Genomic DNA, 72089 nt, shown 5'->3' on the forward strand with positions numbered 1-72089 from the left:
CCAGAGGAGAACTCAAGAAGACCACCTCTCTGTCGCCATTCCTATGACATCACCCCCATATTTTTTGATTGTACCTTATAAGTCCCTGATCCCACAGTTAAGAAAATAATACCTTTCTTTCATTGAAGCCCAGAGCCCTTAAAATACTTTTAACACAACCAGAAGTTCATCAGCTTCTAATCAAGGAAAATTAAAATTTTTCTAGTGTCTTGTAACATTGAATTTCAAATAATTTTAAATGAAATGAAATAACTATAGGCTGTTCTCTGTTTCCCATTCATCTCTCACCATTAATGGAAACACATTTATGTAAGAGAAAAAGAGTTGTTCTTAAATTGTGGAATGTTCCACCAAGGAACAGTGTGGCTCAATGCCACTGAGTTTGGTGTCTTTCAGGAGGGAGGAGTCTTGATGGAGGTGGGAACATCACCTTGACAGTGGATGGTATCACCACTTGATGATGTGTTGGGATGCCCAGCCAGCAAGAGAAGAACAAAGCCAGTGACCTTGGCAGGCACCAAGGGTGCTGTTTTAGGTGCAACATTGACTGGCTATCCCTCACATGGAAAGAGCTCTGGCGATCTGTGTTCTGGATGTCATTCTGCATCCACTGGTTGAATCATGTAGCACTGGGGGCTTCTGCTCTCTCATCTTTAAAATGAGAAGGTGGGTCTATATCTCTGTCCGGGAGACCCTCTGGCCTGGGACTCTATGGCTTTGTTAATGCTGACTCATCCCTTGCTGTCTAGAAACTTACAGGCTTATTTTGGAGATAAGACTCACTCATAAAGTAAGAAAACAGAATAAGATCCTATTTAATCCACTATTACATTGGGTGAGGCAGATGGAAGATGTAACCACTTTTCAGAAACACACCTTCAAAAGTATTTCTGGTAATCCCTGAGTGGTAGGAAAATGAGTGATAATTATTTTTCTTATCACACATTTTTATATTTTCTAAAACCACTACTTCAATTCTTTGGTAATCAGAAAAAAAGTTTCAAAAAAAAAAAAAAATCTAAGGAAAACAACGATTGCACAAAAATCAATCTTTGTTGATTTAAAAGTAGCGGTTGTCAACATTAGTATGTGTTGGAGTCACCTGGAAGTCCTGTCATAGCACACCCAGAATTTCTGATCCTGTACGTCTATGGTACAGCCTAGGAATTTGCATCTCTTACAGTGTCATGCTGATGTTGCTGGTGTGGAGCCCACACTTCATGGACCACTGACCTAGCATTTTTTAATCTCTATTTGATAGTTCTGTTATCTCAGGTTCTTGGACATCTGATCCTGCTTTATTGGGTTTCCTTGGCTCTTGGAAGTGGTATATCATTTCCTTGTGTGCTTTGAAACTTTGGATTCTCAAAGGATCTTCATAAGAGCTTTGTTTATGGCAATCTTGTGTGGTATGGGTCAAGGGCATATCTCTACAAAAAGATTTAAGCAGTTTTCTTCAGTAAATTTTTTTATTGAAAAATAACATCATAACAAAAAGTATATACATTATAAGTTATAGCTTAATGTATTTTTCAAAAACTAAACTCTTGGAGCTTCTGGGTTAGTGAACATGTAGAGACTGGGAGGAAGGTGTGCCTGGAGGGAGCATGGAATCTCTGTGCCCTTTCCCCACATCACGCCCTATGCATCTCTTTCATCTGGCTGTTCCCGAATTATACCCTTTTCTAATAAACCAGTTTATTAGTAAAAAAAACAATTCTTAATGTGTGTAATCAAACGTTATCAGTTTCCCTTTATCTCCCTGTAACCCTCTTTCAGTCACTACCTCCAAAAGGTAAACAGTATTCTGACTTCTAACAGCGTAGACTCAGTTTGCTTGTTTCTGATATTCAGATACATGGAATCATACAGTGTGTACCCTTTAGTGCCTGACTTTTGTCAGCGTTATCTTGTGAAATCATTCATGCCATTGCATGTAGCACCATTTTTCATTTTCATTGCTACATAGCTTTCCCTTGTACGAATGGATCACAATGTACTTGTCTATGCTACAGATGATGGACATTTGGCTATTTCTTGTTTTTGGCTGCTACAAGCAGTAATGCTGTGAACATTCTTGTACGTATCATTGTGGTACACATGAAGTACCTCTGCTGGGTGTATACCGAAGAGTGGCATTGCTGGGTTATAGAGTATATGTACTCTTATGTTCAGCTTTAGCAGACACTCTCAGCTTTCCAAAGTGGATGTGCGATATGTAAGAATTCCATCTGCTCCTGATCCTACCAACAGTTAGTATTGTTTGTCTCATGTTAGCCCTTTTTATAGGTAATTAGCAGTATTGCGCTGTGGTTTTAGCTTGTATTCTCCCCAATATTGAGTTTAGCACTGTTTCATGTGTTTACTGGCATTTGAATATTCTCTTTTGTGAAATAATTGTTCAAGTATTTTGTCCATTTTTTTCTGTTGGGTTGTCTTGCTTTTGCTTATTAATTTGTAGAAATTCTTTACGTATTCTGGATATGAATGCTTTGACAGATTTAATGGATTGCAAATATCTTCTTGTTCTCCGTTGCTTACCTTTTCTTAATAGAAATTCTTAATTTGATATAGAATTTTAAATTTAAATTTAAAATTTATTAATTTTCCCCATTATGGTTGTTAGCACTTTTGTGTCCTGCTTATAAAGCCTTTGTCTATCCCAAAGTCATTAAGCTATTCTCCCCTATTATTTCCTAGAAATGTTATCTTACCTTTCCCACTTAATATCTTTTGGAATTCTTTTTTTGATATGGTGTGAGGTAAGGGTCAAGATTAATTTTTGCACAGCTGTGACACCTTTGCCATAAATTGGGTGACTGTATATGTAGAAATCTCCTTCTGGACTTTCTATTTTCCCCATTGACTATTGGTCTACCCTTGTACCAACACAGCACTGTCTTAAATGGTATGGCTTTGTAAATGGTCTTGATATCTATTGTGTAGGACCTCCAGCTTTGTTCTTCTTTTTCAAAAGTGTTTTGTTTAATTTTGACTCTTTACATTTCCAAACGCATTGTAGAATTAGCTTATGAATTTCCACAAAATCACCTGCTATGGTTTTGATTAGGACTGGGTCGCATCTATGAATCTACTTGGAGGGAATGGATATGTTTATAATATTAGGTCTTTCAATAGTATCCCACTCCAGAACATTTGTGTATGCTAAGTCTCCCAGGGCATCATTAGCTCAGAACCAAATTTTGTTACTTTTTTACCTTGGGGGTTCTAATGCCAACATGGGTTGTATAAATTTGACCCTCAAATGGGTTTGTGATTATGAATTCTCAGGGAAATCTTTTATCTATCTGTCTGTCTGTCTGTCTGTCTGTCTGTCTGTCTGTCTATCATCTCTATCATCTATCCATCTATCTACCTATTATCTATCATCATCATCTATTTGTCTACCCTAAGTTTTAGCCAGGATGTTTTAATCATCAGCCTGCATTACTGAGACTGTTTCTTCTAGTTCACACTTTCTTTCTTTTTCAGATGTCCATCCCATATAGACATCAGACCCCAATCCCTCTAGATTTTGAAAGCTTACAACCCCTCCCTTGCTTCATCCTCCTGACCAGTTTGTCACAGCAGCAACTCCCGTCCTTTTCAGTCTCTGAGGAATTCCATTCCTTCTGTTGAGGTTCTGGCATGATTTAAAATGGTGCTTACTATATTTATCCAGCATTTCTTGGTGTTTTGTGTTAGGGTGTAGTGTTCTTCAATCAGTTCTCTGATCCAAATTTCAGCAAAGGTGTTGTTGCTCTCAAGTAGTCAAAATATACACATAGAGATGAGCCCTTTTCTCTAATTGGAATATTATTTTCCCTCTTTGCCTAGCAGAACTTTGTCTTTGGTTCTGACCATGAAGGGCTGGGCACTAGGCAAGTACTCTTAACAAATACTTTCAGATCTGTGCAGGTCTGAAGCCACTAAGCATGGTATAGCCTACTTTATGAAAGGGACCATGCCATGGGACCTGCTTCCACAAGACTTTTCATTATAAGGTGGCCTTACCTCTCCAAGCTACTCACAGTGTGAATCCTTCTTCCTACATCACCCACAGTCAGAAATGGCTTTATAGATGAAACAGGTAGACAAACACATAGAATTTATGAATTCACTTACCTAATAAGTATAAGAAGCCCCTACTCTGTGCCAGGTGCTATGCTAATGGTGAATAAGACAACTTCTGTGTGTGTCCCTTGGTTCATGCATCCGTGGAAGTCCCTGAGTCCTGGCACCACCTTGAAATCCTTCATAGCCTTTATCACCTGTGCCCTGACACCAGACCCTGGGGTTATTACTCTGGGCTCTTTTGCTTTGTTTCCATGGTCTCCTCTCTGGGATATCAGCCATAGTAAGGACCTCTATATTCTTCATTCATAGTTCCTTATAATGATAGGAGAGAGAGAAGGTCAATTATTAAACACAAAGGTGAGCCATTATATCTGCAAATAGTTCACCCCTGCACCAACTTCTCACTGCAAATCCTTCAAAGGTGGCCTGATTTGGCCAGTCACCAAGGGGAAATCCATGTTGTCTTGGATCTGGAAGCCTTTAATGTCATCTTTGCTTGCTCATCTATAGGCTCCTAGGAGAGTTTGACATTTGACAGTTGCTGACTTGGTCCCCAAATACTCCAAGAGTTCCCCAAAGTAACTGCAGTTTTCTTCCTAAGACTATTAGCATATGTCCAGGTCCTGTCTGCTGCAGGAAGCAACCTGTTCACTCTCTGTAATAGGGTGGGAAATGGTGAATTGCAGCCAACTATCCCTCGGTGTGAGTCCAGGGAACCCCACATTTTACAGACACCTCTGGCACCTCCTCTGGATGAGGTCTCAAGGATGTTATCTGGGGTAAGAACATGCACACTGTTAGCCATTCACACCTCAGGTAGAAAGTCACTTGAAGGAATAGAAAATCTGTATGCAGGAGAAGTTGGGAGACCACACACACACGCACACACACACACACACACACACACACACACACACACACACACACAGCTGTGGGTGAGAGAGGGTCAGGCTCTCCCTGTATTCCTGTGGAGTCAGAGACATGGCGAGGAGCATGGAGTGATTGTATCCATTCAGCAAACACATGAGAACCCATTCTGTACCTAGCACTGTGTGTGGTTCTGCGATCAGAAGTAGGAGGAAGAACAGGTCATGGCCTCAGAGAGCCCATGATCTACGTGGGAAAAGGACATCAAAGGAGAGACATGGCGGGCTGACAGAAACCTTGCAGGGAGTGACCAGAGAGGACAATTTTACCCGAGGAAAGGGATTAAGAAGGACTTGGCCTCGGGATGGAGTCTTTAAGCTATACAGTGTTTTCCAGACAGGTAGAGATGCAAATGGGAAGGGTGTTCAGACGGAGAGAACGGTGTTGGCAAAAGCGTGACAATGTGGTTCATTTTGGGAACTGTAAGTAGCTCTTTATAGTTGGAAAGATCTCTGGGTGTGAAGCAGTGAGATGAAAGACCAGGCAAAAGAGGGACAGGGCCTTAGAGACTTGGCTAAGGAGTTCAAACTGGATTACTCAGGTAATGTGGACCTGGAATCCTGCAGCTCTTGAAGCTTGTTGGGGATTTTGTCCCAAGGGCATGATCTGTCTCATCTCGAGTCCTCTGTCCCCTCCCCCTAATGCCAGCACAGGGCCACTCATTTCTGTTCTAGAGCCACACTTATTTCCCAACACTTGGCTGAGAGCTGGGCCCTGAGAGGGTCCATGAATGGACCCTTACTTACTACACGATTGATGGAGATGAGACATTGAAATAATGTAGCAGTGTCTCTGGGTGGCACTCTCCTTTGAAGGCCTTGCCATCACCCAGCAGGTTTCCAGCATTATTCAGAGAGCAAAAGTCTGCCGGGGGACACTTGACCTGCAACTATAACCTTAGTTCTGGCCCCACACTAGAACTTTCTGGCAGTTCCCCCAAACAACAGTCTTTTTGAAATGGGGCCATTTCTCAGGTGATTGATGTTAAAGTCCAGGTACCTTGGCCTCTCTCGGCCACTGAGCCTACCCTTGATATTTAGGACTCAGTCAGTTTCTCTGACTGAACCTCACCTGGGCTGTGAGCTGCTTGGAAAATCATGAATGTGATGGCCATAGAGAAGGGGATATCAGTTCTGCTTTCCTAAGGCATCCCCTCTGCCCAAATTTCTATTCCAGTATCATTGCAGGAATAATATCTGCAGCAGTGGTTCTCAAGCTGGGATGATTTTGTCCTCTAGGGGACATTTGGCAATGTCTGGAGACATTTGTTGTTGTTACAATCTGGGGCTCAGTTTTATTGGCATCTAGTGGGTAGAGGCCAGGGAAGCTCCTAAATATCCTACAATGCATAAGACAGCTGACACGGCACAGAATTATGCAGTCTAAATCATCAATAGTGCTGAGGTTGAGAAGCCCTACTCTTTTTTTCCCTAAATTTTATTTTTTTTATTAGTTTCAGGTGTACAAAACAATGTAATAGTTAGACATTTATCATTTATATCCCTCATAAAGTGATCACCCCCTTCCCCCAATCTACTACCCCTCTAACATCGTGTACAGCCGTTACATTTCCATTGTCTCTATTCCTAATGCTGTACTCCACTTCTTGTGACTATATATGTATATATAAAATTATAGTTGACATTCATTATTGTTCAGCTTCAGCTTCAGGTGTACAGTGTAGTGATCAGGCATCTACCTCAAGGTGGTCTCCCAAATGGGACAAGTGTCCATTGGATACGTTACAAAATCATTGATTACATTCCCCAAGCTGACTTTCCTATCCCTGTGGCAATCTTGTGATTACTGATTGTGCTTTCTAATCCCCTCACATTCTCCCTCATCCCTACCCAGCCCCCATCTAGCAACCCTCAGTTTTATCTCTATGTCTCTGAGACTTTTTCTGATTAGTTCGTTCATTTATTCTTTTTTTAGATTCCACATATAAGTGAGATCATATGGTATTTGTCTTCCTCTGTCTGACTTATTTCCCTTAGCATAATGTTCTCTAGGTTCATCCATATTGTTGCAAATGGTAAGATTTCATTCTTCTTTATGGCTGCGTAATAATCCATTGTACAAATGTACCACAGTTTCTTCCTTTTTTTTTTATTTAATATTTTATTGGGGAAGGGGAACAGGACTTTATTGGGGAACAGTGTGTACTACCAGGACTTTTTTCCAAGTCAAGTTGTTGTCCTTTCAGTCTTAGTTGTGGAGGACGCAGCTCAGATCCAGGTCCAGTTGCCGTTGCTAGTTGCAGGGGGCGCAGCCCACCATCCCTTGCGGGAGTCGAACTGGCAACCTTGTGGTTGAGAGGATGTGCTCCAACCAACTGAGCCTTCTGGGAGGCAGCTTAGCTCAAGCTGTCGTGTTCAATCTTATTTGCAGGGGGCAGAACCCAGTATCCCTTGCGGTTCTCAAGGGGTTGAACTAGCAACCTTGTGGTTGAGAGCCCACTGGCCCATGTGGGAATCGAACCGGCAGCCTTCGGAGTTAGGAGCACGGAGCTCCAACTGCGTGAGCCACCGGGCTGGCCCTGTACCACAGTTTCTTAATCCAGTCATCTACCAATGGACATTTCGGTTGTTTCCATGTCTTGGCTATTGTGTATAGTGCTGCAATAAACATAGGGGTGCATAAATGTTTTCAAATTAGAGTTTTGGGTTTCTCCAGATAGATACCTACGAGTGGAATTGCTGGATCATAAGGTAGTTCCATTTTCAGATTTTTGAGATACCTCCATAGTGTTTTCCATAGTGTCTGCACCAATCTGCAATCCCACCAACAGTGCACAAGGGTTCCTTTTTTTCCACATCCGCGCCAGCACTTGTTGTTTGTTGATTTATTGATGATAGCCATTTTGACTGGGGTGAGGTGGTATCTCATTGTGGTTTTTATTTGCATTTCTCTGATGGTTAGTGAGGTTGAGCATTTCTTCATATGTCTGTTTGCCATCTGTATGTCCTCTTTAGAAAAATGTCTCTTCATGTCCTCTGCCCGGTTTTTAATTGGGTTGTTTGTTTTTTTTGGAGTTGAGTGAGTTTTTTATAAATTGGGATATTAACCCTTTATCGGATATATCATTGACAAATATGAGAAGCCCTACTCTTTAGCACCTTGAGATACCTCCTCCATTGAGGATGGTATACAGTTCTTCTTTCAATGGCACTCTGAGTCATCTCTCTAGTGCTTGTCATCCCTGTTCCTTGTAATGACCTGCCAATCTCAGTTCAACTGGTAAATTCCTATATGTCCTTCAAAATCCATCTCAAGTATCATCTTTTTGGGGAAGGCATCCTGGAATCCTGACCATGACAGTTAATGACACTCTTCTCTGTCCTACTTCTCTACCTGCATATATTTTGAATATTGCTGCTTTTAAGCTGCACGGTAATTCATTTCTATGTCTGTCTCCCCTATTCTCTTTGAGGAGAGGGAACCTCATTCCAAGTCCTTGGGAAAACAGCCTAGGGAGCTCATCATATTCAGTAGCCAAAGTCTAAAAAAACAAAAAAAAAAAGGTAATGAAAGTCTTCCTAAACTGGATCATACAAATTCTAGTCTTTCTAAACGAATTCTCCTTCTTGGGTTTCCAGCTTCTAGCACAGGGCCCAACACAGTAATTACTTAATAAACATTGCAAATTGAATTGATTGTGAAAAGAAAGGGTTTTGCAAAATGGAACTGGCCAACAAATGGAGAAATTCCAGGAGAGCACTGTGGATTTTTGTTGCTTCTTAAGTGTCTGAAATTTGGGTCTTTTTGTTTTGGTTGTGTGATTTTTCTTGGTAAGATGAAGAACTATAGCTTTAGAAAGTGTGTGTGTGTGTGTGTGTGTGTGTGTGTGTGTGTGTGTCTGAATTGGCAAATGGCACCGAGTGGCCTCTTCTTGGAAATGAATGACTCATTTCTCTTTATGCCAACCAGGTGCAGAGAAAGTGTTTGCCTTGAAGGAATGTGCAATCCTAAATATAGATTTGCTTAATGAGGGATGAATCTTGCTAAGTAAAGAAGGCTATGTTTTTGATTCCATAATTCCTGAAGCCCCAGCCCTCCCCCCACTCACTGCTCTGTAGGAATTGTGGGCTTTTGAGGAGAAGGGGAAGGATTTTCATCCTGATTCACCATTTCTAAGCCATAGCTGGAGTCAGCTCGGCTTCAACAACTGTTTCTGTGGTATGCATTGATTCACACAAGCTTGGTAAGTAGGGGAATGATGTCAGTAACATGTGTGGGCTTACATTTGTTCTCTTTCTGTATGTTAAGGGTTGAAGCCATGAGAGGTGGTGTGGGGCAACTCTCTCACAATGAAAGAGAGAATCTCAGCAATATAAGACCTTAAGAAAAAAGGTGAAAATCATGCAGAAGGGATTCCTTTATAGTGCACATAATGGCTGGATGGGGGCTTCAAGAACCTACACTTCCACAACGTTAAACTGGGGGAAACTGGGAAGACATTTCCCATTGTGTTAAAAAATGATGAAAAAAGAAAAGGCTCCATCCTGGATCAGATTTTTAATTCTGATGCAACTTGTCTTTACTGGAAGTATATGCTCGCAAGGACCTGCTTCTCAAAGGAGAAAGCTCAAACCCCAGGTTAAGGGTGCAAGGAATTGATCACCCATGATGCTGAGTGAACACGCCGACTGGGGATTAAACTGTGGGTATTTTTATTAGGCGGTTATTGTTTTTATTAGTGTTCTCATTACGTAGACTCCTAGGTTTTGAGTGGTCTGTCTGCCTTGAATCCTATTTTTCTCATAGAATGTTTTAAAAAAACAAACAAAAAAAACTGTGTTAATTTTCAAAACCCAAGAATTTTTAGGAGCACATTTTAGCAGAAACACTGGTATCTGCATGGCTCCTATATATGCCTCCAACTTCCCCTTCACACAGCCCTGGAAGGCAGTAGTGCACCTGCGTGCTGTAGAAGGGGTAAGGAGCATTAGAGAACTTGCTCAGGTGGCTCGTGGTAAGTGGTGCAGGCTCTCAATACCCTTCAGGCTGGCTCAGAGCAGGGCCGAGGTGCTGACTTCGGATAACTTAGTTCAAATGAACTCAGCTCAGGTCAATTCCATTCTAAACTATGCAGTTTGTGCCATTGACGTACCCTAGGTTGGAGCAGTGGGGTGCTGGAGCAGTGGGGTGCTGGAGCAGTGGGGTGCTGGAGCAGTGGGGTGTTGGAGCAGTGGGGTGCTGGAGCAGTGGGGTGCTGGAGCAGTGGGGTGTTGGAGCAGTAGGGTGTTGGAGCAATGGGGTGCTGGAGCAGTGGGGTGCTGGAGCAGGCTCGTACCAGCTCCTGAGAGCCTATTATTTCCTTTTCAGGAATTTTGAAAACCAGTCGTTCAATTCAGCCAGTATTAAAAATTAAATTCTATAAACATCAATTACACAAATTGATGTATTTAATATATATATATATATATATATATACATATTAAAATTTTTATTGGGGAATATTGGGGAACGGTGTGTTTTTTCCAGGACCCGTCAGCTCCATGTCAAGTAGTTGTTTTCCGTCTAGTTGTGGAGGGCGCAGCTCACTGGCCCATGTGGGAATTGAACTGGCGACCTCAGTGTTATGAGCCCTGCGCTTCAACCACTGAGACAATCCGCAGCTCTATGTTTATATTTTTAAAAGGAAATAAATACTCAAAACTCACTACTTTCTAGTTACTTTACTACAGTTTGCTATTACGTATGCTCTTGAGGTTATTTCTATTCATTATAACTGGGTGGTAGAAATACTGTGTTATGTGCTACTCTTCATTTCTCCCCAGTTTTGTGTGTAGAGACATCGCATTGGTACTTTGGTGTAAATGAGAGAATTTAAACCACAGAAATTGCCAAACATGCAAATTGGGGCTTTTTCTCCCTTTTCTAGAGAGCTAGTTTGTAAAAACATTACCAGCACACCACTGGGTAGAACGATGGAACATATTGGGGAGGGGACGACATGGGGGAGGGAAGCCTGAGGGCTCAGCCTTGGCAGATGATTCCTGAGAGCCACCTTTCAGGGCGGGGAGAGTGCCTCTTTCAATAGCCAAAGTTAAAAAGGAAATGAAAAACATTTTCATGGAAATCTTTCTGGAGTGGGTGATGTAAGCTCCTGTCGTTCCCCACAGGAGACCTGTGGCCCAAGGAACCCCTTTCTTTGGGGCTCATCAGGGATACACATGGTTGTGGTGAGTGGTGATTCATGGGGGATTTCTGAGGCCTAGGAACTGTAGGAGGGAACCGCTCTGCATCGTCCCTGCTTCAGCTCTAGTGCTCAGCACAGTGCCTTAATGAATATTTGTTGAAAGAAAGAATCATGTCTAGGGCTATTTTTTGTTTTATTTCTATACAAAATGGCACTATGGTCTTGGATGATAGTCTGGGCTGAAACTGACAGCTGGGCTGAAGGAGAGGAACACATTTGAGAGCAATTTAGAGAATAAAATAGAAAGGACTGAGATGATGGATTAGACATGGACGGTGAAAGAGAGGAAGATGTGTATTAATTTCCTAATTTTAATTGTAAAAATTTCAAACATAGAGTAATGAGAATGGCCTAATGAAATCCATCACCTAGACTTAATAGTAATTAACACTTTACCATACTTGCCTCATCTGCTTTGTTGAAGTATTTAAAGTAAATTACAATCATCACAACTTTTCAACCCTCAATAACTAAGCATACGTCTCTAAAAAAAAATTTCCTGATATCACCTAATAGCAGTTCATAGTAAAAATTTCCTAATTATCCCCAAAATATATTTTACAGACTGTTTATCAAACCAGGATCCCATCAAGGACTACACACTCCCCAGGAATTTGCAAACTTTTCTGTAAAGGGCCAGATAATAACTATTTTAGGCTTTGCAGGTCAAGAGACAAAATCAAGTGAGGCTAAACATTTTTACATTTAAAAATCTAGAAGTATTCTTAGCTCACGCACCATGGAACACAGGTGGTGGGCTGGCCTTAGCTCCCCAGGCCATAATTTGCTGCCCCCTGTCCTAGAATTTCCACAAATGAAATCACATTCTTTCTTGGCTGTTCTCCTCCCCTGTTTGGCTTTTCCCACACTCTAACAAGCTCCCCCAGGAGCATTCGTTAATAATCCACTTGCTTGCAAATCTTCATCTCAGAGTCTGCTTCCTGGAAGCCTGACTCATGATAGTGTCTGATGCTGTTGGACTATTGAGACAGGAGCTTGGTGGGGGGCCGCTGGTGGGCAGGGGGCGAAGACCAGCCCCTCTGAATACCAGGGAGATACAGGAGCTGGAGCCTGCTCCTGCCTGCAGGCCACACAGAAGGAGATGGAATGGGTGTGGCTGGCATTACCCCTGGAGGAACAGGGAGGGAAGCCCATAGTTGGGGTTCAGCTGGAAGATGGGGCACCTCTTACAAGGGGCTCTATACCTTCTAATTGGAGCTACACTGGAGAGGACAGCAGCCTCCAGAGGCAGTCTGTTTTCTGTCTTTCTCCCACCCAAACCCCAGAGGGACAAACACTGGGAAGGGGAGGGTAAGGTCAGCATCTTTACCTTGCCCCTGCCCTCCCCAGCTGCAAGGTCCATAAACTTGGTCTATGCTGGAGGGGCAGGGAGTGCTTTGAATTGAAAATGAGACTGAAGTTCTAAAATGAATAGGACTGAGTCTTAAAACCTAGGATGAGATCACTTTAATTAAGTGAAAATGACCACATAATTATGGAATCCAACTGGGATCTCATTATGGCAGCTGCTCCCCGGTGGGGATGGGGGGTGAGGTTGTCAGTGGGCCCAGCAGGTGGCAGGTACTGGAAATTAAAGCTGCTTGTTTATACCTTAATGCACTGAGGTTCCTCCCTAAGCCAGTTACAAAACAGTTGGGAAATGTCTCGCTATCACTTCAGAATGCTCTCTCCTGGAGAACAGGTCAGAGCCTTCAAAAGAGGTTACAATTGGCCCGACAAAGATCAGATCCCATCAAACGAGAATTTCACCAGGGTTGCTAGGTAAAATTCAGAATGCCTAGATATCTTTGAATTTCAGCTAAACAATAAGTACTGTTTAAATATAAGTATATCCCATGCTTATACTGTAAATTCATTCACTATTTATCTAAAATTCAAAGGTAATTAGGTACCTTGTATTTTTATTTGATCAATCTAGCAACTCTAAGCTTCATGTACCTCCAGAGAATCTAAAAAGATTTAATTTGTCCCTCAAGTAACTGGATAGAGGGATCAGGATATTGTACACTGTATCTCAGGAGGGAATTAAGGTGACAACTATAAATGCCACTTTACCATGTGCCGGCCACTGGGCTTGGTGTTCAGCTGTGTTCTCATCTCCTCCTAAGAACCCTGGAAGATAGGCACTTAGAACACTATCCCCATTTAACAGAATAGAAAGTTGAGGCTCAGAGGAACAGCAACTCATCTAGGGATTAAACCAGCTCTGTCTGTTCTGGAAGCCTGTGTTGTCTCTTCCAGTAAGCTGCCCCCATGTGGTCGGATCCATGGATGAACAAGCACCCGGCTCTGTGCTCCCGCAGGAAGCCCAGGGAGATGCATGAGATGTGCTTCCACTGGGAGCACTCATGGCGCTGAGAGCAAGGAAGGCCAAGAAGCCCTGAGCCCCACAAGCCTCAGATCACCACAGCATCATTCTGGACTTCTGTTTGGAGCCAGACAGTGTGGATGTGGTTGGAGATCAGGGGCATACATTACATCTTATACCTTCCAGGGGCTGACAGTGGCTGGGGTGAGGGATGGTGGGTGAGGAGGGGCATTAGATAAGTGAACAGGACAATTAACACTACTGGAGTACCGAGGCAGGCACCTGGTCTTGCCAATGTGTGTGCATCTGTTGTGTATTTATCCTGGGCTTTTTGGAGGCCCAGTCCTTGAACATGGATGTCCACTCTCTTCTCTGGGATGTTGGCCATGGTGAGGCTTATGGGGCTGAGACTTCCCGAGGCCCTGCAGATTGTGCAAACCCAAGTTACAGTATGGCTGGACATATGAGACACCTGGTCATTTTCTTGTAATCTGTGCCACAGGTAGAATTGGTGGTGAGTAAAGGATAGCCCCCTAGACGTTAGAATAGTTGCTGGGCCATGCTGCTGGCGACTTTGCAACCTCCTAAGGTAAGTATGCTCAAGTTTCAGGATAACACTGTTGGGCTGTAAGAGGTTTGTTAAACCCCTCTTCCTTCACGTTGGGCTTCTGGCAATCCTGCAGGAGCTCACTTTGGGGCGGGTGAATGCCGTGGCCATCATGTGAGCATGTCTCCAATAGGGAATCCCAGGCAGACCTGAGAAGTCCCCTATCTGAACACCTCTAGCCTGGTGTCCTCTGGTAACCTCTTCCATACTCGTTGAGCTGTAGCATTAAAATGTGACGGGTATAAACCTCCTGTGCCACAGTTATCTTCTTGCCCAGCCTCACACTCAATATTATGTCGCTCTCCACCTGTGGGAACTTGGGAGCTGCTGTCTCTGGTCCATGCTGCCACGTGAGTCACTTTGAAAGGCTGGGAGACCCAGACTTCTGGTGGAGCTCCTGAGGTGGGGATCTCACCGACCGATGAAGAAGGGAGATTCAAATGGGCGTCAGTTCAAAATGGCACACGGATTTCTCCAAACCAGACAGTTAGCAGCTGCAGTTACATCCTTAGAAGTTAGAGAGAAGGACAGAGGGGAGTTGTGAGGACAGGGGAGATGAGTGATGGGAGATGTAGTGAGCGCAGGTGTGGCAGAAAGCAGATGCATCTGGGAAGGCCAGCCTCTTCTTGAAGCGGTCTGAAAAATGATGGTTTCCTTTGTGTCTGGTAGGAGGGTGTGCATGTGGTTTAGAAACTTAGAGGGGCAGTAACAAAGGGGGATGAGCAACAATCATCCATCATGCCGGGTGCCGTGGGGCCCCACTTCCCTAAGCCACCTTACTAATGATTCAGGAGCGAGAGACCAACAGTGCCTCGTTTGTTCCCAGTCACAAATGATTCTGGACTGGGAAGCCCTGGGAACCTCAGTAGGGAGGACTGAAAAATGAACACCCAACTTAGAAGGTTGAAAATATAAGGGCAGCAAATAAGAGGAACTGCTGTAGAAAAAAGAAAACCCAATAGAGATTTAAGGACTGTGTCTGTGTCTATTTAGGAGGAAAATAATTCCCCTAGATGAATCCAGTTCTTTAGAAAGTTTGTGGGGTTTTAAAAACTGTTAATATTTTTTTTTCCAAAAACTGATTTTTGACAAAAATCAATCACATGCTTTATTTTTCCTTTCTTAAGTCATTGTGTGCAGACACTCAACTCATCAAATACAATCCTGGAAACGGCTGTTATTAATAGTGACCTGGGTCCCAAGCGTTTATCGAATCACAGACTGCAATTAACCCGTTGTAGATACGAAGGGGCCTTGGAGATGGGCCTCAATTCTTCATTACACAGGTGAGGCACAGGTTGACCGCAAGTCTTGCTTGGTGTTCTGGTGCTTGGCAGTGTCAGGCCAGGCTGAGCCTGTGCCCAGCTCCTACAACACCAGCATGCCACTTCCTCCTCCATTCCACGTCACTTCACTTTCTTCATCGTAAGGAGGGTCATGAAGCCGAGCCAGAACCCCCACTCCCATTTTCTCGCTTATAAGAAAACAGAGCGGAGTCCCTTTTCCTTGCATTCACGTAAGTCAACTTTCTCAGACATAAATCATGGTCTTGGGGCACTAGTCCCCCCTCTGGAATCACAGATAACATATTGACACATGCTTTGATTTGTTTTTACAGAAACTAAAAATCCTCCGCCAGGTAGAAAACTGCTGATTCTCACTGACCACGGTCACGTAAACCCCAGACTAGCTGGCACCGGAGGCTTGATGACTAGAACTCTTAAAATATCTCTTTGTAAATCCAGCTCCAACCAATCAAGAAATACCCATGAACTGATCATGAATTGAAGACCTCGACCCCCAATTTTACCCTTTAAAACCAACTGTCAGTAAGCCAACGGGGATTTTGGGTCTTTGAGCATTTTGCTGCCCATTGTCCTTTAATCGGTACCAATGAAATAAATTTTTTTTTTCTTTTACTGCACCCTGGTGTCAGTGTAATTGGCTGTCTGCAGCACTGGGTGAACAACCCTTCGTGCGGTAACACAAGAGGGAGTGACACCACTTCTAATATCAAACGTGTTTTTTTTCCCCACACCAATTCTGCAATTCTCTGACACCAATTAGGTGTCCAACAATTCAATTCAATTTTGAACAATTCAATTCAAAACACTTTACTAACTCCTGGCGTTAACACAGAACCCCCCAGGCTAAAGGCTCAGCCCCACAAGACTGTCCCAATTTCAGATGCCAGGGGCCACCTGTATTTCTGACTGGTTATACATTTGGGAGCTTCCTTAGCTCCCTCTTCAGTCTCCATAATTTGCTAGAATGACTGACAGAACTGAGGAAAACACTTTACTTACATTTTCTGATTTATTATAAAAGATACAACTCAGAGAGAGCCAGACGGAAGAGACACACAGGGCAAGGTATGAGGGAGGGCCTGTGTGGAGCTTCCATGCCCTTTCTGGCACCTCCAACTATTCACCAGCCTGGAAGCTCTCTGAACCCCGTTTTTAGAAATTTTCATGAAAGTTTCATTATGCAGGCGGGATTGATTAAATCCTTGGCCATTGGTGATTGAACTCAATCTCCAGCTCCAGAGATCAGAGTGGGCATCAAAATAGTAATCACCGGTGGGTTTTTCTGGCCACCAGCCCCATCCTGAAGCGATTTAGGTCCCCCTCCTCATGAGCCATCTCATTAACTGACAAAAGACAGTGAAGTCCAAAGACTTTAGGAGCTCTGTGCCAGGAAGGGGACAAAGACCAAATATTAATTTTTTTATTGTGTTACAGGCCCTCGGAGCTGACCTCATAAGGGGAGTAAGAAGCGCTAACTGAGATGCAGTTGTGAGCTGAGCTAGTGTCCCCATTAGAAATGGGTGGGAGTGAGGCTATTCACACCAAGTGGGGAAGGAGAAGGGAAATTCTTCCTGGAGGAAGTGGCACTGAAGCAGTGGTTTGGGAGGGGAAGGACTTAGTCACACAGAAACAGAGGGAGAACATCTGTGCTGGGCAGGCACTGCCAGCAAGGGAGGAAGGAAGGAAAAGTAAGTGGTCTGGAAATAGCAGAGACCCACTGTCTGTGGCTTAAGTGCCAGGTCTGGGGAGAGGGACAAGGGGCTGGATATTAGGGTGGTTTCTTGGGCTCAGACTGTGGTGAGCCTATTAGTATTTTGGTCTTAAGAGAGAGTGATGAAGTGAGTGACTGACAGAGCTGAACTCTAAGATGGCTTACCTGGCAGCACCAGCAGTATTGTGTGGGATGGCCTGAGGCCAGGAGAGACTGGACAGGCTATGGGGAGGCTGGAGCAGAAGTCCCCATCGGACCCAGTGAGCAGACTGATTGGCATTCAAAGCTCTTAGGGTACCTACAGCTTACAGGACCTCCTTTTCTGAGAGGCAGTTTGTTCCATACATAGGACCAAAACTAAGGTGGGCCGGTGGTTACTATGGTGATTGAAGTGAGAGAACATGGAGGGCCCCTGGGCATCCATTTCTGCCTTATACAGCAAAGAGGACTAGAGATGGGGTGGGGGGTGGGTGGGGGCTGCAGGGACGGAGGAGTGGTTGACTAGCAAAGAGAAATAGAGACTAGATACCAGGAAGGAAAAATCCCAAGACCAGGCTGTGTGGGGTCCTGAGCACTATTCAGTTCTGGGGTCAAGTTTCCCAGCCTACAGGGGCCTACTGCCTTTTTGTCCACTGATATGACTGTGTTATGGGTGAAAAACGGGTCACATACCAAACCTGACAAGTTCCAGGGAGGCCTGCATGGCAGGCCCTACAAACTCAGAGGCTAAAATTAACCACACAGGGTGGTCTGAGCATAAAAATTCATAACTAAAAGCAGGTCATGGTGGGAAGTCATGTCCTAGGCATGTAGATTCCTTTACAAAGGTCAGTCTTTACCTTAAGTGAGGCTGTGTATTGTCTTTTTGCATCTTCCATGTTTCCCCCAAAATAAGACCTAGCTGGACCATCAGCTTTAATACGTCTTTTGGAGCAAAAATTAATATAAGACCTGGTCTTATGTTAATAGAATATAAGACCAGGTCTTATATAATGTAATGTAATGTAATGTAATATAATATAATACCGGGTCTTATATTAATTTTTTCTCCAAAAGACACATTAGAGCTGATGGTCTGGCTAGGTCTTATTTTCGGGGAAACACGGTAAGATAACATACCTTTGAAATGCAGAGTAATTTCCTTTTCCAGACCTATCATGGCACAACCGCTGGCACCAGAGCACAAGACCACAGAACCTCCCATGGTTATGTTCTCCGAATACCATCTCTATGTGCTGTAAATGTTAATTATTATCTATCCTGTACCCACCAATGTAAAAGAAGTAGGTATCCTTCCATTTTACTTTTTATCCAATCCCAGAGTTTTCTCTGTTTTGCTTTCTCCCACTCCCTTAATCTTCCACCAATGGATTTCTTGTAACCTTCCTTACCGCTCTTCCTTTGATTCTAACGTATAAGAAAAGCTGCAAAACTGCCATTCTCTGGAGCATTTTTGCAGTCTGCTGAGATTTTGCTTTCTTGTAATTGTCCTCAGTTTGGCTCAAATAAACTCTTACCAAACTTTTTTAGGCTGCACGTTCTTTCATCAACAGGTTTTTTTTCTTTTTTATTTATTGGGGTGACAATTGTTAGTGAAATTACATAGATAACAGGTTTTTTTTTCTCCAACGAATTTCTGTTGTATATTCATTTTAAGACAGTGTCTATAAAAAGGTTTTAGTCTCAGGACTCCTTTACACTTAAAAAAAATTGTTGAGAACCCCTAAGACAAGTGTTTCTGTAGATTATATTTATGGTTATTTACTGATTTTACAATTGAAAACTGAGGCATATAAAAATATTTATTAATTCATTGAAAGCTACCAACAATAAATGCTTTGCAAATCTCTTTAACATTGACTTCCTGGAAGATGACTGGATTCTTCTCTCTGCTCCTACATTCACTCTGTTGTGATGTCACATTCTTATAGCTTCTGGAAAACTCCACTGTATGCTCATGAGAGAATGAGAGTGGGAAAGCAAATAATGTTTCTAAAAGTGAATTATACTTTCAGGACCACGGACTTAGGTTCTTCTGAAGTTGGAACTAAGCAAAAGGGATTTGACTAAGACAGTGATTGACCTGTCAGCCTCAGGAATATGGCTTTGATTTGCTAACAGTTTGTAATGAAATTATTTATGAATAAATGAATAATCCTTTAGGGTCGACATATAGGTGTCACCCCAAAGGGTATCTATTGATTTTGTGAGGTGTAGTAGATCGTAGTCACTTCGGCAACCTTAACATGGACACAAACACGTACATAGGAAGAGAAGCTGATGAAGTGGTCAAGGTGGCCATGACGCAAATGTAATGCTTTCTTTCAAAATATTTTTTACTAAATAAGTAATTCATGCTCATTGTAGAAAAATTAGGAAGTGTCAGTAGGCAAAGGAAAAGAATACCATATTTTGCTGTGTATAATGTGAACTTTTTTGCCCAAATTTGTAGGGAAAAATAAGGATGTGCATTATACATGCATAGTACTAATTCCATATATATGTAAATGTTTTCAATTATTTTATTTATGCTTATGAGTTAAAAGTGTAATCTAGAAATCAATAATAATATCTGTATGCAAAATAATACCCTGGAATATGATATTCGGTTTTGCTGAACTTATAACGAACTTGCAATGACAAAGAGTTCTTTGCCTTCTATGATGCATAAATATCGTAAATTTGTTACTGGTACATAAAATTTGTTGTACTACCTTGTATCTGTTCTTATATTTTATAACTATTTGCTACATAAAATTTCTTGTATCATAATATGTTAAAAAATAAATGTTAAATTTCCTTTGTAATACAGAAAAACAAGTATCTAAAGGTAAACAAATGAAAATTTGAATTAAAAAAACTAAAATGAAAGATTTTTTTCCCCCTGAAAATTTGGGCCAAAAATGTGGGTGCACATTATATGCAGGAGTGCATTATACATGGCAAGATACGGTAACCTTAATCCCAGTACCCCATGGTAATCTTTGATAATATTTTGGCTACAGCCTCCCATATGTATGATCATTTTAAAACTAAAGTAGAAACACACTGCACATAATTGTGAGAGGCTTGATTTGTAATGTTTTACAATATATTATATCTATCCCTGTAAATAACATATTCTACAGAGAAAGTTTTAAAAAGGCTGCTTTGTGTACTTTACAATACAAATGTATCATAATTTATTTAACAAACCTCTATTTTTGTGCATTTAGTTTGTGTTTTATTTTGCTATGAATACACACATCTTTGCATCCATTACCATATCTGTTTTTAAACAAAAAATTTCAAGCAAATACAAAAGTAAGGAGTAGGCTGGCATGCTCTCACTTACCCATCACCCAGCTTTAATAATTATAAAAATGCCCAATCTTGTTTTATTTATACCCCCTCCAACCCTTGATGGATTTAATTCAAATCTAAGCTCTCATATCATTTCTTCCATAAATACTTTAGTAACATGACCACAACTCCAATATCAATCTATAAAAATTAATAATTTTACTCAAAAGAATGTTCACAGCAGCATTACTCACAGTTGCTAAGAGGTGGAAGCAACTCAAGGGTCCATTGATTGATGAAACAAAATGTAGTATGTATATATGCAACAGAATACGTGATACTGTGATTTATAGTAAGAAATATATATTTGGTCTTCATTCTCTTTTTTGGCACAGAGCTCCTAAAACCTTTGCAATTTTCTAAGTGAGGTTGATAAAGGTGTCGTTTGTTATGTTAATTAGGCAACTTTTAAACCACAAAAGTATGTGGGCTGGTTGCCAGGGGAACCAACCATGTTCTTGCTTAGAGGGTTGGAACTTTCAGTAGTACTTCCTAGTCTCCAGGGACAGGAGAGGAGCTGGAGGTTGAATCAATTGCTAGTGGCCAATGACTTGATCAATCACATCTATGTAATGAAACCTCCATAAAAACCCAAAAGGCCTGGGTTTGGAGAGATTCCAGTTTGGTGACCATGTGGAGCTTTGGGAAGAGTGATGTACTGGGAGAGGGCATGGAAAGTCCGTGCCCTTTCCCCATATTTGCCCTATGCATCTCTTCCATCTGGCTGCTCCTAAGTTATATCCTTTTATAGAAAAATCTGGTAATCCAGTAAGTAAAATGTTTCTCTGATTTGTGTGAGCTGCTCTAACAAATTAATTACATCAAAAGGGGGAGGAGTCCTGGGAACCTCTGATTTATAGCCAGTTGGTCAGAAGTACAGGTAACTACCTGTACTGGCATATGAAGTTGAGGAGGGAGTCACTGAACCCTCAGTCTATATATAGCCAGTCAATCGGAAGGACAAGTGATAAGCTGGGTTTGCGATTGGTGTCTGAAGTGTGAGTGGGGGGTGCATTCTTGTAGCACTGATCTCTTTAGCTGTTGAATTTGTCACTATCTTCACCTAAAGATAGTGTCAGAATTCAGCTTAATTGTAGGACATCCAGCTGGTGTCCAGAGCATTGTGTTAGTGTGGGGGGAAATCTCCCCCCTCCCACAGTGAGATTGGGTGCAGGATCCCTAAATAGAATATTATTCAGCCTTAAAGGGAAGGAAATTCTGACACATACAACAGGGATGAACCTTGAAAATATTACAACGCTAAGTGAAACAAGCCAGTCTCAAAAACACATATACTGTATGATTCTATTTATATGAGGCACATAGAGTAGTCAAATTCATAGAGACAGAAAGTAGCATGGGGGTTGCCAGAAGCTAGGGAAAAAGGGAGCTAGTGTTTAATGGGTACAGAATTTCAGTTTTGCAAGATGAAAAAAAGTTCTGGAAATGGATAGTAATGATGGCTACATAACAATGTGAATGTACTTAATGACACTGAACCATACATTTCGAAATGGTTAAGATTGCAAATTTTATGTTATGTGTATTTTACAATTAATAATAAAATAAAATATTAAAAAACTAAGGCCATCTGAACAAAGTATGGACTTTAATTAGTAAAAAAAAGTTAATAATGATTTCTAAATATTATCAAATGTCCAGCCAGAATTCAAACTTTCTTGATTGTCTCATAAATGTCTTTTTAGTTTGTTTCAAGTGGAAGCCAAATAAGGTCCCCAACATTGCATTTGGTATCACTATATCTTTGAGATAAATTCTTGGAAGTGAAATTGCTGGGTCAAAGTATATACATATTTTAAAGGATTTTTCTGCATACTGCAAAATTGCCCTTCATAAATTATGTATCATTAAGCTCCTATGTTCATATTTTTAAAAAGCTGAACTTTGAAACTATTTCTGGAGAGTGCCTCTGAGATGAACGTTTGTTCTGAAGGATCCTCCACCTCTTGCTGGCATCCATTACCACCTTGGTCCAACTTCTTGGCTGTTACTCTCAGATTTTCACTGTCATGTTATAACCCAAACTGGGAACATATGAGAATGTTCCCAGCTCACCCAAACTCTACAATTTTCCCTTTGCTCTTTTCAAGGCTCACCCACTACCAGGCACCCTCTCTCTAGACCCTGAAGCAATACACCTCTTTCTCTTTCCCCCCATCCTTCCTCCCCTCCAACATCTCTTACATGATGACAGCCTGGGATCTTCAGCATGACATCTGCTGGGGCTCATGACCTCAGCACTCAGGAGGCAGGGTGGATGAGGGGATGGAAGGTGGGGAGTGGGGGCCATCATGTACCTTGGGTTTTAGGAGGAGTAGAAACAGCTTTGGGGGACCTGAGCTAGCAATCACCTACTCAAATAGACATCTCTGCTCCTTTAATGCCTTTACCTTTATCTTGTGGCTTTGGCTTCATAGTTGCAGTCTTCGTAGGATTATAGCTTTAGAGTCATGTAAACATGATTGGGAGATGGAGGTGAGGCCATGAAAGGGGAAGGGAGATAACTTTCACTGAGCATTTATTAGGCTCAGGAATGGCTTCTGTCATCTTGCTTAATCCAGTCAAAACCCTTTGAAGTTGACATCACTTCCTGGTGAGGACACTGAGGTTCAGAGAGTTCTAGTACACCAGCTTGTCTAGTGGATTCAGGTCTGTCCTGAAACTCTAATGATTCCTGCCCCAGGGGGTGTCTTCTGCCTCTAGTCTGAGTGGAGCAGGCTAGTTGGGATGAATGGTAAGGGTTTACTGGAGAGGACAAAGCTACCAAATGACTCAGTTTGGAAACCAAAAAGGCAAAGAAAAGGAGAGTCTAATATATGATCATAGAATTTAAGGAGACGTCATCAAAATGGTGGCATGAGGTGAGCTTCTATAAATCTCCCCTGGAATTTATAACAAATTGAACAACTATAACTCCACAAAGGACTCCCTGAACAACAGACAGGCAAGACGAAGAGACCGACTACTGAATTGACCTAAAGGTGGGCGAATCACACGAATGGGGGAGGCGGGAAGGGAGAAGTGCGGAGACAGAGCCGCGCGGGCACAGGACGCAGACGTAGCTCAGTGCTCCGAGCTCACTGCATCCCGGAACTACCGCAGCTACGGGAGAGGGAAGAACTCAGACTGCTAGGGCTCCGCTTATGGCCCACAGGGCTGAGGGGGCAGCATATAACATGGCTGAACCCAACGCTCACGGCAGAGACCTCGGAGCAAAGACTGAGGGAACAAGGCTGAAAACGGTGGTTTAAGCCCTCACTGCCGAGAGCTAGAAGAGAACGGAAGCCTTAGGTGTTGAAACTAGCCGCCCCCACCCTAACCTCCCAGAGCTTGCCCCGCCCTCACCTGCCTGGTGCTAGAAGTGGAATAGTAGCAGTGTCAGAGCAAAAGAACAGAATATTTGCTGTTCTGAGAACTGTGGTCCCCAGACAGAGATTCCCAGCACAACTAGTTCCCGCAAAGGGGAGGGAGCTGTGGAAGCAGGACCGGCTGTGTTGGTGGTCGCTGCCATTGCTCTGGGCCATCTCTCACAACTCACCCCGCCCCTGGCCCCACCTATCTGGGTGGATCCCTGCAGGACTAAACAAAACTGCTAAAATGTAAGGGCTCTGAGTCTGGTGCAGGAAGAGCATTAGAACTTCAAAAGCTCTCCGCATACTCACATGGACACTGCGCCTGTGACCCAGGTGAACTATTAACAGAGGAAAAGCCCATCTCCCAGGGAATCCCCCCATTGTGTGAGAAGCTGGAATAGTGCAGAGAAAACATAGCACTACCGTGTGAGAGAGGAAAAAAAGGCTGAAGTCGGAGAGAAAATAAAACATTCTACCAACAAGTACTGGAAAACAAAAGAAAGACCTCTTCCTATCAACCTGTTGCAGAAGCCACTCCCGTAGATCTCTAGGAAGAGAAATAATAAATCAGTAATTGCCATGAATAACCAAGGCAACAAGACAGCTCAGAAAGAAAGTGAAAAGTCTCCAGAAAAGGAACTTAAAGATATGGAAATATGTGACTTAAACGACAGAGAATTCAAGATTGCAGTTCTGAACAAACTCAAAGAGATGCAAGAAAACACAGAAAGGCAGTTTAATGACTCAGAAACACAATCAAAGAACAACATGAACATTTTACCAAAGAGATTGAAATTTTAAAGAAGAACCAAATAGAATTTCTGGAGATTAAGAACTCAACAGAAGAAATTAAGAATGAAATAGCCAGCTTAGGGAGTAGAGTTGACCAGATGGAGGAAAGAATCAGTGACATTGAAGATAGAAACCTGGAAATGACACGGATGGAAGAAGAAAGAGACTTGAGACTTCAAAGAAATGAAAGAACTTTACAAGAACTTTCTGACTCCATCAGAAAGAGCAATATAAGAATAATGGGCATACCAGAAGGAGAAGAAAGAGAGAAGGGAAGAGACAATATACTCAAACAAATGGTCGATGAGAACTTCCCAAACTTGTGGACAGAACTGGATCCTCGAATCCAAAAAGCAAATAGAACACCTAATTACCTCAATCCCAACAGGCCTTCTCCAAGGCACATTGTATTGAAGCTGTCTAAAATCAACGACAAAAAAATAAAACTCAAGGCAGCCAGGGAAAAGAAGACGGTAACCTACAAAGGAAAGCCCTTTAGATAATGATCAGATTTTTCAGTAGAAACTCTACAAGCCAGGAGGGAGTGGAACCAAATATTCAATCCATTGAAAGAGAAAAATAATGAGCCAAGAATAATATATCCAGCAAAGATAGCCTTTAGATATGAAGGAGGAATAAAAACCTTTCCAGACATAGAGAAGCTGAGGGAATTTTCTAATACACGACCTGCATTACAAGAAATACTAAACGAGGGTATTCAACAACCATCAACAGGGACAATTTGTGGCAAGCAAAAGATAAAAAGGGAGAGAGGAAAGGACTGAACTGGAATATGGGAATGGAGAAAGTAAGCATGCTGAAGAAAATGGAACACTCTAAATATCAAACTTTCTATTACGTAAATGTAAGGGTAACCACTCAAAAAAAATCCGGAACTGAAATATATACTGTAATAAAAGAAGAAACAGAGGGAAACATCATAGAATACCACCACACAGAAATAATAGACAATAACAAAAAGGCAAAGAAACAATGGAGACACAGCCTAACCAGAAAAGTAAAGATAGAATGACAGGAAATCCTCACATATCAATAATCACCTTAAATGTAAATGGACTGAACTCACCAATAAAAAGGCACAGAGTAGCAGATTGGATCAAAAAACTAAACCCAACCGTATGCTGTCTCCAAGAGACACATCTCAGCTACAAAGACAAGCACAGACTCAAAGTGAAAGGGTGGAAATTGACACTCTAAGCAAATGGTACCCAGAGAAAATCAGATGTATCCATACTGATGTCAGATGAAACAGACTTCAGGGTGAAAAAGGTAACAAGACACAAAGATGGACATTTCATAATGGTAAAGTGGACTATGCAAAAAGAAGACATAACAGTCATCGATATTTATGCTCCCAATCAGGGAACACCGAAATATACCAAGCAACTACCAACAGAACTAAAGGGCGATATTGACCAAAACACAATTATACTAGGGGACTTAAATACATCATTGACAGCTATGGATAGATCATCCAAAAAGAAAATAAATAACAAAATAGCAGCCCTAAATGACACATTAGATGAAATGGACATAATTGACATACATAGAGCACTGCATCCTAAAAGATCAGACTATACATTCTTTTCTAGTGTACACGGAACATTCTCAAGGATAGACCATATATTGGGACATAAAATCAGCCTCAGCAAATTTAAGAAGATTGAAATCATACCAAGCATATTCTTGATCACAAGGCTTTGAAATTGGATATCAACTGCAAAAAGAAAGTAGGAAAAAACACAAACACATGGAGATTAAACAACATACTTTTAAAGAATGACCAGGCTCCGATGGATCTTATCACAAACGGGACGCTTATAACCCATCAAAGGACTCTCTGCTCATCACGCAGAACAGCGAAGAGACTGCGCAGGGATTACTTGCAGGTGGGGAAAATTGGGCGAGTAGGTAAGAAGGAAAGGAGCGGAGTGGAGATGCGCTGCACCTGCGGCGGTGGGGACTTGGGGTGGAATCGCGGTCCACACCTGTGCTGTGGGGACTTGGCGGCTGTAGAAATTCGGCCTGTACCCTCGGGCTGTGGAAATCCGCCCCGCACCTGTGCCTGTGAAAATCCAGCCCACACCCACGGCTACAGATACGCAGGAGATCCCAGGATGGAGGAGAGTATGGAAGCCAGGGGGTGAGCTCTTTGCCCTGCATCCCACAGCAGACCTCTCCCGCCACGGGGGCAGCATATCCAGCATTTGAGGCAATAACCTCAGCTGATAACCTCCAGTTAAGCCCTAGGCTGGACAAAGGACACAAACTCCATACCTGGGCCCTTCCCCCCGCTCTTCCGACCCTATCCCCGCCTTTCTAGAGACTTGATCTGGCCCCTGTACTAAGGAGCAGTGGCAGATTATAGAGGAGCCTTGGTGCTCGGACTCCGGGAAGAAAGGCTGGCGGCTCTGGCCCAGGGAGGAGGCTGCGAGGAGTGTGGTTTTTGCTGGGCTGGGAGAGGGGGTCTCCTCCGTCCCCAGCCACCACCTTTTCTGGCTGGCCTAGGGCGGGGAAACCACATCCGCAGCTGCAGAGACCCAGGGGTTCCCAGGACAAAAGAGAGAACACAAAAGCCAGGAGGTGGACTCTTTTCCCTGCATCCCACAGCAGACCTCCCCTGCCGCAGGGGCAGCATATCCAGCATTTGAGACAATAACCTCAGCTGATACCTCCAGTTAAGCCTTAGTCCAGACAAAGGACACAAACCCCATACCCGGGCCCCTTCCCCTGCTCTTCCAATCCTACCCCAACCCTTCCAGAGACTTGAACTGGCCCCTGAACTGAGAAGCAGTGGCAGATTATAGAGGAGTCTTGGAACTCGGGCTCTGGGAAGACTGGCGGGCAGCTCTGGCCCAGGGAGGAGGCTGAGAGGAGTGTGGTTTTTGCTGGCCTTGGAGAGAGGGACTCCTCTGTCCCCAACCACCAACTTTTCTGGCCTGCGGGAAGAGTGTGACACAGATGGGCTGGGAAAGAGAGGACCCCTCCTTCTGTCCCCAGCCCCCACCCTTTCTGGCCTGCCTAGGGCGGGGCAATTACATCCGCGGAGGCACTCCCAGGGATCAGCAGTAAGCTGCAGACGCAGCTACCAGCTTTCAGCAGCTGAGAAATCTCCCGCCCACCACACACACACACACACACACAGGGAAGAGGTGCCCTAAGACTCAGGATAACTGGACACAGGGCTGGTGGTGATACTCTCAGTGTGCATATGGGCAGACAAGGGCAGAAACTGCACTGGCTTTGTAAAAACTACCGTCCAGACCCCTCAGCCCCACGCATCTAAAGCTGCAGTCCCAATGTCACTCTGGGCACCAGGTGACTGGTTCTACCTGCACAATAAGCAGGGAACTCTGGTACAGCAGAGGACAATCTGGAGATTACTTGGTGGGCTTAAGCCATGAGTGGCGCTGCTTTTTGTTCTGTTTTGATTTGTCTTTATATCTTTGATATATTTGCCTGTGTTGAGTGTGGGTTGTCGATTGTTTTTCACATGTGAATGTATTTGATTTTTTCTTTGTTGTTGTTGTTGTTGTGCTTGGTGATATGCTTTGTTCTGAAATTGCCCTACCAGGGCCCAGCTTAAGAGGCACGAGATTCAACATACCCAGAGGCCAACTCCAGACCAAACCAGAGTACTACTGTGTTTGACCTACAAGTGACACACCCAGAAGGGATTCTTTACAGGAACAAGAGCCCATAGAGGCCAAACCACATTTAAGCGGTCAACCCTCATGCAGCAGAACACCCTGTGGTGGGCAGAGCCATTTCTCACAACTAGTCAGCCTAGGAGTTAACCCCATCTACTCACAAGCGGAAAACAATTAAAGATCTTCTTTAACAGAACAATATACACAACACAAAAGTCACTTTTGGAGCACACGCAGAGGAGAAGAACGAAGTAGTGCAAGTGAAATATAAAGGACACATACTACATACTAACACAGCAAGAACTAAGAACTCCAGGGGATCTACCTAATACATCGAAGCAAACACAGAGAGTCAGCCAGAATGGGGAAACAAAGAAACCTGTCCCAAATAAAAGAACAGAAGAAACTCCAGAAATGGAACCAAATGAAGCAGAGGTAACGAACCTATCAGAGACAGAGTTCAGAACACTGATGAAAAGAATGTTTAAGGAACTTAGAGAGGACATCAAGAAGGATGTACAAATCATAACGAACAACCAGTTAGAACTAAAGAACACAATTACCGAAATAAAGAACTCACTTGAAGGAATTAACAGCAGGTTAGATGAAGCAGAGGATCAAACCAGCGACTTAGAAGACAAGTTAGCAGAGATCACACAAACAGAACAACAGAAAGAAAAAAGAATAAAAAACAATGAAGATGGTTTAAGAGACCTCTGGGATAACATCAAGCGCAACAACATGCGCATCATAGGAATACCAGAAGGTGAAGAGAAGAAACAAGGGATTGAGAACATATTTGAAGTAATAATGTCTGAAACTTCCCTAACCTGATGAAGGAAACCAACATACAAGCCCAGGAAGTGCAGAGTTCCAACCAGGATAAACCCAAACAGGTCCACACCAAGACACATTATAGTTAAAATGGCAAAGGTTAAAGACAGAGAGAAACCTAAAAGCAGCAAGAGAAAGGCAGAGGGTTACATACAAGGGAACTCCTATAAGACTATCAAATGACTTTTCTCCAGAAACATTGAAGGCCAGGAGGGAGTGGCAGGAGATACTCAAATTGATGGAAAACAAAGGCCTACAACCTAGGTTGCTTTATCCAGCAAGGCTATCATTTAAAGTTGATGGAGACATAAAGAGCTTCCCAGAAAAGAATAAGCTAAAGGAATTCATTACCACCAAGCCAGCATTGCAAGAAATACTAAAAGGACTTCTGTAAATAGAAGAAAGATGAAAACAATCTAACTACAAATTTGAAAATGGCAATAACTATGTACCTATCAATAATCACTTTAAATGTAAATGGTTTAAATGCTCCAATCAAGAGACATAGGGTGGCTGAGTGGATAACAAAGCAAGACTCTAGTATATGCTGTATACAAGAGACTCACTTCAGATCAAAAGACACACACAGGCTGAAAGTGAAGGGTTGGAGTAAGATATTCCATGCAGATGGAAATGAGAAAAAAGCTGGAGTTGCAATACTTATTTCTGACAAAATAGACTTTAAAATGAAGAAAATATTAAAAGACAAAGACGGGCACTATATAATAATAAAGGGATCTATTTGACAAGAGAACATAACCCTAGTAAACATTTATGCACCCAACATAGGAGCACCTAACTATATAAAACAGATATTGGCTGACATAAAGACAGAGATCAACAGTAACACTATCATAGTAGGGGACTACAACACACCTCTGAGTACAAGGGACAGGTCTTCCAGACAGAAAATCAATATGGAAACAACAGCCTTAAATCATGCATTGGACCACTTGGATTTAATCGATATATTCAGAGCATTCCACCCCAATGCTTCAGAATATACGTTCTTCTTAAACGCACATGGAACATTCTCCAAGATAGACCATATGTTAGGCCACAAAACAGGTCTTGATAAATTAAAAAAAAATGAAATCATACCAATTGTCTTCTCTGAGCACAGTGCTATGAAATTAGAAATGAACTACAGGAAAAAAACTGGAAGACACACAAACTCATGGAGGCTGAATAATATGTTACTAAATAATGAATGGGTCAACAATGAGATCAAGGAAGAAAGCAAAAGATATCTCGAGACAAACGAAAATGAAAATACAACGACCCAAAATCTATGGGATGCCGCGAAAGCAGTCCTAAGAGGGAAGTTCATAGCACTGCAGGCCTACCTAAAGAAACAAGAAACATCACTAATCAACAGTTTATCTTCACACTTAAGGGATCTGGAAAAAGAACAACAAAATAAGCCCAAAGGGCATACAAGGAAGGAGATAATAAAGAGCAGAGCGGAAATAAATGAAATAGAAACCAGAAAAACAATACAAAAGATCAATGAATCCAAGAGTTGGTTCTTAGAGAAGATAAACAAAATTGACAAACCTTTAGCCAGACTCATTAAAAAAAAAGAGAGGACCCAAATTAATAAAATCAGAAATGAAAGAGGAGAAGGGAGAACAGACACTGCAGAAATACAAAAAATTTTAAGAAATTACTATGAGCAACTGTATGCCAACAAATTTGACAACCTGGAAGAAATGGACAATTTTCTAGAGGCGTACAACCTTCCAAGGCAAACTCAAGAAGAAACAGAAAACCGGAGTACACTGATTACCACCAAGGAAATTGAATCAGTAATCAACAATCTCCCAACAAACAAAAACCTGGGACCAGATGGCTTTACAGGTGAATTTTACAAAACGTTCAAAAAAGAATTATCACCTATTCTCCTCAAACTCTTCCAAAAAATCCAGAGGGAGGGAAGACTCCCAAACACTTTTTACGAAGCCACTATCACCCTTATCCCCAAATCAGACAAAGACACCACAAAAAAAGAAAACTACAGGCCGATATCGCTAATCAACATAGATGCAAAAATCCTCAACAAAATATTAGCGAACAGAAATCAGCAATACATTAAAAAGATCATACACCATGATCAAGTGGGATTCATCCCTGGTATGCAAGGGTGGTTCAACATCTGCAAATCAATTAATGTGATAAACCACATTAACAAAATGAAAAATAAAAACCACATGATCATTTCAAGAGACGCAGAAAAAGCATTTGATAAAATCCAGCAGCCATTCATGATAAAAACCCTTAAGAAAGTGGGACTAGAGGGATCATATGTCAACATAATAAAGGCCATATATGATAAACTCACAGCTAACATCATACTCAATGGGGAAAAGTTAAAACCATTTCCCTTAAGATCAGGAACAAGGCAAGGTTGCCCACTTTCTCCACTTCTATTCAACATAGTGCTGGAAGTTCTAGCCACAGCAATCAGACAAGAAAAAGAAATAAAAGGCATCCAAATCGGTAAGGAGGAAGTAAAACTGTCATTATATGCAGATGATATGATACTATATATAGAGAACCCTAAAGACTCCACCAAGAAACTATTAGAGCTGATAGATGAATTTAGTAAAGTAGCAGGATACAAAATTAATATTCAGAAATCAGTTGCATTTGTATATACCAATAATAAAACATCAGAAGGAGAAATTTAAAAAGCAATCCCATTTACAATTGCTCCAAAGACTATAAAATACCTGGGAATAAATTTAACCAAAGAAGTAAAAGATCTGTACTCAGAAAATTATAAGACACTGAAGAAAGAAATGAAAGAAGATACAAATAGATGGAAACACATACCATGTTCATGGATAGGAAGAATTAATATAGTTAAAATGTCCATACTGCCTAAGGCAATATACATATTCAACGCTATTCCTATCAAACTACCACGACATTTTCCACATAAATATAACGTACAATCCTAAAATTTATATGGGACCATAAAAGACCCCGGATATCCTCAGCAATCTTGAGAAATAAGAACAAAGTGGGAGGTATAACAATACCTGACATCAAATTATACTACAAGGCTACAGTAATCAAAACAGCATGGTACTGGCATAAAAACAGACCCATAGATCAATGGAACAGAATAGAGAGTCCAGAAATAAATCCATGCCTATATGGCCATTTAATCTATGACAATGGAAGCAAGAATGTACGGTGGGGTAAAGACAGTCTATTCAATAAATGGTGCTGGGAAACCTGGACAGACACATGCAAAAAGATGAAGCTGGATCACCTCCTTACACCACATACAAAAATAAATTCAAAATGGCTTAAAGACGTAAATGTAAGATCTGAAACCATAAAATTCCTAGAAGAAAATATAGGAAGAAACTTCACAGACATTACCCTGAGTAAGATTTTTACTGATATATCCCTTCACACAAGGGAAGTAAGAGAAAAAACAAACATGTGGGATTACATCAAACTAAAAAGTATTTTCCACAGCAAAGGAAACCATCCATAAAACAAAAGGGATCCTACTGAATGGGAAAAGATATTTGCCAATGATATATCTGATAAAGGGTTAATATCACAATTTTATAAAAAACTCACTCAACTCAACTCCAATAAAACAAACAACCCAATTAAAAAATGGGCAGATGACATGAAGAGACATTTTTCGAAAATGGGCATATAGATGGCAAACAGACATATGAAAAAATGCTCAACCTCACTAACCATCAGAGAAATGCAAATAAAAACCACAATGAGATACCACCTCACCCCAGTCAAGATGGCTATCATCAATAAATCAACAAACAACAAGTGCTGGCGCGGATGTGGAGAAAAGGGAACGCTGGTGCACTGTTGGTGGGGATGCAGATTGGTGCAGCCACTATGGAAAACACTATGGAGGTATCTGAAAAATCTGAAAATTGAACTACCTTATGATCCAGCAATCCCACTCCTAGGTATCTATCCGGAGAAATCCAAAACTCCAATTCAAAAATCTTTATGCACTCCTATGTTTATTGCAGCACTATACACAATAGCTAAGACATGGAAACAACCGAAATGCCCATTGGTAGATGACTGGATTAAGAAACTGTGGTACATTTATACAATGGAGTGTTACGCAGCCATAAAGAAGAAAGAAATTGTACAATTTGCAAAAACATAGATGGACCTAGAGAACATTATGTTAAGTGAAATAAGTCAGACAGAGAAAGACAAATACCATATGATCTCACTTATATGTGGAATCTAAAGAAAAGAATAATGAATGAACTAATCACAGACAGTTTTGGAAACATGGAGGAAAAACTGAGGGTTTCTAGAGGGGCAGGGAGGTGGGGATAAGGGGAAGGTGAGAGGTTTAGAAAATAGTTGATAACCAGAAGATGGCCACGGGGTTTTGAAAATTAATTTGGGGAACGTAATCAATAATGTAAAGATGTTGTAGGGTATCCAATGGACATGTGTCCCATTTGGGAGACCACCTCAGGGATGCTGTAGATGTCTGATCTCTGCACAGTACACCTGAAGCTGAACAATACTGAATGACAACTATAATTATATATTTATATATATATATATATATATATATATATATATATATATTTATATATTTATAAATTTGTATGTATATTGTTACAGGAAGCGGAGTACAGCATTAGGAATAGAGACAGTGGAAATGTGTTGGCTCTGTGCGAGGTCAGAGGGATAGTGGATGGGGGGAGGGGGGTTCACACAGTGTGAGGGATATAAATGATAAACGTCTAAGTTTTGCTTTTTCTTGTGCACCTGAAACTAAAAAAAAAAAAAAAAAAGAATGACCAGGTCAAAGAAGAAATTAGAGGAGAGATCAAAAGATATATAGAAAAAATGAGAATGAAAATACATCCTACCAACATTTTTGGGATGCAGCAAAAGCAGTGTTAAGAGGGAAATTTATATCATTACAGGGCTATCTCAAGAAACAAGAAAAATCCCAAATAAATAACCTCATGTTACACCTTAAAGAACTAGAAAAAGAAGAACAAATGAAAACCAAGGTCAACAGAGGAAAGGAGTAACAAATATCAGAACAGAACTAAATGAAATAGAGAACAAAAAGACAATAAAAAAATTAATGTGACAAAGAGCTGGTTCTTTGAAAAGATTAACAAAATTGACAAACCCTTGGCTAGACTCACTAAGATAAAAAGGGAGAAGACACTATTTAACAAAATCAGAAATGAAAAATGGGAAGTTATCACGGACACCGCAGAAATACAAAGGATCATCCAAGAATACTATGAAGGACTATATGCCACCAAATTCAATAACCTAGAACAAATGGACAAGTTCTTAGAAACATATAGCCTTCCAAGGCTGAACCATGAAGAACTGGAAAATCTAAACAGACCGATCACCAGTAACAAAATTGAATCAGTCATCCAAAACCTTCCCAAGAGCAAAAGTCCGGGACCAGATGGCTTCACTAGTGAATTCTTCTACCAAACCTTCAAAGAGGATCTAATACCAATCCTACTCAAACTCTTCCAAAAAATTGAAGAAGAGACAGTAAACCCTAACTCATTTTATGAGGCCAACATTACTGTGATACCAAAACCTGGTAATGAAAACACAAAAAAAGAAAACTACAGACTAATATCTCTGTTGAATATAGATGCAAAAATCCTAAATAAAATTCTAGCAAATCGAATACAACAATGCATTAAAAAGATTATTCATCTCGACCAAGTGGGGTTCATTCCAGGGGCACAAGGATGGTTCAATATCCACAAATCCATCAATGTGATACATCACATAAACAAAATAAAGGACAGAAATCATATGATTATATCAATTGATACAGAAAAACATTTGACAAGATACAGCATCCATTTATGATTAAAACACTTAATAAAATGGGTATAGAAGGAAAATACCTTAACATAATCAAGGCCATATATGACAAACCCTCAGCTAATCTCATAATTAATGGTGAAAAAATGAAGCCCTTTGCTCTACATTCAGGAACACGACACAGCTGTCCCCTATCACCTCTGCTTTTCAACATAGTGTTGGAAGTCCTTGCCAGAGCAATCAGGCAAGAGAAAGAAATAAAAGACATCCAAATTGGGAATGAAGAAGTTAAATTGTTACTCTTTGCAGATGACATGATGCTATATATAGAAAACCCTAACGACTTCACCAAAAAGCTATGAGAATCAATCAACGAATACAATAAATTTGCCGGCTACAAAATCAAAGTACAAAAGTCCATTGCATTCCTATATACTAACAATGAAATCTCAGAAAAAGAAATACAAAAAGAGTTCCTTTTGCAATTGCAGCAAAAAGAATAAAGTACCTAGGAATAAACTTAACCAAGGATGTGAAAAACCTATATGCTGAAAAGTATAAGACATTTTTAAAAGAAACTGAAGAAGACACAAAGATATGGAAAGACATTCCATGCTCATGGATTGGAAGAATCAACATAGTTAAAACGGCCATATTACCCAAAGTAATATACCGATTTAATGCAATCCCCATCAAAATCCCAATGGCATTTTTTAAAGAAATAGAACAAAAAATCATCAGATTTGTTTGGAACCACAAAAGACCCCGAATAGCCAAAGCAATCTTAAGAAAAAAGAACAATACTGCAGGTATCACACTCCCTGACTTTACCTTGTACTACAGGGCTACAATAATCAAAACATCATGGCATTGGCAGAAAAAAAGACACATAGACCAATGGAATAGAATTGAGAACTCAGAAATACAATCACATAAATATCGACAGACAATTTTTGACAAAGAAGTATAAAACATGGAGAAAAGACAGCCTCTTCAATACATGGTGCTAGGACAACTGGATAGCCACGTGCAAAAGAATGAAACTAGACTGCTATCTGTCACCACATACCAAAATTGATTCAAAATGGATCAAAGACTTAAGCATAAGACATGACACAATAAACTGCATAGAAGGAAACTTAGGCACTAAACTTATGGACCTTGAAACTGGACTGCTATCTGTCACCACGTTCCAAAATTAATTCAAAATGGATCAAAGACTTAAGCATAAGACCTGACACAATGAACTGCATAGAAGAAAACTTAGGTACTAAACTTATGGACCTTGGGTTCAAAGAGCATTTTATGAATTTGACTCCAAAGGCAATGGAAGTAAAAGCTATAATAAATGAATGGGACTATATGAAACTTAAAAGCTTCTGCACAGCAAAAGAAACCATCGACAAAATAAAGAGGCAACCAACTGAATGGGAGAAGATTTTTGCAAATAGTGCCTCTGATTAGGGGCTAATATCCAAAACATACAAGGAACGCATGAACTCAACAACAAAAAAACAAACAACCCAATTGAAAAATGGGCAGAGGGCCTGGAGAGACATTTCTCCAAAGAGGACATACAAATGGCAAATAGACATATGAAAAAATGCTCAACATCACTAATCATCAGAGAAATGCAAATAAAAACCACAATGAGATATCACCTCACCCCAGTCAGCATGGCTATCATCAACAAGATAAATAGTATCAAGTATTGGATAGGCTGTTGAGAAAAAGGAACCCTCATACACTGTTGGTGGGAATGCAGACTGGTGTGGCCATTATGGAAGGCAGTGTGGAGGTTCCTCAAAAAATTACGAATAGAATTTCCATATGACTCAACAATCCCTCTCCTGGGTATGTACCCCAAAAATCTGAAAACATTTATCCATAAAGACACGTGTGCTCCAATGTTCATTGCAACTTTATTTATGGTGGCCAAGACATGGAAACAACCAAAATGTCCTTCGATAGATGAATGGACAAAGAAGTTGTGGTATATATACACAATGGAATACTATTTGGCGGTAAGAAAAGATGATATAGGAACATTTGTGACAACATGGATGGATCTTGAGAGTATAATGTTCAGCGAAATAAGTCAGACAGAAAAAGCAGAGAACCATGTGATTTCACTGATATGTGGTATATAAACCAAAAACAACAAAAGAACAAGACAAACAAATGAGAAACAGAAACTCATAGACACAGACAATAGTTTAGTGCTTACCAGAGGGTAAGGGGTGTGGGGGGTGGGAGATGAGGATAAGGGGCATCAAATATATGGTGATGGAAGGAGAACTGACTCTGGGTGGTGAACACACAATTCTGTATGATAGATGATGTAATACAGAATGGTACACCTGTAATCTATATAATTTTTCTAACAATTGTCACCCCAATAAAAAAAAAGAATTTATAGGCTTGTTGAACTTTTCTTGAACTTCCCAAATATTCCATCTAAATATTGTTTTAGGGGAGAAGTATTTTTAAAAATTAGAAAAAAAAAACTTCAGTAAAATAGAAAAAATTGATTTTTCCTTCTGTAGCCAGGAGTAGGAGGGAATGCTTTCCAGAAGGAGACCTCTCCTGGTGCCCACTTTCTCAGAGCCTCTAGAGGAGACTTGATTCAGGGATTGAGAATGCAGACAAGAGCCCTGGAGGCACAGCTGGAGAGGGAGGTGAGGCCGGCATAAATCTCCTTTTCATTGGCTGTGTCTCCAGTGATCTAATTATTATGGGAAGATGTACTGACCAGCAGACCAAAGGCCAAGGGAGGGCAGCCTGGAGGAGTGGCAGTGTATCTCTCTTTGCCACTGGCCTGGGCCTCCTTAGAACCACGTACTCCAGACTCCGTTTCAAATGCAGGGCCCCGCCTGCTTCAGCCACCCCAGGAGCTTAACTTGGCTGAGTGTGTGCTTATGGGACTATGAATTTGTGTCTGTTGTACTCATCTGAGGCTGCAGTTCTCATTTCGGATATTGACAAGGTCTATAAAGCATAGAAACAAAAATGCTCAAGGGAGGAGGTGTAGCCAAACGCCTGTGATCTGAGTTCAGACTGCAAGCATGAAGCTGCTTTGATTTCAGGAGATTGTGAGTGATAGGGAAAAGGACGGGGGTTACAAATGCGCACAATTGTTCACTAGATCTGGGAATCCAGACAGAGAGGGTCCCCAAGAAGCTTGAAACAGTTGGGATTTTAGAAGAATAGAAAGTTACTTACACAATTGTAAGAAATGTATGAATTTGTTATAACTAAAAACATAAAAAGAAGATAAATTCATCGCTTTGTAGCTCTGTTCTTGACTTAAGCAAGCACCAATTATTTTTAGTACTACCTCTGTCCAAATTGGGTCTGTTTCTCTAGGTCACAAAGCCCACAGGAGGATGACACGGAGAGAGCCCAGGTAGCTTGTAGCCAGTCAATGAGAGCAAGCATAGAGCAGGTGGGTGACATGTTGGTTTTGGGAGAAGCTTCCACTCTTCCTAAGTGTTTAATTTCTCCAGTGAGAAATTAGTTTGCTTTTAGCAGTGGCATAATCTATAGTTTGGACCTCTGTTGAAGAGATGATCATTTAGCAGTTCAATTCAAGCACTCAGTAAATATTTACCAAGTGCCTTCTGGGAATAACTAAATGACTAAAAGAGACCCAGTTTCTTAAGGAGTTTGCAGTCCAGTGGGAAAGATGGATATTACAATAATGATAAAAATTAGGTAAATAATTACAGAGATGATCTGTATGTCCTTCCCACTGGACTGTGAGCTCTTCAAAGGTGAGGACTGCCATTTATTCATCTGCCTTTCCCAGCCCCTGGTATATGGTAGCAGTTGCTAGAAAATGATGACCAAGAGGTCTTTTATTGTGTAGTTGACCTTTTCATTCTGGAGGCAGACAAAGGAGGTTTAGGTACGGAAGGAAGTAGAGAGGCTCACTGATTTGCAAGGAATGGCCAATGTCTTTGAGGGCTTACAGATTGTTGGGTGGCAGGTCTAAAAGCAATGCCATTGGAGAAGAGGAGGGCATGCCCGCTGCACCAGCTGCTAGTAGAGTTCTGCTTCAGGCTGTCTGTGATGGACTCGGACGTCCTGGCCCACCGGCAAGGGCCCCGGTCAGTCCCCTCAGGAACCCTGCTCCTGCTAGCCTATTAATACCCTAATAACAGTCATAAGCCACAAACAAGACCTGCAGATTGCAGGTCAGAAATTCTAAGAGGGCACTGCAAGGACAGCTTGTCTCTGTTCTACCACGTCTTAGGCCTCAGCTGGGAAGACGTAAATGACTGGGTCTGAAATCATCTGGAGATACTCTCACTTCCCGCCTGGGAAAGAATGACTTGAATGCCAGCTCAGCTGGGATTAATGCCTGAAGTGCCTACTCACGGACCTCCTTATAGCATGGTGGCCTCAGGGGAGTGTCCCAATGAACCAGGTGAAGTCACATAGTATCACTTCCCCTAGCCTCTACTGGTTGACACAATCATAAACCTGCCCAGCTTCAAGGGAAAGGGATATAGACCCCACCTCTCAGTGGGAGAGGTGTTAAAGAATTTTCAGCCATGTGTTAAAACTGCCACCCTGGTCCCCCTCCTTTCCAAATTTTGCTCTTTCATCTCATGCAAACCTTAAAAAAATAATTTATGTGCCATAAAATTCTCTTATTTTTAAGGTAGATTTATTGAGTCATGCAACCATTACCATAATCCAGGTGTAGAATTTTTTCATTCCTCCTAATAAGATCCCTTGTGCCTGTTTATAGCCCTAATCCTTGTTCTCAGCCCGAGGTAACCACTAATCTACTGTCTGTCTGTGTAGAGCACCTTTTCTACCCACACAAACTTTTAAGGTAAGAGGAGTGCTTGAGCTTGGAGACCTTTCTCTGCTGTTACTCCTCTTCCAATAAGGACCAGAATGGAACCATCATCACTCCCATCTGCTTCCTTTTCTTTCTCAGAGCCCCATAGTGCAGACTCTGGTGATTCACCTGGACCAGAGTCCTCGGGCCTCTGGTCTGCGAATTGGGGCAATCCATAGTATCTGTAGAAGGATTGTGTGAAATAATGAGGGCAGACTACTTTGACGGGACCTTGCACACAGTAGCCCCTCAATAAATGGGAACCCTCTACAAGTTTAGCTATTTAAGTGCATCTTCATAAGAGGATTGTGGAGTGGGAATTAGAGCCCTCATTTTACTGTGGGAGAAATTGGAGCTCAGAAGACTCACCGTTTGAAGATTTTGGAACAGGATCAAAATTCAGCTCTAGACTCAAAAACATCCCAGGCCACCTCTTATTGACATATGTGGTTTGGAGATGAAAGTTCCTATGGCCTGGGGCACTCAGATTTTCTTATGTGTCAAGATATGTTCCTGGAAAGTTGCATATAAATTGATTTATTTGCGGTAAAAATAAATTCTAATGAAAATTTTTACTGAATCCATTTTATTAACAAAAAATCTGAAAACAGTTTAGTCATTTTTGTGATTTTCCTTGTGCTGGGATTCCTCACATGGCCTGTCAACTCATGTCTACCGAGCCTCCAATCAAAGGTGGGTGTGTGAGGCCCGGAGAGTCAGTAGGTGGAGCTCAAACACACCTCAATTTAAATCAGAGCCTTTCTTTTGTGCCTTTGGGATCAGATGGGCTGAAAGAGGGCCAACAGCAAACTAAATCCTTCATTGCCCTCCACAAACAGGCTTTCTCTCGGAAAACTGCTTCCTTCTTTAGCAGGGTTAATGAACAAACACTTCTTCGAAGAACAGAAGCTGACTGTGAAGAAAGGGAGAGAGAGAAGAGAAGAAGGGTCTGCATTTACACCAGCCCCCAGGTGATAACAGGGTTCTTGTATCAGAGTTTCCACTGATGAGGCATATTATTTAACCTCACTTAACCTCAGGTATGTTACCTTCAAATGAGGAATATGAAGATGAAAGAGAAACATACTCCTACAAGGAACAGAACTTTGCTGTTCCCTTGGCTGCAATTTCTCTTTCCTTAGACTCCTGCATGGGCTGCTCCCCTCAGGCCTCTTCTCAAACACCTTGCTTGAGAAAATGACCTGACCACTAGCAACATCACACCCTCTTTTGCCTCTCTTTGCATGGCCTGATTTATTTTTCTTCCTATTGCTTTTCACTATCTCGCAGTCAAGTTTCTTGTTCAGAACTCCTGCCTTAGCTAAGAGGGGGAAGCTGCACAGGGCAGTAATTTTGTCTGTCCTGTTCAATGCTGTGTCATCAGTGTCAGAACCGTTCTCAGTGCCAGAACAGTGACTGGCACTTACGTAGGGGCCTTGTGTGTACACGCATTTATTGAATGAATGAACAAATGAATGACAAAACTATTGGGTTTCATTCTAGCTGATATCTAAGAAAAAGTATCTTTTTAAAAAACTTTTATTTTTTAATTATAGTTCACATACAATATTATATTAGTTTCAGGTGTACAACATAGTGATTAGACATTTATATAACTTATAAGGTGATCATCCCGATAAATCCAGTACCCATCTAACACCGTACATCATTATTAAATATTATTGACTATATTCCTTATGCTGTACTTTACATCCCCATGACTACGATGTCTGACAATCAAGTTCACGAACTTATTGCAATGATCTTGCTAACCTTTTTTTGATATCAGAGGGATTGTTCATTATGAATTTGTACCAAATGGACAAACAGTTAACCAAGTTTACTATTTGGAAGTACTGAAACGGCTGCGGGAAAAAGTTAGGCCTGAACTTTTTGCCAACAATTCATGGCTCTTGCATCAGGACAATGCACCAGCTCACATGGCACTGTCTGTGAGGGAGTTTTTAGCCAGTAAACAAATAATTACTCACCTGATCTGGCCCCAGATGACTTCTTTTTTTACCCGATGACAAAGGAAATATTGAAAGGAAGACATTTTGATGACATTCAGGACATCAAGGGTAATACGACAATAGCTCTGATGGCCATTCCAGAAAAAGAGCTCCAAAATTGCTTTGAAAAGTGGACTAGGTGTTGGCATCAGTACATAGCTTCCCAAGGGGAGTACTTCGAAGGTGACCATAGTGTTATTCAGCAATGAGGTATGTAGCACTTTTTCTAGGATGAATTTGCGAACTTAATTTTCTGACCTCGTATTTTATAACCACTAATTTGTACTTCTTAACACTTTCCGTTTTTCCCTGTCCCTCAACCCCATTCCATCTGGCAACCATCCAAATGTTCTCTGTGTTTATGAGTCTGTTTCTGTTTTGTTTCTTCATTTATTTTGTTCTCTAGATTCCACATATAAGTGAAATCATGTGGCATTTGTCTCTCTGTCTGTACTTACTCCACTCAGCATAACACCTTCTAGGTCTATCCATGTTGTTGCAGATAGCAAGATTTCATTCTTTCTTATGGCTGAGTAATATTCTATTTTATATATGTACCACCTCTTCTTTATCCATTGATCTATTGATGGACACCCAGATTGCCTCCATATCTTAGCTATTATAAGTAATCCTGCAACGAACATATGGATACACATCTCCCTTCAAAGTAGTGTTTTTTTTTTTTTTTTTTTTTTTCAGATAAATACCCAGAAGTGGGATTACTGGATCCTTCTTTGTCTCTTGTTATAGCCTTTGCTTTCAAGTTTATTTTGTATGAGACAAGTATTGCTACTCTAGCTTTCTTTCTTTTTTTTTTAATTTTCATTTTTATGAAATATCTTTCCATCCCTTTACTTTCCATCTTTGTGTGTCTTTTGATCTGAGTGAGTCTCTTATAGGCAGCATATGTAAGGTTCTTTTTTATCTTATCCATTCGTTCACCCTATCTTTTGATTGGAGCATTTAATCCATTTACGTTGTTGATAGGTATGCAGTTGTTGCTATTTTATTATTTATATTTTTTCTTCTTCTTAAAGAAATCCCCTTACTATTTCTTGTAATACTGGTTTGGTGGTGATTAACTCATTTAGGTTTTTGTTGTCTGAGAAGCTCTTCATTTGTCTTTTGATTCTAAATGACAGTTTTGCTGGGTAGAGTAATTTTGATTGCAGGTCCTGACTTTCCATCTCCTTGAATATATCGTGCCAATCCCTTCTGGCCTGCAAAGTTTTTGTTGAAAAATCAGCTGACAATCTATGGGAGCTCCCTTGTAGGTAACTAACTGCTTTTCTCTTGCTGCTTTTAAGATTCTCTCTTTGTCTTTAACCTTTGGCATTTTAATTATGATGTGTCTTGGTGTGGACCTCTTTGGAGTCATCTTATTTGGGGTTCTCTGTGCTTCCTGGGTTTGCATGTCTATTTCCTCCACCAGGTTAGGGATATTTTCTGTCATTATTTCTTCAAATAGGTTTTCAATTCCTTGCTCTCTTCCTTCTGTTTCTGGTACCCCTATAATGCAAATGTTGGTATGCTTGATGATGTCCCAGAAGCCCCTTAAACTATCCTAATTTATTGGATTCCTATATCGTTTTGCTGTTCTTATTAGGTGTGTTATGCTACCTTGTCTTCCAAATTGCTGATTCAATTCTCTGCTTCATCTATTCTACTGTTGATTCCCTCTAATGTATTTTCCATTTCTGACTGGTTCTTTTTTATGTTTTCTGTTTCTTTGTTGAACTCCTCACTGAGATCATTGAGCATCCTTATACCCAGTGTTTTGAACTCTGCATCTGGTAGATTGCTTGTCTTTGTTTTGTTTAGTTCATTTTCTGAAGCTTGGTTCTGTTTTTTTATTGGACATGTTTCTTTGTCTCTCCATTTTGGCTTCCACTCTGTGTTTGTTTCTATGTATTATGTAGGGCTGCTATGTCTTCAGGTCTTAGTAGAATGGCTTTATGTGGTAGGTGTCCTATAGGTCCCAATGGTGCAGTTCCCCTGGTCTCCTGAGCTGGGTGCTGCAAGTGTGTCCCTTGTGTGGGTTGTGTTTTCCTCCTGTTGTACTGGAGCCTTGGTTGCTGTTTATGTGTCAATGGGAAGGATTGATCCTGAGGACTGACTGTGACTGCTGTGGAGGAGCTGTTGTGGATGCACTGACCCTATAAAACAGGATTTGCTTTAGCAGGGCTCTGGTGCCTTCCTAGTGTGCCCTTTGGGTGTGTCATCTGTGGAGGTGGCCTCATGGTGATCCAGTGTGGTCCAAAGCTGGCCACTGGGTGTGCTGGTTCCAGGACCTCCCACCGAAGGCCAAGTTTAACCTTCACCTGTGCCCTGCATGGAACCACTTGGTATGAGCCACAAAGTGTTCTGCAGATGTCTTCCACCCATGTTAAGCTTGAAGGTGCCTGGGAGAGACTAAGCTGTGAACCAAGGCCAGCTGCTGCTAGTGCTGAACTTAAGTCTGCTTAGCAAGAGGTACGGGGCATCTTGAGGCCAGATGCTGCTTGTTTGGGGTTTGTGAACCTTTGAGAAATTTTAGAAAAGTCTGCAGCATGAGCCAAGACAGGCCATTGTATGGAAAAGCCACTGGAAACTGCTTGGGTGGGCCCAAAAGTTGGGTGGGGTGGGATCTCAGGGATTCACCAGGGTGGGACAAATCATCAGGTTGATGGATACTAAGATATGGCTCTAACCTAAGATTGCACACTGGAGGTGGGAGGTGGGGCAACCAAGAAACCATGGCATCTGCCAGCACTACTGTCTGGGAGATAGCTGCCCCTCTAGCCCTCATGCTGAAGCCAGAGAACTTAGTTTCTCTCTGTATGTCCCTGGCATCTTTTGAGCTGCTGCCCCAGAGCTGGAGCTCAGGGTAAGTGAGTTCATCAGCAAGTGAGTCTATCAGTGAGTGAGTCCATGCACAGCTCCTTTAAGAGAAATGCTTGGGAATCCAGCTGCTCTCCATCTCATTCAGCCATAATCTCTGCTGGTTTTCATAGCTAGAAGTTGTGGGGACGTCTCTTCCCACCACCTGAACCCTGGGCTGGGGATCCTGGTGTGGGGCTGGGACACTTTGCTCTTCTGGGGGGTGGGGGGGTTTGGAACCTCCGCAGCTGAGATATCCCTTCAAATTCTTAACTACCATACACGGGTGTAGGACCAGAAGGTTTCTCATCTCTGCTCCTCCTACCAGTCTCGAGGTGGCTCCTTCAGGCAATTTTCAATGGTGGTTGTTCTATAGTTTAGTTTTAATTTTAATGTGGTTGTGAGAGGATGCAAGCATAGCATCTCCCTCCTCCACCATTTTGACTGGAAAATCAGGAAAATTATCTTGAGACCAGAATGTAGGTGAGTGAGCTGGAGATTACCTAAAGGTCTTGCTCTTTTCTTTTTTAAATACACATGTTTTTGAGGTATAATTCAAATCCCATACAATCCACTCATTTAAAGTGTACATTCAATAGTTTTTAGTATATTTGTAGAGTTGTGCAACCAGAATCACAGTCAATTTTAGAACATTTTCATCACTCAAAAAAGAAACTCCTCATCCTTCAACCATTACTCCCCTCGTCCCCACTCTCCCTTCTCCCCCATTCCCTGGCAACCACTGTGTTTCTGTGTCTTTAATTGCTTATCTGCACATTTTATATAAATAGATTCATGTAGCATAATGTTCTTAAGGTTCATCCATTTTTTTAGCATGAGTCAGTATTTCATCCCTTTTTATGGTTGAATAATACTCCATTGCGTGGGTGCACTACATTTTGTTTATCCATCCATCATGTTTTGGACATTTGGGTTGTTTCCACTTTTTGGTAATATGAATAATACTTATATGAACATTCAGTTACAAGTTTTTGTGTGAATATATGTTTTAATTTCCTTTGGGTATATAACCCAGGAGTAGAATTGCTCAGTCATATTATACCTGTATATTTAACCTTAAGTAGAACTGTCAGATTGTTTTCCAAAGTGGCTGCACCATTCTGATGATTCTTATGACTTGAATGGTCTTTAAATTCTACCGTTTACTAAATACATGATTTTCTAAGGTTGGTATAATTTAGAGCAGTCTCAATTGTTCATCTGAGATGTAGGACCTTTTGACTGGAACTTTTTTTTTCATTTAGTTACTGTTTTATTTTAATAAAAATAATGCTATTTCATGAACTATTATTTTCCTTTTTTAAAAAATTAAAGTTTTTTGGGTGACAATTATTAGTAAAGTTACATAGGTTTCAGGTGTACAATCTTGCAATACATCATCTATATATCACATTGAACTTAATCAGAGATTGAACGGTCTGTTACTCAATGCTGGTTCTCAGTGCTGTGGAATCAATTCAGCAGCCAGCTGTAGCAAACCCACATGAGTTGGGAAGGATGAATGGTGTCCCCACCTGGGAATGTCATTCCAATTCAGCAGCATTTACTATTGATTAATGCTGTCTGATTCTGAAAGTGAGGCGGGAGGGTTCCCACAGGGCCTAATTCACAGTGGGGATAGTGGTACTCCTTTGCTTCTTGCTTATTCTCAATAGGCACCTTCAAAGCAAATGCTCCCTGGTAGAAATGTCCTGCACAGCAAATGCCACAGTTAGTGCCAAGTCAGATTCCTCCCAGACTCAGTCTGCTGAAAGGAACACAACTGTGAACTCAGAGATACCTGCAAATTTAAGCCTTGTTTGGCTGGAATGGCCAGTAAAAGCTCGTCCCATAAAGGCCAGAGGAAAGCCATAAAAGGACTCTGCAGGTTCCAATTTATTGATTCAAATTTACCATGCAATAAAAACTACACAAACAACATATGCTCTCATATTTGTTGTAAATCTTTAAACAATACAAATAGAATTAAGAGGGAAAGTGTTCCTTCATATTTCTCCTTTGACCCATCTTTCCTCTCTAGCCCCCAAACTACTGCCCTATTGCAACCACTGTTAACAGGGGAGTGCATCTGAGAGTACCCCTAGGTCCCTTTACCTTTCCTGCTCCTCACTTCCTTTTATTTTCCACTGTGTCTTAAAATGTCCTCAATGGAGAGTGTCTCTCCATGGCTTAGATAAAACCTCAGGTAGTCTAATTACTCATGGGTCACTTTAAGCAGCAAAACTTGGTCTTGATTCCGAAATGAAAATGTGTGGTCCAATATATTAACTCTTTTATCCTCTCTGTATCCTGCCTCCTTCAGGCTATGGCATGGGTATAGTGGGGCCACCAGCCTTTGGAGAAAGAAGTGTGAAGAGAGTGGTCACTTTCTTCTGTTCTTCCCCTCATCTAGGGTTCAACATGAGGGGAGAAGGAGAAAATGACTTGTGTGTCTGGGCTCCTCCAATGGCAACTCCTCTGACAGGGACAGAGTATTGGGTTCCTCTGTTTGCTGGTACCCATCAGCCCCCAGTTTCCAGCAGGCCCCTCCACCTGGATTGTTAGAGATCCCCTGCCCTTACATGTGATGCTCCAGGCTGACTTTTTCTCCCAAATAACCTACACCTGGTCCACATACAACTCTTATATGTCCCCACCTAACACATCAGGGAGCACTAGCCAGCCCAATGCAGCCACCTCTCCTATGTCTCAACTCCCAAACTAATCGTCTGCTTCCCTTGCCTTCTCTGTTTTGGGGGCAGGATTCAGGATGTGCTTCCCAAACTCCAGGGACCACACACCAAGCTCTTTAACTGTTCACTTGGAAGCCCCTCTCTTTAGAATTGTCTCTAGGATAAAGAGGCAGTATTTACCTTCCAGTTGTGGATCAGTCTCATGAACTTCAATGGCCTGCTCTAAAAAGCCGGCTCACAAAATCTTTCTTTCAGCCCTTTTACACACCCTTGGTATTTGGGGAGGATTCTAAAGGTCTGTGATTGGTGTTCAGATATCTTCTTTGATGATTCTATAATCTCTCCTGGTTATGTGATATCAATTGTCTCTTGGCCTCTCAGTCAAGACTCTTGATTTAGATTGGTCCAAAAGTTATTGTGGTTTAAAAAGTTAAGAATAATTGCAAAAACCACAATTACGTTTGTACCAACCTGATATTGATCACATGAGTTCATTTCCCTATTAATAAACATTTTGATCATTTCTCCCCACCCTCTTTATTATACAAATACCACTGCTGTGAATATCTTTTTAAAAATAATCGTGGTGCATAAGTGCAAATATTTCGTTTGACTGAATTCCACACCTTGGTCATTTGCTTTCTTAGCCCACTTGGAGATTTGGGAAGAGCTTGGCAGAAATGCCTCTCTGACTCTGTCTGTCTCTCTCTGTAGACTGGATAGGTGTATTGATTGTTGAGAGAACTGAGGGTCTGGACTGGAGGAGGACAGAGGCACGACATCTCTAAACAGCAGATGAACGTGCCCAGCCACCTCAGCATCTTAGTGTCAGGGCAAACAGCTTCCCACTAGCCATTAGCATGGGTAGGCTAACTGGACAGCACTGAACAGCCAGCATGGTGCTTCTGAGCTGTTGGTTGACAGAGGACAGTGAGACAGGACACACTTTAATAGAGCAATAAAACTTCCAAAACGATTTCTAGAGGATTAGGAATGCTAATAAATTTCCGATGTTATTAGAAACAGGTAATATTAAAAATAATTTAAACGTAGAATATTGAAAGGTTAAGTTTTGATTTTTAGAAAATTTGCTTATATGGATTCACTTATTCCCTGATGATGCAAATAAGCATTATTTTGATAGCTAATGACATTCAGAGACACATAATTATTTATTTAGTTTTGATGACTAATAGTTTCTGCTGATCATGTAATGCAAATAAAACTGGGCATCTTTGAGACCTGTCTATTCTTGATGTTTCATTCAAAAGAACAAGACAAACAAATAAAGAAACAAAAGCTCATAGGCACAGACAATAGTTTAGTGGTTACTAGAGGGTAAGGGGGTAGGGGGGTGACAGATGAAGGTAAAAGGGATCAAACATATGGTGATGGAAGGAGAACTGACTCTGGGTGGTGAGCACACAATGTGATATATATATATATATATATATATATATATATATATATGTATGTATATATATATATATATGATGTATTACAGAATTGTACACCTGAAATCTATGTAACTTTACTAATAATTGTCACCCCAATAAACTTTAATTAAAAAAAAAGAATCATATGCTCAATAATCAAAAAAAATACTAAAAAAAATATGACTTCATATATCTACAATCTGATCCAGTCATTCTACTTCTAGATATTTACCAAAGAGAAATAAAAACATGTGTCCACACAAAGAATGTTCACAGTAGCTTTATTTACAAGAGCTAAGAATTGGAAACAGTCCACGTGTCCATGAGCAGGTGACTGTGCACACAAAATGTGGCCTCCCCATACAATGGAAAACCACTTGGCAGTAAGTAAGAATGAACTGCTGATACATGGAACAACATGGAGGAATCCCAAAATCACAATGCTAAGTGAAAGAAACCAGACACAACAGAGCTCATTCTGCATGATTCCTTTTACATAAAATACAACCTATTTATAGTGACAAAAAAGCCTGGGGATGGAGGTAGAGGGCGGGGTGGCCTATAAAAGGGTGTGAGGAATCTTTTGGACATGATAGAAAGGTTCTGCATCTAGATTGTGGTGGTGATTTCAGGGGTGTATACAACCGTTAAAACTCATAGAATTGTATTCTTTTAATGGATGCAGTTTATTGCATGCAAATTATTTCTCAATACACTTGATACGGAAAAAAATAAGAAAAGTCTCTACTGAAGTCTCTTGGAGTGATTATCTACCTTGAAATCTAATTTAATTACCTTATAACATGATATAAAAATTGAAGGTGTCATATATAAAATGTCCTGGAGAGTGACTGGTACACACAAGTCGTCAGAAAATGAGAGGTTACTGCTATTGCCATGAAGATAGGCGGGCATGTGCACAAATATGTCTTATGTGTATTTGTATTCCTAGCACCTCTCTGGGTGCCTGGCACATTGTTGTTCTTCAGTAAATGCTTTTGGGTGAATGAAAGAGATTTTAGGTGATATCAATCAGTACTTCAATTTATGCCTTGGTTTTGGCCTGAGGCCAGAGAGAGGAAGGTATTCTGGTGGGAGAGTACTGTAAACAGTGGAGGGAAAGTGCTGAGGGCACTTGAAAGGCTGCCCTGATTCCCCCCTGTGGAAGCACATGCATCTCTGCAAGTGCATCCCTGCTCCTGCCACGTGATGTTCAGAGTCCGAGGCTCAGAGGGAGGGCTGGAGCTATGTAAGGGTATTGCCTGCCCTGTGCTCCTGGAGTTGCCTGAAGGAAGAAAAGCTTTCTCTCTGTGCTGTCTGGGCAGGGGATAATATGTCTGCATAGCAACACTATCTCCCAACCATAAAATATTGATGGTCCTGGTGCTGGACAGAAACCTGGAGACACCTCCTGGGAGCTGTTTGCCAGCAGGTGGTGAATGATTGATGAGTGGGAAATAAAATATTGATATTCTGAGTCACACATCAGGCCTCTTCCCACCGAAAAAGGCTTTTGTCTTGTATTATTAAAGCAAAAAATCAGAGAATGGGTCACTTTGCCTCTGCTTGGGACACAATTGCTTTGGCCAGCTATGACTTGGAGATACTTGGGAATATTAAGATTGAGTGCCTCTGGAAATTTAGTAGATAGATGTTTGGAATCAACCGAAAGAAATCCTACTTTCCCTGAGTATAGCAAATTTATAATAACAGCTTTGTCAATGTATTCTTCCTAAAAAATTATGTTTATCAAACTTACAGATGGATATAACTTAAAGAGACAAGTAGATCTACAAGAAAACAACGCCGTCCTATGATCCCTTCCATTTTACCTTCTGCATATGTGAACATTTTCAACTTCCTTTTAGCCAATTCTTGTATTACCTTCACATCACCAAATAACATGCCTCTATTGCTGCCTCTTGATTTAAAAAATATTCAAAATATCTATTGACTTTCCTTTGTAGAAGTTTGATTCTTTCAACCTACCACACAAACACATATGTCCTTCCCATGTCCTCCATTCTTCCAATATGTTACATTAGAATTTTGGTTGCATCATATTTGGTATTTCCATTATTATGAACATGTAAAGATACCTATAGTTGATCAAGTAGTACACTAAGATTGTATTTACTTTTCTGTATTGTTTTTGTTTTTCTTTGAAGGTAGGAATGGTCTTGTTTTGGGGTTGTGAGCCCAGTTTTCTATCTGTTTATCATTTGTGCAATTTCAAAACTTTACCAATTATCTAAATTTCTTCTCAAGATGTTCAGATGCATTAGCTATTCTATGAGTTTTACTTTCTGGAAGGACCATCCCTTGGGACTGCTCATCTGCTCCCGTGGGCACTGGTTGCCTCTGGCACTTGGTGTCCAGTATCACTGTGCACCTTCCGTACCATCATTCCAGGGATTTCCGCCTTTCCCCTCTGCTGTGTCCTGAGCATTTTCTCTATGTGCATTGCCTTAATTTGGGGGAATGAAGTCTCCATCAGCTTCCCAAGAAATGTCACAAGAGATGTAAATTTTTGGGGGGCTTTGCACAGGTTTATGAAGGTTTAGCTGAGTATAGAGTTTTAAATTGGAAATTGTTTTCTTTCATAATTTTTAGGGTTATTACTTTATTATCTTCTACTTTTTGAAAAATTTGAGACCGTTTGACTTTAAAATCTTTTTTATGTGAAATTTTTATTCTATAAAAGCTTGTAGAATCTTGTCATATTCATAGATTAAAAATTTCATGATAAATGTCTCTGTGCGGTCTTAGTTTACTCAATATAATAGGTGCTAGTTGAGACTTCTTTAAAAAAGAAAACATCAAGTTTATTAAAGTTTAATTTGCGTACAAGAAAGGCAAGCATTTTAAGTGAACAGTTTTATAAGTTTTGATAGGTATATAAAAGATGAACCCTTTCAATCCTTTAGTTCTGGGACATCTTTTTGAATTATTTGTTTGGTGATTTTCTCCCTACTGTTTTCTTTTTCTCTTTCTGAATGCCTGTTATTTGAATGTTGGGCATTTTGGAATCGTCTTCTAATATTTTTTTTCTCTGTCAGGAAAAAGAGTATTGAGTATTCTAATTAGTACACTCTTCTACATTATCTGAATCTAGAAAGGGCCACACCTTTCCTTGTCTTTAAGCCATTTTACAACTCTGTGAGTTGTAGAAAACTGATAGTAATGCAAATGATCTTTTCCAGAGAGACGCAAATAAATTTTGTCTGGTGCAGAGGCAAACCTCTCCCTAAGAAGACATCTTTCATTAATCAGCACATAATTTCAGCATTCCTGAATGTCCATGTATTTGCTCTTTGATTTCTCCATTGAACTATTTGTAACATCTTATGGGTTCCTCATTAATTGATGACTTAAATTAAATCTTTGACATGTGGTCATTTTAACATCCTAACATTTTATATCTCCCACTGTCTTTTTACTCTAATCTGGAATACTACCTTAACTTTATATTCCAGACCTTCTATTGAGTTTCTCATATCTGTTTTCACATTTATAATTTGCAAGAGCATTTTGTTTTCTGGAGGAAAACAAACAACAAGAATTAAAAAACAACTTATTTCACGGGTACAATATCTTATGTATCTGAGGGTACATTTTCGTTATCTTTTCTTGCATTTCTTTGTTTCTTCCAACTTGTTTTTTCTTGTTTGTTTTTGTGTCTGGCATTCATGTTGGATGATTTCCTCAGTTGCATCCAAGTGAAGGTAATCCTTCACTTCAGTGAAAATCATGAGTGGAGCTATTAGATGATAGGCAGTTTGGACACTGAGTGGTATTCAACATAGGCTGATCTGGCTGGGTTATCCATTGGAGAACCTCCAGTGTTAGCATCTTTGGGAATTTTCCTGACAGCACTTTGGGAATTTTTAGCTGACAGCACTTCGTGAGCCTCAGAATTCTGTTTGCAAATGTGCACTTGAACCACTTAGTTAAAAAAGTTTCCCCACCTAGGAATACCTGGTGCCCCTGGTTCAGAGATTCCGTTTTATCCTCTCCAGAGAATAAACCTCCAGGTTTTTGCTCAGGGAGGGGGAGAAGTGCCAGGCTGTGTGCAGTTTGGGAGGGGATCTGGTGGTTTCCTTTTCTACAGACCTTTTATAAGTTCTGTTTTAGTCCCACTTTTACCCCCACTTCCAGAGGCATTAGACACCTCTAATTCCTGAATCTTTTAAGGGTCCTGCAGGGTAATTTGGTGTTTCTTGTCTGTACCTACTGCCAGCTAAGGATTCGGTGTTATTGAACCTTCTAAATCAGTTCCCACTCATCCATCTGCTTTCTGGTTTGCAAAAGTTTGATCCAGTGATTTCATCTTCTGTTCTCTCTGTCTTCATGGGTTAATGTCTTCAAAAATTTATGTATTGTTGCATCAGGGGGTTTACAAGGGAGCCAGTGAAAGCATATGTTCACTTTTTTATCTTTACTTGGGATTTCAATGCATTTTTTATTTCAATTTTCATTGTTTTCCATTTACCTTGGTGTCTAGAGGCAGTGTTATACTAAGAAAAGGCACAGGTGAAGGCTCTAGCCAGTGATAAGTGAGAGTTCTCTACTCCGCACTTACGGGCTGTGTGGTACTAGCTAAGTTACTCCATGTTCCTCACCTCAGTACAGTCATTTGTGAAGTAGTCTTTGAGAAGTAGTAAGATCTACCATTAGGGGTTGTGATGTGGATTAAAGGTAATGTATATGACTTACCTGACCCTCCAATTATGTTTTCTTTCACATATTTTTCCCTAATATTCCTGGGACTATCAGATTCAGGGCCAGCACTTCTCACAGAATTTTATTAATGTTTTATCAAGAATGGGCCACATGTATTTGGTGGCTGGTAAAGGAAACTGGCTTTCCTGGTACTTCTGCTCAGTCCCCCATTGAGCAACTTGATTTCTATCCTTTTGGACTCCAAAGTCTGCAAAGAAGTCCCTGGTTGCCATACTGTTTTGCTTCTCATTTCCAAATCAAATATCTTATGCAGCTAACTCATCCTTATTCCATCAAAGAGCTGAAATTATTTAAATTTGCTTCAGGTTTCCATTGTTTTCTTCTTTCGTCTCTGACCTTCTTTTGCCAGAGGTCTCCCTCTTCTGGTGAAAGTGATTCCTTCCTGCCCTCAGAGGAGGTGTTCTAAGTCCCATAAACCCATGTTCTTTCTGTTCCCCAAGCCCTGCAGAGATTCATTCAGAGCTCCTGCTATGCCATTTGTTTTCTGGAATTGCCTTTAAAGTTTTTGCCCCCTAATCTCTCATGTGGTATCTTCTTTGGGAGGACCCATGGGAAGATTTTTACCAGGTGTGAGTACCAGAAATAGCTGAGCTTCCCACAGATAATCTGCCTGGATTTTTATTTTAGGGGTATTTCTGGATTATGTAGTATCTGTTTCACTCTTTCACTGGCTGCCTGGAAGCTAAGAAACCATGTTTGACATGTCCCAAATAAGTGCACTGAACCCAACAGTAAGCACTTTGTATAATATAATTATCCTTAACTTCATCTTATTTTTCCCATTTTTATTTTTCTCAACCTTGATTTTCTCACGATTTATTTTTAAAATTTATTTTCTACTCAATTGTGTTGTGTTGCAGCAAAACCTTTGCAGAACAAGGTGATACATAAACATGCAAAAGAAGATACAAGCAGAACAAAACTTTTTGACTGTAGAGGAAACATAGGCCAGACATAAATAAATGCAGCTCCACAGAGGTTGGGATAAATATGCAAAGGAGAGACCATCGTGCTGGAGAGTTGAAAGAAATCAGTACAAAAATCCATGATTGAAGTCAGTAATGGCATTTATAGTTTCCTGCAATCCTGAGTGTGTCTTCCAGACATTAAAAATCCTAAATTAGATGATCACAGCTGACTCCACATAGTAATTCTGATGGATGTAGAGAAGTTACTTTTCTGGATTCCACAAAGAGTCATGAACCTGGGAGAGACATAGATCAGTTTCAAGTCTCAGCTCTGGGACTAGCACAATAATCTTAACCTAACCGAATTTGTAGTAGTGATATTTAATGCTCACTGAGTACGCATGTCCTTCTGTGCTGAAGCAGAGCAGGACAGGCGTGAGTCGCCATGCGTGACTTTTGCTGCCGCCATGATGAGGAAGCCAGCGTTCCATGTGGTGAATCTAAGACATGGTGAATCCACAACATGGTGAATCCTCTTATTAACCTGGGTCCTTGAGTGAGTGGGTAGAGCGAAGCCCCCTCTGACTGATGGTGGACATTAGATGAGCGAGGAGTAAATGTCGATTTGGTGAAGCTAGTGAGATTTTGGGGTTATATGTTACGCAGCAGAGGCTAGCCCAACCTCCCTAATATAGTCCTCAGTTTCCATGGCAGGAAATGGGAAGAATAATCACTTCCTGATGTTTAATTATAATATAAGTAGAGTTCCTGGCACAGCACCTAGCCCAGAATAAAATCCCTGGTATTATAATAGTGATCATTTTTATTGATCTCTTCAGCATAGTTAAAAGATAAGGTCTGATGGGATGTAGCTTAATGCAGAGCAGTGCAATAAAATGGAAAGAACAGAGTTTTGGAGATCAGACCCACCTAAAATCATAACCCAATTCAACACAAATTCATCATATGAATTAGTGCAAACTATGTAATGACTCTAAGTCTGTTTCTATAATTATAAAATGTGGATAATTTTGTCTAACTTGCAGGCTTACTGTGAAGAGTCAAAGAGCTTGTCAAGGTCCTAGCAAGTACCGTGTTTCCCTGAAAATAAGACCTAACTAGACCATCAGCTCTCATGCGTCTTTTGGAGCAAAAATTAATATAAGACCTTGTTTTATTTTAATGTAATGTAATATAACATAACATAACATTATAATATAATATAATATATAATAATATAATATATAATATAATATATAATAATATAATACCAGGTCTTATATTAAGTTTTGCTCCAAAAGATGCATGAGACCTGATGGTCAGGCTAGGTCTTATTTTTGGGGAAACATGGTAGCTTGGCAGATAGGTGATTCCTTTCCTCTGGTTCCCAACAAACTGCCTCAAAGCAAGCCATATGCTGCTTGTCCTGAAAATGACCTTCTTCCAGGAATGTTGATGCTGGCCATTTAGTTAAGGACTAAGATAGCCGTGCTGCCTTTTCAAGACCAATGCAATTCTCATTGCATTTTCCAGTAGGGACCACGCAATGAGGCTAGGTTATAAAGACTGATACTTTCATGAGTTGTTCTGACTCAAGTCACTAGTAACTTTCGGGAGAACAGCGCAAAGTCAAAGGGATATTAGCTTGGCCATCTGAGCAGGGGGGTGATAGAGGATGACGGGGTGCAGCAGTTAACTTGGATGGGGACACGTGTAGGAATTAATATTCCCTCTGCTTCCCCTGTACTCCTCCCTGTCATGAGGTGTCCAGCTCACAGAGAACTGGGGAGTCCAGGCTGTGAAATAGACCCCAAGGTCCACGAGAGGAAACTGAACCTGCAAAGGGAAAGAGAAGTTCAATTAATAGTATAAAGCAAAATATTTCCAGGCTAGTCTTCTTAAAACCTCTTGTATTTCTCTTACTTCACACAATTCATTTAGCCATTAATCATATCCTGCCTTGTGGCATCTCTTCTCCTACCTTTCTGAAGTCTTATTTCTCTCTTGAATTCCTATTTGAATTTTCAAGTGTTTGAGTTTTCTGTTACAGCTCAGGTTTCAAGTGCCCAGATGGCAGGGTGACCTGGATTTCACAGGTCCTGCCATGCCTAGAGTGGTGCAGGAACAGTGCCTGGCCTTGGGGAGGACCCAAGGCACATGATTTTGTTGCTTAATTGTCATTTGGTTATGTCTCTGTGGCCTTGTTCTAGTTTCTGCTTCTCTCAACTGATCTGTTTCCATCACAGCAGATCCATTTTGGAAACTTATGTCTTGAAATCTTTACCACTCTTTATGAGAAGGACTGCTGTTGAAGCATATACTTTTCCATTAAGACTTTTCATATTCTCTTCACTGCCTTCACTAGCACTTGCAGTTGGCCTTCTTTATTTCCACAGAGAAACAAAATGTTCATCATTCATAAAAATTATTGTATGTGTTACAGTGAAGGTAGAAGAACACAATCATTTTAGAGGAACAGAGGTTGGCGGTCGGCTGTGCTCACAAGCTTAATAGTAACTTCCTGCCGCAGGGTAGCCTTGAGTATGTGACGTTTCAATTTGTGACTCAGGAAAATGACAAATGCTACCTTGGACTTGTGAATAGCAACACTGTAAAGGTAGAATCCATGAATGCCCAGAGTCTCTCACAGGTCTCTTAACATTTGTCTTAGCTAACTTGCTCCAAGAACAGCCTCAAAACAATCTATTTCTTCATTCGCCCTTTCCTATATTTATTTTTCTATTTTCAACTACTTCATTGAGATATAATTCACCCACTTAAAGTGCATAATTCAATGTCTTTTAATAGTTACAGAGCTGTGTAACCATTGCCACAATAAATTCTAGAACTTTTTAGTACACCCCTCAAAATAGGAAAAGGAAAATAAAAGAACAGATTGTTTTGAGGCTGTTTTTGGAGCAAGTGAACATCCTCCAAGCTCATCCTGCTCCATGGGCATCTTGGAGAGGATCCAGGAGGGAAGCAGGAAACCAGAGAAACCTGAGACATGGGCTGGTTTTCAAGGAGACTGAGCAAAGAGACAAATAATAAAAAGTGTCACAAGGATGTGGAGAAGTGGGAGCCCTCATATATTGCTGGTGGGATTGTAAAACAGTGCAGCTGCTGTGGAAAACAGTTTGGCAGTTTCTCAAAGATCAAACATGGAGTTACCTTATGACACAACAATTCTACTCCTAGGTATATACCTTAAAGAAGTGAAAACATAGGTCCACAGAAAAACTTGTACAAGAATATTCATAGAAATATTATTCATAATAGACAAAAAATGTAAACCACCTAAATGTCCATCAACTAATAAATGAATAAATAAAATGTGATTTATCCATACAATGGAATATTATTTGGCCAGGAAAAGGAATGAAATACTAATACATGCTACAATATGAATAAACCTTGGAAACATTACGCTGAGTGAAAGAAGCCAGTCACAAAAGGCCACATATTCAACTGTCTGGAAGAAAGAAAGTAGATTTGTGATTGCCTAGCACTGAGGGGCAGCAATCTCCATGACCCAGCTGTCATGTGTACACAACTACCTTCCCTTGTCTGTGGGGACTGTGAGGGGGACTCTATGTGATGGACCCCCAGGCTTTGCACTTGACACACTAAGTCAGAGCTAGAGGAACTGAAAACCCACCAGTCTGACAAATCCTGTCTTTCTTGCTGAAAAATCGTATTTTACATGCCAAGAGCAGATTGTTCATGTCCTCACTCTTTTCCTTTGTATCCTTTCTGTAAAAAATATGAGTCCTGAATGAATGAACGTATCTGACTGACTAGGACAAACATTATATAGTCAGGAAGACAAAAGAGAAAATTAATAACTTTCAAAATATTATTCCTGTTACCGTTTGCCATTTTTTTTTATCTCAGAACCCACTATTTAAAAAGACTTTTGTTTAGCTTTAATATTGTAGTTTGTATTGTGATTATAAAGAGTTTTTTCCAAACATAATATTATGTAATCCTACTAAAAATATCTTTAATTATGCAAGTATTTCATGAATGTATTATCATTATAAATAAAATTCAGATAAAACTAAAGTCCCTCTTCAATTCTAAGACCCTTGAAGAGACAACTATGCCTATCTCTGATGTGTATCTTTCAAAATCTCTTTCTTATGCATTTATATCCTGACACAACTATCTGTATAAATAAGGTGGTTTGCTTTCTTTCTACATGAATGCTACTATTCTTTGTGCATTGTTTTGCAGCTTGCTTTTTTTCCACTTACAAACTATCTTGAAGGTCTTTCCATGTTGTCAGTACAGTTAACTTTACCTCATTGTCTTTTAACTGATACATATGAGGTTGGACAATTAAGTTTGCAAACTCATCCTAGAAAAAGTGCTACATACCTCATTGCTGAATATCACTATGGTCACCTTTGAAGTACTCCCCTTGGAAGCTATGCACTGATGCCAGCACCTAATCCACCCTTCAAAGCAATTTTGGAACTCTTTTTCTGGAGTGGCCATCAGAGCTGTCTCGTATTACCCTTGATGTCCTGAATGTCATCAAATGTCTTCCTTTCAATATTTCCTTTATCTTCGGGTAAAGAAAGAAGTCACTGGGGGCCAGATCAGGTGAGTAGGGAGGGTGTTGCAATATAGTTATTTGTTTATTGGCTAAAAACAGTGCCGTGTGAGCTGGTGCATTGTCGTGATGCAAGGGCCATGAATTGTTGGTGAAAAGTTCAGGTTGTTTTCATCTAACATTTTCATGCAGCCTTTTCAGCACTTTCAAATAGTCAACCTGGTTGACTGTTTGTCCAGTTGTTACAAATTTGTAATGAATAATCCCTCTGATATAAAAAAAGATTAGCAACATCATTGCAACAAGTTCATGAACTTGTCAGACCTCGTAGTATTTCATAGCACAGAAACACTACAGGTCCCTATTAATGGGCATATAAATTGATTATTATTATTTTTTATTGTTACAAGCTATGATTCAAGGAATATTCTGGTACATATCTCTTTCTGCACATACTCACTGGTTTCTCTAGTTGGAGGCACAGAAGAGGAACTACTAGGTTAAAGGGTATTCATATTTAACATTTTAATATATGCTACCAAACTGCCTTCTGGAAGGTGTAAACTTAGATTATGCTATTGAATGTGCTTTTTAAGAATGCTCGTGTCCTAAATTCTCTACCCCTGGAGACTGTGGTACACTCTCCATTCCCTTGAGAATCATTGATTTATACTTTAGTATAAGTGCAATCATTGTGTTTTCTCGACCAGAAAAATCTACATTTAAAGCCTTCTAATTGTGGAATAAAGTACGTTGTTTTCTGTTGAAGTAATTTCAGGCATCGGTGAACAAGTAAGGGAGGCATTTTGGGGTGTGTAAGCTTTTTTGTGTCCCTGACATTACTCCATTTGGGTTGCTGTTAGTCACACAGGACACTCTGATCTCCTCTGGCTTTCAACAACTTGGGGGAGTTGGGTCCACACTCAAGTCTTGGTCCAGAATGGGAAGACCTCAGAAATAAGAACTTAACTCTTAGTTTCTTGTTCTTCTTTGCAGAAGACTATAGTGTACTTGGCAGAACACAGGCCCCCAAGACCCATGGGGAGGATCTCAGAGCTGCTGGGAACAGATGCCATCCTAGGAGCACATGAGTGTCCAGCAGTGGAGGAAGGGTCGGGTCAGTTACACACCAGGCAGGAAGGGCATCGTTAGGCTGCAGCTGGGAGACTAGCTAAAAGGCACAGGCTGCGGTCTTCTGGAGAAGAGGTGGGAAGTCAGAGCATGAAGCTGACAGGCAGGAAGTGGGCCATGACCAAAATGGTAGCACTGAGCAGCATCTGTCCTTGTGGGGTTCTGGCCACATGCTTCAGTCACATAGTCTGGCCGGCTCAGAGAGCTTTAAAGTTGTGCATGTGGGTGGAAGGTGGGGTTGGGACAGGGCCGTAGGATAAACTAGAATGCACAGCAGTCTCACAGCAACTCTGAGAAATGGATCTTAACATCGTCCCACTTAGAAGATGAGGAAACATGCTCAGACACAAGAGTTCTAGTTCAAGAGTTCTAGTGGGCAGAGGCACGGTGGGCAGAGGCATGGTTTGCATTCACGTCTGTCCAACTTAGAGATTCATGCTGAACCCCAGGGAGAAGGATACTGCAGTGTCCGTTCACCTGTCTGTCTGTCCTGGGGACAGTGGATCTTTAGCATGTGTTTGGTGAGTGAGTGACTGATTGACCGACTGACTGACTGACTGATTGACTGACTGAATGAATGAAAAGCTTAAAGAGCTTCCCACCATGAGGCGGTGCCACCTGCAAGGGTGCCAGTTAAGGGGTCTGCTTCATCCCTAAAATGCTCACCTTGAAATTCCTCTCACAGGGATAGTGCTTCTCATGTGAAACCCACCGGTGAAATGCCTCTGTATTCTGATCAGCATGACCGATCTCAGCATGTGAGAAGAGGGGAGTGAGCCCACTGCCCCTGAGGGGTTCAGCTAGGGTGAGGGTGGGAGGTGATGTAGTGAAGTGCTGAGCACCGAGGACCGACTGTCTCCTCCTGTCCGGTTTTGACAGGAATCGTGCCTCAAACAACTCAGCAGCTGCTCTTCCTCCTTCCCTTCCTTTTCTTGCACCTGCCCCTCCCAGCTGTCGTTGTTTCTGCTTGCCTAGTGTTTACTACGTGCATCTACTACGTGCTACATACATTGTTACCACTTGAGCATTATCATGAGAAAGCAGTATGTCTATCGATGAGGGAATAGAGGCTCTGAGAGGAAAATAAATGTAAGCAACGTTCTGGGCTCACACAGATAATAGACTGCACGACCTTCCAACCTGCCTCCCACCTAACTGTGGAAGTGTAGGATTCACCGAAGATATGATATTGACTTCCATCTTCTCAGAGAAAGGCGAACACTTTGGTGGAGTAGCTGGTGCTGCCTGACCATGACGATGATGTATTTCACCTGTGAAGATCTCAGCTGGACCTTGGCTCTAAATGAAATTTATGGCCTCATGCCCAGGGACTGCATGAATAAATGACAGCAGCAAATGCCCCAGTATAAATCCCTAGTGCATGCACTTGCTTGCAGAAAAGAAAACTTGCTTTTGGCTCAGGTTGGGGTCCCAAAGATCAGAAACTAGGGAATTCCCTTCACGATAACTAGAGAATAATGATGAGTCAGAGCTCACCAGATTTGGAGGGGCAGGGCACGGGGTTAGAGTTGGTCCTTTGCTCCATCCCCTCCGGTACTAAGAGGTAAAAACACTGTTCGTTTTATAGATAACTTCCTCTGGCTGGGGTCTGATACTCATATATTTTACCTCATCTTGACCAAACTCCTGCAAGATATATATTATTCCCCTAATTTTACATATGAGAAAATTGAGGTTTGGTATGAGGTTTAAGGTGTGGTATTTCACTCAAAGTTATACAGCTAATCAGAGTGGAAGCTGGGATTTCACTGTCTGTTTGACTCTGAAGTCTGAATTTTACCCACCAAAGCTCAAAGTTTCCTCAGAGTCCTGTTGGTGCTTTATACCTTCAGGATAATTTCAAACTCTTCATACAGGTGGGGGTAAGTGGAATGAAGAAAACTAACATTTATTGCCTACTATGTACATATTCTTCGTTTTTCCTCACGACGACCCTGTGAAGTAGATTATGGACTTACTTCATTAGACACCTAATTGCTTCAGTGGGAAAACGGGTTAACTGTCAGAGTTGCAGACTTGCCATTACAAAGTTACTTTTTAAATGTATATTTCATTAATGAAGGTGGTTTTTAATCATGATAAGTATAAAAGCTATGGGTTGAAAGTAATAGAAACATCGCCAAGGAAATCCTGAATGTCACATTAAAATCAAAATGAAGGGCTTCCTGGAACACAAATGGCAGTGCAGTTCACAGCCTTGAACAGTAACAGAAATCCTTTCTGTCAGAGGGATGGATGGCTACTTGATAAACAAGCTACAAGCTTCTAAGCTGCCCACACAATTGATTCCCCTTTACTTCACAGTGTAGGCCTCAGCCATGAAGAAACGATAAAAATAATTGTCCTCATGATGCAAACCATGCATCCTAATCAATTAATTTCCTGTTAGTCAATTTGTGTGGTGAAAACTGGGACACCCACACAGCTCTGTCACCTTCCTTGGATGATCTGGTCTGAGGCCTGCTCTGGCTTTTCCTGCTAGAGCTGGTCAAACAGATCCTGTCTCCCTGCTAGCAGCAGACTGCAGGCAGTGGTGAGGCAGAGGGTAGAAGTCCTCAGGACAGCTTGCAACTTCCTTCTCTGTCTTAGATGTTTGGTTAATTCCGTTCCATTGCCTTGTGTCTGTATGAGTTCCAATTGAAAACCAAAACCAAAACCAAAACCAAATTCTCTTTCCTGCTCTGCCTTCAAGATAATGTGAGTAAATGGGGCAGAACTGGCCACCAGCTACCCCAATAACATGTTGAAATTTTGCTCTGAATTGGTTAGAAAACACAACGTCTGTGCAGAGAATGGACTCATTTATCACACCTCCCCAGAATGTTGCCACTGGACCAGGCTGGTGATCAGAGCTCGCTGTGAGAAAGGACATGATGAGGGAAAACCCACTTTACTTGGGGACACTGATTCTGCTTTTCCACTCAGCAATGAGTCTCCTTTGACTCTGCTAAATTACAGTTGAGGCGGCATAACTGAAGTGGAAGCACGAGGTGGCTGGTGGGCCCTGGAATGGAACATATAGCAACCTTACAGATAACAGCTAAACACCACAGCGTGGTGCCCGTGGAGTACTGGAAGCACTGGGAGGAGATCCTGCTTTCTGCCAACTATTTGTCTGCTTCCTTCTGTTGTTCTCCATACTTCCGGGTAAAGAACACACACTGTTGACTTCTGTGTGCTCTGGCCCCCCTATCTCTCTGCCCTCATCCTCTGCCCTGCCTCCGACATTTACTAAGCTCCGCCACACCCCAAGCTGGTTCCAGCCTCAGGGACTTCACTGCGGGTGTTCCACTGCGGCGGTTCCTCTGCTTGAATCACTCTGTTCCCAGATCTCAGGTGTTTAGCTCCTTGTCATTTAGGACTTAACTCATGTCATCTTCCCAGAGAGGCCGCCTGGTCTTTTTTTTTTTTTTTTTCAGCTTTATTGAGATTTAATTGACAAATAAAAATTGTATATATATATATATATATATATATATATATATATATATATATTATACAATTTGATGTTTTGATATACATATATATTGTGAAATAATCACCAAGATCAAATTAATTAACATATGCATCACCTCACATAATTACCATTTTCTTGTCTCCTTTTTTTGTGTGTGGTGAGACCACTTAAGATCTACTCTTAGCAAATTTCAATATTGTTAACTATAGTCACATTGCTTAAAATTAGATCCCCAGAACTTATTCATTCTGCATAACTGAAATTTTGTACTCTTGGACCCACGTCTCCCCATTTCACCCCACCACCTCAAGCCCCTGGAAACCACCATTCTACTCTCTGCTTCTCTTAGTATGACTATTTCAGAGTCTACATACAACTGAGATCATGCAGTATTTGTCCTCTGTACCTGGCTTATTTCATTTAGCACACTGCTTTCTAGGTTCATCCGTGTTGTTGCAAATGGCAGGATTTTCTTCTTTTTGAGGGCCCAATAATATTCCAGTGTATATATTCTCCACATATTCATTCATCGATAGACACTTAAGACACTTAGGTTGCTTCCACATCTTGTCTATTATGAATAATAATGCTGTAGTTGACATGGGAATGCAGACATCTCTTCAAGATCCTGATTTCATTTCCTCTGAATGTGTACCCAGAAGTGGGATTGCTGGATCATATTAGTATTGCAATTTTTAATTTATTGAGGAACCTCCATATTTTTTTCCCATAGTTCCTGCACCAATTTACATTCCCACCAAAGTGCACACGGGTTCTTTTTTCTCCACATCCTCACCAAAACTTAGCTTTAGTCTTTTTAATAATAGGGACCTCCTGGTCTTGACCACTTGATGGAAGTGATGCACCCTTATTCCCAGTCTCTGTCATATCAGTCTTCATTTTCTTTCTAGCACTTACCACTACCTGAGGTTTTCTTGCTTCATTTATTATTGGTCTCATTCTTCTAGAACATAAACCCCTTGACAGCATGTGTTGTGACTAGTTTGTTCAACATGTACACCTATCTTCTAGAACAGTGCCTGGCACATACTGAAGTCCAGAAAGTATCTGTTGAATGAATGTGCTCTCTGTACAAGGATAGATGATGTGGCTCTAAGTCAAGAAAGAAATGGGGCTTTGAGCTGGACTGATCTGGGCTCTGAGTACTTCTCTCCTCACTGCCAACAAGGCCTCAGGCACTCCATGAGGCCTCCTCCTTTTGTTTACCATGGATGCCTCTTCTTCCTGCTCTTGGTCACTGGCTCCATCCTGCTTCATTCATTTGCATCTAGTTCTTGTTCCTGCTCATCAGCTCATACCTTCTTTAGGCTTGCTTTGCCTAGGAAATTGCCTGCTGTTCACTTTTGCTCCCAATGGCTATATTGTCCACTCTCCCATCCAGCCTGGTCACAGCCAGTGGCCTCCTATTTGTCTGGGAAGAAAATTCAGACTTCTGCTCTCCAGGGGTTCATTTTCTAGTTGGGAGGGTAGGGAAATGAACAGAAAAGTACCACTTAGACGATTGTGATCATAAACAGAAGCTAGGGGTGTTGGGGGAGCAGAGTGGAGGAGCCTCAACATGAATTGTGTGTGGGAGAGTCAGGAGGGCTGCCTGGAAGAAGTGGCATGGGAACAGAATTTTGAGGGAAAAGAGACATTTCAAAGCAAAGAAAGTCAGGAATATATGTTCCAGGCAAAGGAAATAGCTCATGGGAAGGAATGGAAATGAGAGAAAATGGAACCCTAGAGAAATTTCTTCAATATGGCTAGAATTAAAGGAAAGAGGGAAACTGAGAGGGGCAGGATTTTGGTCTTAGTTAATTAGAAAACACAACGTTTTAAAAAAGATTTAACTCACTTATAATTATCAAAGAATATGTGGGGGGTATGCTGGTAGATGTGGCTGGAGAGTCTGGCAGGGGTGCTCATGGACGGCTTTGAGCTCCGCGCTGAAGGTCATGTAGCTGATCCTGAAGGGCTGTGTGTGCCCCTGAAGGATTATTAACAGAGGAGTGAGACGACTGAATATATATCCATCAGCAGCAGCCCACAGAAACTGCTTCCCTCCTCTTTTGGGTTGTTGGTAGCATTTAGCTCCATGTGGTGGGAGAACTGAGATCCTCATTTCTTTGCAGGCCATCAGCAGAGGGCTGTTCTGGCTTCGAGAGGCTCCTGCATTCCTGGGCTCATGGTCTCCCCAACCAGCATGGGTGGGTTGAGTCTTTCTCACACTTTGAATCTCTTCCTTTCTTCCTCTTATGTCTCTGACCTCAGTCATGAAAGGCTCTCCATTTTAAGGACAATTATGGGACTTCCAGAAATATGGCGAGTGAGGTGAGCCTCTGTAAAGCTCCCTGTAATTAACAAAGATTTGAACAAAAAAAACTCCAAAGGACTCTGCACAGCACACACACAGGCAAGAGGAAGAGGCACACGACTGAAATCACCTACAGGTGGGAGAGATTCACGGAGGAGGGAGGGGGGAGGGGAGAAGCGGAGACGGAGGAGCGCCGGCGCAGGACTCCGACCCAGCTCAGTGCGCCGAGCTCGCTGCTTCGAACTACCGCCAGCTGCGGGAGAGGGAAGAACTCGGACTGCTAGGGCTCCGCCAGGGCTCCACAGGGCTGAGGGACAGCATATATACACGCTGAACCCAACGCACACGGCAGAGACCTCGGAAAAAAGACTGAGAAAAAAGCTGAAAACGGTGGTTTTTACCCGCACTGCCGAGCAGAGAACGGAGCCTTAGGCACTGAGACTAGCCGCCTCCCTCCCTCCCAGAGCTCGCCCCGCCCCCACCTGCCCGGTGCTAGAAGCGAAACAGTACCAGTGTCAGGTCAAAACAACAGAAAATTTGCTATTTTGAGAACTGTGGACGCAGACACAAATTCACAGCCCAACTAGTTCCGGCAAAGGGGAGAGAGCTGTGGAAGCAGGACCGGCTGTGGGGGTGGTCGCCACCATTGCTCTGGGCCACCTCTCACAACTCACCCCGACCCTGACCCCACCTATCTGGGCGGATCCCTGCAGGAGTAAACAGAACTGCTGAAACATACGGGCTCTGAATCAGGAGCTGGAAGAGTTTTGGAACATGAAAAGCTCTCCGCATACCCACCGGGACACTGCGTCCTGTGACCTAGACGAACTATTAACAGAGGAGAAGCCCGTCTCCCAGGGAATCCTCCCATTGTGTGAGAAGTTGGAATAGTGCAGAGAAAACATAGCACTACCGTGTGGGAGAAGAAAAATAAGTTGCAGTTGGAGAAATAATAAAACATTCTACCAACAAGTACTGACAAACACAAGAAAGACCGCTTTCTATCAACCTGTTGCAGAAGTCACTCCTGTAGATGTCTAGGAAGAGAAATAGTAAACCAGTAATCGCCATGAATAACCAAGGCAACAAGATAGCTCAGAAAGAAAGTGAAAAATCTCCAGAGAAGGCACTTAAAGATACAGAAATATGTGACCTAAATGACAGAGAATTCAAGATTGCAGTTCTGAAAAAACTCAACGAGATACAAGAAAACACAGATAGGCAGTTAAATGAACTCAGAAACTCAATCAAAGAACAGCATGAGCATTTTACGAAAGAGATTGAAATTTAAAAAAAGAACCAAATAGAATTTCTGGAGATTAAGAACTCAATAGAAGAAATTAAGAATGAAATAACCAGCTTAGGTAGTAGAGTTGACCAGATGGAGGAAAGAATCAGTGACATCGAAGATAGAAACCTGGAAATGACACAGATAGAAGAAGAAAGAGACTTGAGACTTAAAAGAAATGAAAGAACTCTACAAGAACTTTCTGACTCCATCAGAAAGAGCAATATAAGAATAATGGGCATACCAGAAGGAGAAGAAAGAGAGAAGGGAACAGAGAATATATTCAAACAAATTGTCGATGAGAACTTCCCAAATTTGTGGACAGAACTGGACCCTCGAATCCAAGAAGCAAATAGAACACCTAGTTACCTCAATCCCAACAGGTCTTCTCCAAGGCACATTGTATTGAAGCTGTCTAAAATCAACGACAAAGAAAGAATCCTCAAGGCAGCCAGGGAAAAGAAGACGGTAACTTACAAAGGAAAGCCCATTAGATTATCATCAGATTTTTCAGCAGAAACTCTACAAGCCAGGAGGGAGTGGAACCAAATATTCAAACTATTGAAAGAGAGAAATCATGAGCCAAGAATAATATATCCAGCAAAGATATCCTTTAGATATGAAGGAGGAATAAAGACCTTTCCAGACATACAGAAGCTGAGGGAATTTTCTAATACACGACCTGCACTACAAGAAATACTAAAGGAGGCTATTCGACCACCATCAACAGGGACAATTTGTGGCAACCAAAACTCAAAAAGGGTGAGAGTAAAGGTCTGAATCGGAGTATGGGAATGGATAAAGTAAGCATGCTGAAGAAAATGGAATACTCTAAATATCAAACTTTCTTTTACATAAACTTAAGGGTAACCACTCAAAAAAATCCAGAACTGAAATATATACTGAAATAAAAGAAGAAACAGAGGGAAACATCATAGAATACCACCACACAGAAATAATAGACAACAATCAAAAGGCAAAGAAACAATGGAGACACAGCCTTACAAGAAAACTAAAGATAGAATGACAGGAAATACTCACATATCAATAATCACCCTAAATGTAAATGGACTAAACTCACCAATAAAAAGGCACAGAGTAGCAGATTGGATCAAAACACTAAACCCAACCATATGCTGACTCCAAGAGACACACTTCAGCTACAAGGACAAGCATAGACTCAAAGTGAAAGGGTGGAAATTGACATTCCAAGCAAATGGTACCCAGAGAAAATCAGGTGTAGCCATAATGATATCAGATGAAACAGACTTCAAGGTGAAAAAGATAACAAGAGACAAAGATGGACATTTCATAATGGTGAAGGGACTGTACAACAAGAAGACATAACAGTCATCAATATTTATGCCCCCAATCAGGGAGCACCGAAATACACCAAGCAACTACTAACAGAACTAAAGGGAGAAATTGACCAAAACACAATTATACTAGGGGACTTAAATACATCATTGACAGCTATGGATAGATCATCCAAACAGAAAATAAATAACGAAATAGTAGCCCTAAATGACACATTAGATGAAATGGACATAATTGACATTTATAGAGCACTTCATCCTAAAACATCAGACTATACATTCTTTTCTAGTGTACATGGAACATTCTCAAGGATAGACCATATATTGGGACATAAAATCAGTCTCAACAAATTTAAGAAGATTGAAATCATACCATGCATATTCTCTGATCACAAGGCTTTGAAATTGGATATCAACTGTAAAAAGAAAGTGGGAAGAAACACAAATACATGGAGATTAAACAACATACTTTTAAAGAAGGACTGGGTCAAAGAAGAAGTTAGAGGAGAGATCAAAAGATACATAGAAACAAATGACAATGAAAATACATCCTACCAAAATTTTTGGGATGCAGCGAAAGCAGTTTTAAGAGGGAAATTTATCTCATTACAGGCCTATCTCAAGAAACAAGAAAACTCCCAAATAAATAACCTCATGTTACACCTTAAAGAACTAGAAAAAGAAGAACAAGTAAAACCCAAGGTCAGCAGAAGAAAGGAAATAACAAAAATTAGAGCAGAACTAAATGAAATAGAGAACAAAAAGACAATAGAAAAAATTAATGTGACAAAGAGCTGGTTCTTTGAAAAGATTAACAAAATTGACAAACCCTTGGCTAGACTTACTAAGATCAAAAGAGAGAAGACACTGATTAACAAAATCAGAAATGAAAAAAAAGAAAGTCATCACGGACACCACAGAAATACAAAGGATCATCCAAGAATACTATAAAGGACTATATGCCACCAAATTCAACAACCTAGAAGAAATGGACAAGTTCTTAGAAACATATAGCCTTCCAAAGCTGAACCATGAAGAACTGGAAAATCTAAACAGACTGATCACCAGTAACGAAATTGAATCAGTCATCCAAAACCTTCCCAAAAGCAAAAGTCCGGGACCAGATGGCTTCACTAGTGAATTCTACCAAACCTTCAAAGAGGATCTAATACCAATCCTGCACAAACTCTTCCAAAAAATTGAAGAAGAGACAGTACTCCCTAACTCATTTTATGAGGCCAACATTACCCTGATACCAAAACCTGGTAAGGACAGCACAAAAAAGAAAACTACAGACCAATATCTCTGATGAATACCGATGCAAAAATCCTAAATAAAATTCTAGCAAATCGAATACAACAATGCATTAAAAAGATTATTCATCACGACCAAGTGGGGTTCATCCCGGGGCACAAGGATGGTTCAACATACGAATCCATCAATGTGATACATCACATAAACAAAATAAAGGACAAAAATCATATGATTATATCAATTGATGCAGAAAAAGCATTTGACAAGATACAACATCCATTTATGATTAAAACACTTAATAAAATGGGTATAGAAGGAAAATACCTTAACATAATAAAGGCCATATATGACAAGCCCTCTGCTAATCTCATAATTAATGGAGAAAAACTGAAGCCCTTTGCTCTACGTTCAGGAACACGACAGGGATGTCCCCTATCACCTCTGCTTTTCAACATAGTGTTGGAAGTCCTTGCCAGAGCAATCAGGCAAGAGAAAGAAATAAAAGGCATCCAAATTGGGAATGAAGAAGTTAAATTATCACTCTTTGCAGATGACATGATGCTATATATAGAAAACCCTAAAGACTCCACCAAAAAGCTATTAGAAACAATCAACGAATACAGTAAAGTTGCTGGCTACAAAATCAACGCACAAAAGTCCATTGCCTTCCTATATACTAACAATGAAATCTCAGAAAAGAAATACAAAAACAATTCCTTTTGCAATTGCAGCAAAAAGAATAAAATACCTAGGAATAAACTTAACCAAGGATGTGAAAGACCTATATGCTGAAAACTATAAGACATTTTTGAAAGAAATTGAAGAAGACACAAAGAAATGGAAAGACATTCCGTGCTCATGGATTGGAAGAATCAACATAGTTAAAATGGCCATATTACCCAAAGCAATATACAGATTCAATGCAATCCCCATCAAAATCCCAATGGCATATTTTAAAGAAATAGAACAAAAATCATCAGATTTGTTTGGAACCACAAAAGACCCCGTATAGCCAAAGCAATCTTAAGAAAAAGAACAATAATGGAGGTATCACACTTCCTGACTTTGGCTTGTACTACAGGGCTACAATAATCAAAACAGCATGGTATTGGCAGAAAAACAGACACATAGACCAATGGAATAGAATTGAGAACCCAGAAATAAAACCACATAAATATGGACAGATAATTTTTGACAAAGAAGCTAAAACATACAATGGAGCAAAGACAGCCTCTTCAATAAATGGTGCTGGGAGAATTGGATAGCCACGTGCAAAAGAATGAAACTGGACTGCTATTTGTCACCATGTACCAAAGTTAATTCAAAATGGATCAAAGACTTAAGCATAAGACCTGACACAATAAACTGCATAGAAGAAAACATAGGTACTAAACTTATGGACCTTGGGTTCAAAGAGCATTTTATGAACTTGACTCCAAAGGCAATGGAAGTAAAAGCTAAAATAAACGAATGGGACTATATGAAACTTAAAAGCTTCTGCACAGCAAAAGAAACCATTGACAAAATAAAGAGGCCACCAACTGAATGGGAGAAGATTTTTGCAAACAGTGCCTCCGATAAGGGCTAGTATCCAGAATATACAAGGAACTCATGCAACTCAACAACAAAAAACAAACAACCCAATTGAAAAATGGGCAGAGGACTTGAAGTGACATTTCTCCAAAGAGGACATACAAATGGCAAATAGACATATGAAAAAATGCTCAACATCACTAATCATCAGAGAAATGCAAATCAAAACCACAATGAGATATCACCTCACCCCAGTCAGAATGGCTATCATCAACAAGACAAATAGTAACAAATGTTGGAGAGGCTGTGGAGAAAAAGGAACCCTCATACACTGTTGGTGGGAATGCAGACTGGTGCAGCCGTTATGGAAGGCAGTGTGGAGGTTCCTCAAAGAATTACGAATAGAATTGCCATATGACCCAGCAATCCCTCTCCTGGGTATCTACCCAAAAAATCTGAAAACATTTAGAGATAAAGACACGTGTGCTCCAATGTTCATTGCAGCTTTGTTTACGGTGGCCAAGACATGGAAACAACCAAAATGTCCTTCGATAGATGAATGGATAAAGAAGTTGTGGTATATATACACAATGGAATACTATTCAGCAGTAAGAAAAGATGATATAGGAACATTTGTGACAACATGGATGGATCTTGAGAGAGTAATGCTGAGCGAAACAAGTCAGACAGAAAAAGC

The sequence above is a fragment of the Rhinolophus sinicus genome, linkage group LG01 (assembly GCF_036562045.2).
Source record: "Rhinolophus sinicus isolate RSC01 linkage group LG01, ASM3656204v1, whole genome shotgun sequence".
NCBI lineage: Eukaryota > Metazoa > Chordata > Mammalia > Chiroptera > Rhinolophidae > Rhinolophus > Rhinolophus sinicus.